This window comes from Triticum aestivum, chromosome 7B (assembly GCF_018294505.1).
Source record: "Triticum aestivum cultivar Chinese Spring chromosome 7B, IWGSC CS RefSeq v2.1, whole genome shotgun sequence".
In the NCBI taxonomy this organism is placed as follows: domain Eukaryota; kingdom Viridiplantae; phylum Streptophyta; class Magnoliopsida; order Poales; family Poaceae; genus Triticum; species Triticum aestivum.
Genome location: NC_057813.1, coordinates 258,637,815 through 258,709,903, shown reverse-complemented (window position 1 = coordinate 258,709,903; position 72,089 = coordinate 258,637,815).

Here is a 72,089-nt window from a genome sequence, read left to right as displayed (position 1 = left end):
TCGGTGCTGCCCAGTGGCCATGGTCATGTGGGCGGCGTGGTCGCCGGGGTGTGACGTTCGATGGCGATGTGTGTTGGCCAGGGTGAAAACCTGATCTATCTTCGGACGGACCGGCGGTGGTGAAGCTCGTTCCCTTCTTGAAGGCGTCGTCATGGCTCTCATTGCCCGTCGTGTTGCTCCAGGGGGAAACTCTGATCCCCTGGTAGGGCGGTGGCGGCGCTCTGGTGCCGTAACCTTCCTAAAGGCACCACCTTGGAGCCCACAGTTCATCATATGCGGCTTCATCTCTTCGCGGTGGCGTGCTCACGGTTGAGGACCTTGGTTGCTCTTGTAGTGCTAGGGGTGGTGTTGCTGCGATGAACGCCTATGTATCCTGCCTTGGGTGTGTGCGTGTGTCGTGGTGGCGTGTGAGTTTGTACCAAGTTGTGGATGATCGTTGCTTTATATATAAAGCGGGGCGAAAGCCTTTTTCGGTATTACACTTCATATCTCTCACATTCCCCACTTTTACACTTATCTGGTACCTTCTGACCTATCGGCCGGTAGTACCAAACTCAATGAGTTGTGAGAGTTCTGCTGAGAAAACTACCTTTTTCCCAAGTCTCATCCAAAAGTGTCAAATATCGTTCTCAGCACCTCCGAGCTGCTCTACATTTCATACCCATCTCTATTAACTCTGGTACCTTTGAGTTATTTTATCCAGCACATCCGAGCATTCTCAATTTGCTCCCGCCTCCGGTTCACTGTAGGTTGAGTTGTATACATCCAGTATCTCCAAGCTGGATTTTAGTTGTTTTTGCAAGATCAATGCCAAAGCTTACTCTGTTAGGTCTCGTACCTCTGAGTAATTTGCATGATACTCCTTCTCAGCATAAATGAGCTATCATTTTGTCTGACACCTTTGAGATTGGATTTTGTGCATGCATACTATCACTATGATTGAAGGGGAGCCTTAGCACAATGGTAAATCTGTTGCCTTGTGACTGTGAGCTCACGGGTACGAGTCTTTGAAACACTCATCTCAAGAGGGTGATAGATATCTATCATTCCCATCTTGTCACACCCTAAGCTGCATTCTCTGGTTCCTTGTCCTTTAGTCAAGCAATCTACAATTTGTTGCCCTGAACTCACATGTTCTATCTTAATAATCCCATTGTCGTGCTTTTCTTGGATAAAGAATATGTCTAACTGTACATCAATATCTTTAGCTCTTCTAATAGATTTCTTGTCCATAACTACTCACTCAGTCCCTGAGACATGACTCTGTATTCACCCTCTGCAGATAACTTGGAAGCAACAGGTTGTTTCTTGCTTCTCCATGATAGTAGATTTCCTCCTACAATAACACAATGGTCTGAATCTGATCTTCTGTCATACAGGCAGTCTGTTCCAATTGGTATCACAATAACCATCTACAAAATAGAAGCCCATGACTCTTGAACAACAGTCCTTTCCTAGGGGTAGGGGGTCGACCGGGAAGGTCTCTTTTAATGGTGGTTGCCTCTCGGCGTCTTGGGCTGCCAACCACGACCTCTGGGTCTCGGGGATCTGGAGAGAGAGAGGTGGGATGAGCTGCGTTGGAGAGGGAGACAAAATTTAGACAAACGGGTATGGGAAAGGCACTTGGTGGTGGCAATCTTGCCATAATTTGGACCAACTCTAGATCTTTTGTTTCCTAGATCTCCAAAAGACTAGCTCCTCAACTCCTCCAAAAATGCACTAGAGGTGGCTCAACTCCGACTGGGGAGCTGGAGAAAGTGGCAGTCGGAGGGTTGCCGAACACGCCCTTAGAAGTATACCCCCCCTCATGCTTGTTCACTTGGATGTTTGGACAAGTCCGGTGGGTCAGTTAGTGGTGCAAACTATTTTGTGAACTTTATTGACTGCCACTCACATATGACATGGGTCTAGTTGATGCGTCACGGAGATGAAACTTCCCAATGCTTCAAGAATTTCTATGCCTATGTGGAAAATCATTTCAATGTTCAGGTACAAGTGGTAAGAACTGATTATGGCATTGAGTATGTGAACAAAGTGTTTGGGATTTTCTTATTAGAACAAGGGATTTTGCATCAAACCTCACGTCCAAACACTCCTACTTACAATGTAGTGGTAGAAAGGAAAATCGACATATTCTGGAGGTTGCTCAATCATTGATGTTTACTATGAATGTGCTGAAACTCGTGGAGTGAAGCTGTGATGACAGCGACATCCTTGATCAATCACTCATCATCGAGAGTATTGGGTATGAAGTCACCTTCTGAGTTACTTCTGGGAAAGAATGATTCTGTTGCTCCTCCCAGGCTATTTTTGTTGTGTCTGCTTTGCCAGGGATCACAGACCATCTGTGGTAAAATTGGATCCATGATCCATCAAGTGCATCTTCATTGGGTAATCTTCTGGGCAACGAGGCTACAAGTGTTGGAGTCCTTCTGAATAAAGGACCTTTGTGAGCATGGATGTCATCTTCTGGAAATTCAAACCAATTTATGGTGAGAAAACTGATCTTAGTGGCTTATTTGACAGTCTTGACCATACCCAGTCTCCGTTGATAGACCAAGAGGAGTTAAGTGGTGGTAGTTGTGTTGCTGTTGATTCAGTGCTACAACAACCAATTGAGGGTGATATTTCAGTATGACGAAGCGAGCAGCAGTCTCAGCACACCACCGAGTGAAGGACTGTTTGTGACTGATGGGGTGTCGAGCTAGGCAGGCGGTGCTCCCACCTGGATCGGTAGTGTGCCAAGGTGGACAACAGAGCAAGATGAACATCTAAAGGTGTATTCACAGAAGCAAGGTGATGGTGTTGCACGTCAAAGGGAGCTAGATCAGCCACAACTAAAGGTGTATTCACGGAGGCGAGGTGATGGTGTTGCACATCATCGGAGGCAACTAGATCAGCCACAGACGGAACAACGGGGTAGTACTGATTTGATTTCAATCTTCTCTAATGGGGGTCAGGCTGAACATGAGTCAGTGGCTACAGAAGGGTCAATTGATCTGTCAATTACATTGAGAAAAGGTAGTCGAGCAAAAGTAGGGATACTAGAGGAATAGTATGGGTTCAATGCCAATGATATTGGAAATTATGTTTCCTACGAAGCATTATCTCCAGTGCACAAAGCATTTGTTGCTTCTGGTGTCTCTTCCAATTGATTGAAAGGCAGCAAAAGCGGATCCAAAGTGGCGAGCAGCTATGATAGAGGAGATGGAGGCATTAAGTAAGAACAAGACATGGGTACTGCCACCTCTTCCAACATGAAAGAAGACAGTTAGCTACAAGTGGGTATACGCTATGAAGCAAAATGTAGAAGGAAAGATTGGAAGGTACAAAGCAAGGCTTCTGGTGAGGGGATACAGCCAAACCTACAACATTGACTATGATGAGACCTTTGCTCCATAGCAAAGATGAACACTGTGAGGATTCTGATCTCCTGTGCAGCAAATTTTGGGTGGTCTTTACATCAACTTGATTGAAGAATGATTTCTTGCATGAGGACCTACAGAAGGAGGTCTACATGGAGATCTCACCTGGGTTCTCTACTTCTAAGACCGTTGTCAAGGTATGCAGGTTAAATAAAACTCTCTATGGTGTGAAATACTCTCCGAGAGCATGGTTCAACAAGTTCAGACGTGTTGTATGTAATATGGGGTATGGACAGTGTCATGGTGATCGTCACTGTTCTACATACATGAAAAGGGGAAATCACCATACTTTTTTATATGTGGATGATATTATTATCAAGGGTGATGAGAAAAAAGAAATAACAAGGCTGAAACAACGTTTGGGTAAGGCCTTTGAAGTCAAAGATTTGGGCTGACTCAAATACTTCCTGGGCATAGAGGTCTGCAAGGGATTGCGCTATCTCGGAGGAAGTATAATTTAGATCTCCTAAGCAATGTAGGAATGTTAGGATGTTGGGCAACCTCAACCCCAATTGATCAAAACCACAAAGAACAACTTAGTCAGGAGAGGTACTGGATAAGGAGAGGTATCAAAGATTAGTTGTGAGGTTGTTGTACTTATGTCATACATGCTCTGACATTGCCTAAGTATGATAAGCAGATACATGCATGAACCTGGGAGTGATCATCTTGTAGTGCACAGGATTCTGAGGTACTTGAAGGGGACTGTTATTTGATAGGTAGGTGCAGCAGACTGGATGGAACAGAATTGCATGTTAGAGCTCACACATGGAGACAAAGAAGGAAAGAGGTCTGGTTTGGAACACAAGATGGAAAAGATTTTGCATAATCAGCTATTCAGCCAAAACAGAGCTAATATGGAAAGTCTACTAGTATTGGGCTCAGGCTGATGCTTTTACAGATATGGACGAATTAATTAAAGATTAGGAAAAGCCTTTTGGCTTATGTGCCAAGGAAACAACATGTCGGGAGTCCTACTCCAATTTGCCAAATGCCAGACATACCCTTATATATGTGGGTACATGGCCAATTGAAGAATCCAATCGATCCTTTTGCAACCTTACGTTACTTTTTCTTCTACGTTCTTTTCTTTCCAGCACCTAGCTCGTAGCTTCTGCCCAGCCCTAGCAACCCTATGGTTTGGCTCATCTCTACCGTTTTGCATCGAAAAATGGTTGGTTTAGCTTCACGAAAGTGAGGATTCTGTGGTGCTGTGTGGATCAATTTCGCGCAGCAACACAATTGGCGACTCCGCTGGGGAAGAAGAAGAGGAACACAATGAGCATCGACCCCAAGGACAGGAGTGATCTCAACCCCAACAACATCATCGTCGTCACACTTGAGGATCTGCCTGAGGATGAACGACAAAAACTTGAACAGGAGCTTGAGGAAGAGATGGTGGAAAAGCTGAAGCAGAAGTTGGCAGGCTTCCAAAAGACAAGAAACGGCGTCATCCAGAAGGTAGCTATACCAAGTCACCATGCCGGGGTAAGTAAAACTGCTTGTACATAAGAGATTGCACATCTAATTGATGCATCTGTAGCTAGTAAATACGGCAAATAAATGAGAGACATGGCACGCACGATTACTCAATCTATAGCTAGGAAATTTGATGAGTTCAGAGAGCAATTTAATAAGGACATTCAGATCAACTTGCCTCGTCAAATTCGTTCAATGGTATTACAGGCCAATGATGAACGTTATGAGAAACAACGGGTGCGGCCAGAAAATAGTTTGTTCACTAATTTACCTAACCCTATGCATACACCCGTTGCAGTACCCAATGTTGTGCTGCCCCACATCCTGTTAAGCAATAACCAAAGTGGCCACAATTACATTGGCAATTCGGCCAATAATTTTGTACCTACTGCTGCTAGTCCTACTCTGACTTCGGTTCCACAAAATTTCAGCAGCAATAACCGAAGTGTTGGCTTTAATTCCAATCTGCAGCAACCCTACTATCAAACAGTAGCATATAACACACCACCCTTGCCACCTATTGGTACCGGGGTTCCTTACGGGCCGATGCCAGATGCGTGTTTTGATGGTTTTCCGCAGCAAATTTATCTTGCTCAAACTTCTTTGTCAGAGTTACTGCAACGTACCTATGGTGCATCTATGCCACAATCCGTAGCCTACTGAAATTTTTAAGGATCAACTTGCTAATATACTTAGGGAATTTGGCTTGGAACCTAAGGGTAGACCACATGCATATCAAAAACCCTACCCTCACTACAGGAATCAGCTACTTTGCCGTCTGCCACGGCGGACGGTAAAGGTCTTTGCCGTCGGCCACGGACGGCAAACGTGGACGGCAAAGAAAGGTCTGATAAAGAGCTACGTTGCCGTCCGCTTTTGGTGGCTGACGGCAAAGTGGTCTTTGCCATCAGTAGCAGACGGCAAAGAACACAGACAGCAAAAATTTCGCTGTTAGTCCGTCAGGTGGCTAACGGCAGGACTTTGCCGTCTGCCGCTAACGGCAAAATTTGTCCTGCCTTTGTCGTCCACCGCTGACGGTAAAATTCGTCCTGCCGTTGCCGTCTGCCACTGTCGGCAAACTGACTAAATGGGTCAGCTCCCAGGAAGCACAGTTGGCTGCCACATGCCTCATTTGCCGTCCGCGGCTGTTGGCAAAGAGGCCATTGCCGTCGGTGGCGGACGGCAAAGAGCCTGCATATTTTCTCTTTTTTTGTTTTTTTTTGAATCCAACAATTTTCACAGCAAATATATATGACATATATAGATATATTTCACAGGGCTATTTAACAGCACATAAGTTTCATCGTACATACATATATAGTTCCATCCATTCATACATAGCAAGTTGCACATACACATAAGTTGCAACCATTAGGAAGTTGCACATACATATTACAATGCAAAGTTTCATCAATACAGCAAGTTCCATCGTAGCAAGCTAGAAGAATACTAGAAGAGAATGAAATAAAAAACAAGCACTCCATCATAGCAAGCTAGCTTTCGAGAAGTGAATGAAATCTGCAAAATGGCAAATAAAAAAGTTAGGAAAAGGTGACTAGAAGAAGAAGACTAGAAGAAGAAGCACGCCATCGTTTGTGAGGTAACTTAGGTGAAATGGATCGTTTATGAGCTAACTTAGGTAAAATGCATCATTTTAGAGCTAACGTAGGTAAAATGTCGTTTATGAGCTAACTAAGCTAATTATGCCGTTTTTTACATAAGTAAGCTAAGTACATGTCATTATTGAGCAAACCTAGTTAACTAAGCATATTATAACTAACTTAGGTCATTTTGGAGGAAACAAAGCTAAGTATAGATCGTTTTAGAGCTAACTTAGGTAAAATGGGTGGTTTTGGAGGTCAGTAAGCTTATTAAGTCATTTTGGAGGAAAAGAAGCTAACTCTAGGTCATTAAGGTAAGCACATTGGAGGAAATAAAGCTAAGTCTAGGTCTTTATGCATTTGTTAAGCAAAAAACTAGAGAAACTTACCTTGATCATGGAGGTGTAGGAGCGGGCTGGCTCGTGCCAGTAGCTGGAGAAGGATCGTGTGATGCTTGTGTGGAGTTACGCTGCACCAAAGATCATTTCCAATGTTTCGTTAGCATGATGACACTCAAATGTTAAGACTAGCAAGTAACACCCATTCAAATTAAACTCACCGTGGTCTCAGGAGCAATCTCTGGATCAATGGCTATGGAGCCACGGGACCTCCCGCCACTAGATATCATCACCTGCTCTGGATCAATGGGAATCTGGCTCGGGTTAAACTCCTCCCCTTTCCTCGCCTTCCCCTTGACTTGCTTGTAAGAGGCAGTGTGGGCCATGGCATACAGGTCGTACCCCTCTGGTACCTTATCCGTCTTATTGTAGCATGCCTGAAAGAGAGAAACAAAGTAAATTAGTAATTAAAGGGCTCAAGCTAGCATGATGAATGAATTGCATTAATCATGAAGCAAACCACATACCCAATTCCGCCCGAACTGATATAAGCTGGAGCTACCTTGATGGTGTGGCACACCTTCAATTTGGGCACGTTTGTCCTTGGCCTCAGTCGGCTCCCCTTCCATCTTTCAACACCTGCCATGACAAAGAGTAAACGAAATTAGTACAACATAAAAAAAATACCGACATGAATAATAATATGTATATCACTTAAGTGTATCATCATCAAGTACAACATAAAAGAATTGAATACCTGACACTACTAATAATCTCGATCAGTATCATCAATAAATGCATAATCATCATCATCACTATAATCAAGGACGGGCTCATAGGGTTCAGTGGCATCAACATGTGGAAGGCCACCTTTACGTAATCGGTCAAGCATTTCCAGGTCATCCACAGCAGTAACCTCTTCTTGTTCTGGCTCTTCTTGTTCCTCCTCTGGGGTGATGTGGGACTCACTGTCGCTGTCTACTTTAATGTTTTGGGGTGAAGTATACCGGTTATTGAAACGCTTTTTGGAAAGACGTGTCTCTTGGAAGAATTCTCCTTCATATGTGTCTGGGTTAATGTGAGGTTCATAATCCTCTTCCTTTGGGGGAGATAGTCTAGCACGTGGCGGCACTTCATAAACGACATCCCAACCTTTCAGATTTGGATTAGTTTGGCAGGCCCACGGTAGATAGAATACTTGGGTCGCCTGTTGAGCCGTAATATAGACATCAGGAACATCTAAATGGATGCTTTGGTTGATTTCAACTAGCCCTATATGTTCATGAGTCCTTCTAGTCTCCTTCGGCTGAAACCAATAACATTTGAAGACTATGACATTCGGTGGGTTTTCACCATAGAATAGAAGTTCATAAATTGCTTCAACTCTCCCATAATACTCGGTACCTCCTTCGCTGATAGCAGATACACAACAATTTGTAGACTTTCGGTCGGCCATAGATAGCTCTTTGCCATAGGTACGAAAGCGATACCCGTTGATGTCGAATTTGTCAAATGAACGGACCTTATAGTCAAAACCATTAGCAACTTGTCTCAATTCGGCGTCCATAGACTCTGAATTAGCCTACAAGTTTAATATGAAAGGATTGTTGCATTACACACAAATTAGCGAATGAAATGAAATTGTCTAATAGAATTTACCATTTGTTTGAACCAAGAGATGAAACCGGGATAGCCGCCTCCTTGCTTTGCGAGAAGCTCATACTCTTCGACGGAATCCTTTTGGATCACCGTTCCATACGAGAATAGGGCGACGTATCGACTGTATAAAATATCCAGGAATAAGAGCAGTTCAAAGGAAATAGAAGTTGCAAAACAATGTACCGAGAACTTACTCGATGTACGGCCGCACTTCTGTCAGGTTGTTGAAGATATACAATGAAATGGTCCGCCATTCTTCGTTATCCAAAGATACTGGATTTGAAACACTGGCTGGTGCGAGATTCCCTTTGAATAGGCTGAGGTTGGATCCACCCTTTTTAGGCTCATCAGCATTGTACCGAGGCTTCGGATTATGCAAATGACGATTTTTGGTTTCGTAGTGTGCTGTCACGAAGTTTGCCGCCTCCTCAGTGATGAATGCCTCAGCCATCAACGCTTCAATTCTACGTTTATTTTTTACATTTTTCTTGAAGCGTCTTCTGCATCCTCTCAGTTGGGTAGCACCAACGATTTTGCACGGGCCCCCCCAATCTTGCTTCGATCGGGAGATGCAAAATCAAATGTTGCATTGGATTAAAGAAGCCCAGTGGAAAGATCTTCTCTAACTTGCAGATCAACTCCGGCGCCAACTCTTCCATTTCTTCTAGCACGCCAGGCGATAGTTCTTTCGCACAAAGAACACGGAAGAAATAGCTGAGTTCTGCCAGTACTAGCCATTCATCCTCAGGGATGAAGCCACGCAACATCACCGGCATTACCTGCTCAATCCATATGTGCCAATCACGACTCTTGAGACCAAATATCTTCAATTTATCAAGACTCGCTCCCCTCTTTAGATTCACTGCATACCCATCGGGGAACATCAACTGCATTTTCTAATGAGGACATGACTACCTTGGATATGACCAAAAATATTGCATACATGCATATTTGTCAGGTGATTTCTAGTGCAAACTATTCAATAATCTATTTATGTTATCCAGAACAAAAATACTTCACACACTTTTGTGTTTTGTCTAATTGCAGGTGTATGGAACATTTGTACAATCCACATATGAAGATAAGGAAGAAAGAGATGTTTATTTGCTGTTTAAAAAGTTCTCTCACATCACTTTTGGCCCAAGAGAGGATAGAGTCCAAGTCTCTCATGTTCTGGACTCAGATTCGGACTGCACAGACATACCTGACTCAAAACATCAACAACTTTTTCATACGGACTCCGAATTGGGTAATTCATTTTTTGTTGGAAAGTAGATTTCGTGCTCTTTCCACACAAATTGGATTCACCTTAAAATTCGTCCAGAGCGTTGAGTTATGGACGAAACAATCTGATGCTGCAGCAGCAAACTACAAGTCCAGAGGTGTTACGTCACCTCCACTTTGGCCCATTGGCCTTGTACGACCTAGGGTTAGTTTTAGGCTGCCTTGGGACATCCTACCACCTCCTTGGCCGCCACCCCTTGCTCCTATATAAGTAGATCCATCTAGTAGCTTTCCCTTTGGGTTTTGTTTAGATTAAAGTTCGCCATAGCTGCAACTTCGCGTACTTCGTTTGTGTTCAACGACCAGACAAAGGCGTCACAGAACCCCACCTTGATCAATAAAGCTTTCATCTTATATTCGCAATATCCAGATTGCAATCTCAGTTTCTTGCTTGTTCTTTGTTTGCTCGCAGGAAACAGACCCTCGTGGTCAGGTTGATCGTGCTCCGGCGTGGTCAGTAACCTCTCAGAGTTGGTTTAGCGATTGCTAAGGCGCGACGTCCTCGCACGTTCGTAGTCGGATCGTCAAAGTCGACTTCCAGCAAAGCGAAATCCATCATCTCATCGAAAGACGGTACACCTTTGCCTCTATCAAGTGGTATCAGTTTTCAGGTTGCTCGGTGAGATTTTACAGTTTTTCATAGTTTAGATCGCATCTATTATTTTCTTACCTTTTGTCCAAGAAAAAGCCACAAAAAAAGTTAGATCTGTTCATCCTTTATCCAAGCCAGTCTGAGCCTTTGCAATTTTCTATTCATTGCTTGCATAGTTGAATTATCGGTTGCATCGTCGTGTCAGTTGCTGGTCTTAGTGTCTAGTTCCTTTAGAGTTTCGAGTTCTGTTCACATTAGTCATGCCGCCGCTGCATCATTATCCCTTCCGCTGTCCACCATCCCATCTATTAATTTCCACCACGTGCCACGCACTGTTCATTGTCATAATCATAGTTGAGGTCATTCACATCTTCGCCTGATCCAATCTGCATCTTATCTAGTTTGTTTTGGAAAGAGGGAGAAAAAAAAATAGAGAAAAAAAGAGAAAAAAGGAAAAAAAAGAAAAAGAGAGAGGAGAAAAAGAAAAAAAAAGCGTGAGAAAAAAAAGAGAGAAGAAAAAAAATCAGATCTATCTAGAATCAATCTCGTACCTGAATTCGGATTGAAATCTGTTTTGCGCACTGTTCAGTAAAACAGGTGTATCTTCCTCATACGAAGTCCGTTTTGGCTCCATGAGTACTCAAATTGAAGCTAGAGACGAGCCGCATCTAAATAGTTGCAGAAGCTAGTTCAATATTTGACATCTCAAAATCGGCTTCTAAATAGGTCTTTTTGTCTTCTGAAGTTCATGAACACAACTTGTTCCAATTTTCAGGCCAGTTTTAGAATTCTTTGACTCCTCATATCAACTCGGAATTGAGTGATTCTTTTTGCATTGGAAAGCTTGAGTTAGTAGCATTCTTTGAAAGAATTTATCAGAAAATTGGCTCAAACTTTTCAAGAGGAAAGTTGGAGAGAGAGTTGTTGTATGTCCTGCTTGGCAGTTGTTTTTCATCATTATCTTCACTGCCGTTGTGATCTTCACTTATATCTTGCTATCAAGAGCTACTTAGTATCCTTCATTGATGCTAGTTGTGCTATGCCGTGACCTCATTAGTGTTCTAGGCTCGCGTCTCTAGTCCGGTTTAGCCTAGGACCAGCACAGTACCATCGTTGAGCGTTTATTCAACATTGCATCTTTGAATTGATCATTGCTAAAAAATTGGCTACCATATATAGCCAACCCAGCTCCACATATTTGTACACCGTGTATACGTACGTTTCCCTGGCAATCGCTTTACACAATCTTCAGAGTTACTTGACACCGATGGTTGCCTGTCACCACCTGCCGCATGGTAAGAACTTGTAAGATATTGATATTTGCTTTACTGTGAGCACTTTACAACCACATCCTAGTAGTGCATAGGAACATTATTCTCGAATTTTGTTTCTTATTTCTACTAATCATGACAGGTTTCGGAGGTAGAAGTTCTTGGATGACAGACACATTTTCACCATCACGAGAGTTGGGACAACACACACAAGCACATGGTCAGATTATCTCTTTACCGTCATTTGAGGGTAGATTTAATCCTGCTATTTATCTAGCTTGGGAGCTTGAAGTAGAACAAGTTTCTCGTCACCATGACTTTTCTGAACTTGAGAGAGTACGAGCTGCCACTAGAGCATTTACTGTTTTTGCTTCTGTTTGGTGGAGTATGCATTGTAAGAGAAACATTGATAACCAACCCACAACTTGGAAACATCTGAAAGATGTAATGAGACAACAATTTTTCCCTCCTTACTAGCGTTGTGAATTGCTTCGCAAATTTGAACAATTTAAACAAGGCAACAACACTGTGCATGCTTACTACCAAGAGTTCAAATCTTATATGCATCATTGTGACATAGAAGAATCTGAGGATGATACAATGAATAGATTTTTTGGTGGTTTGAACCATGATATTCAGGCAAGATTTCAGTATATTCCTCGTTGCATTACTGGTATGTATGTTCGTGCTTGTACCTTTGAGAGACAGTTACAGGAGGATGCATTGAGAGACAGTTACAACAACTACTATTCCAGTTCATGCTCACCACCGTCGGTTGGTTCCTCCACCGCTGCACCTACTAGAGCAGCCCCACCTCAGATTGTGAGCACGACATCATCTCAATAGTATGGTGCATTGTCTACGTCTATACCTACATCAGCTACGTCTTTGCGACAAGGTAACAGTAAAGGTATTGATGATATAACTTCACATGAGAATGATGCATCCCTAGTTAACTTGAATGCACCATGTGTTGAGTTACCTGGTGATTTGAGCACAACACCTATTTTAGAGAATCTTGATACTGTCATGAATGCATCATGTGATCAAACAACTGAAATACCAACAATTTTGAATGCACCCATTGAATTAACTATTGATGCAAAAGAATCAATGTTTAATCATTTTGATATGACCTCTAATCTTGGTGATGATTCTATGTTGAATGACTTATTGCATGTTTGCTTATTTAAGCATGTTGTAGAATGTAAATTTGATGCAAGTAAGGTTTATTCACCAATGTTGGGATGGTTTAATGATGAACATTGTCAATCTTTTGAAATGAATAAGAGCTTCAATTATATGTGCAAACTAAGTTGCAATATTTTCATGCCTTCTACTTCTTGTGCTAATTTTTTGGCTTTACATTTTATGAACTATGCAAGTTACTCATCTATTCATGTGTCATATATGCAAAAATCGAGGGAAGTAAAAATGGATGACATATACATATACAAAATGTACACGTTGTCTCTTTTGTTAGCCACATTTCAGATTAAGCAACGCCGAGGACGGCTTTATTTTCAAGAAGGGAAGGATGATGAGGACATGACTACCTTGGATATGACCAAAAATATTGCATACATGCATATTTGTCAGGTGATTTCTAGTGCAAACTATTCAATAATCTATTTATGTTATCCATAACAAAAATACTTCACACACTTTTGTGTTTTGTCTAATTGCAGGTGTATGGAACATTTGTACAATCCACATATGAAGATAAGGAAGAAAGAGATGTTTATTTTCTGTTCAAAAAGTTCTCTCACGTCACTTTTGGTCCAAGAGAAGATAGAGTCCAAGTCTCTCACATTCTGGACTCAGATTCGGACTGCACAGACATACCTGACTCAAAATGTCAACAACTTTTTCATACGGACTCCGAATTGGGTGATTCATTTTTTGTTGGAAAGTAGATTTCGTGCTCTTTCCACACCAATTGGATTCACCTTAAAATTCGTCCGGAATGTTGAGTTATGGACGAAACAATCTGATGTTGCAGCAGCAAACTACAAGTCCAAAGGTGTTACGTCACCTCCACTTGGGCCCATTGGCCTTGTACGACCTAGGGTTAGTTTTAGGCTGCCTTGGGACATCCTACCACCTCCTTGGCCGCCACCCTTGCTCCTATATAAGTAGATCCATCTAGTAGCTTTCCCTTTGGGTTTTGTTTAGATTAAAGTTCGCCATAGCTGCAACTTCGCGTACTTCGTTTGTGTTCAACGACCAGACAAAGGCATCACAGAACCCCACCTTGATCAATAAAGCTTTCATCTTATATTCGCAATATCCAGATTGCAATCTTAGTTTCTTGCTTGTTCTTCATTTGCTCGCAGGAAAGAGACCCTCGTGGTCAGGTTGATCATGCTCCGGCGTGGTCAATAACCTGTCGGAGTTGGTTTAGCGATTGCTAAGGCGCGACGTCCTCGCACGTTCGTAGTCGGATCGTCAAAGTCGACTTCCACCAAAGCGAAATCCATCATCTCATCGAAAGACGGGACACCTTTGCCTCTATCATTTTCACCCACAAGATAATTTCCCTCATAGCTGGCCTTCCAAGATTGAACCATGCCTTTGGCTTCGTCCAGTTCTGCTTTCCTTTTGGTTCTTTCATGTTTTGTAACGGCCTATCACATAGCGCCTCCAGATCGACACTAGCCTTAGTATTATCCTTTGACTTCCCATCTATGCCGAACAATGTACCAAAAAGTGCCTCGGCGATATTCTTCTCAGTGTGCATCACGTCGATGTTGTGTGGGCAAAGGAGATCTTTGAAGTAAGGCAGATCCCATAAGCATGTTTTGTGAGTCCAGGTGTGCTCAGAATTATACCCCTTGAAGTACCCTGGACGCTCTGGATCTGGCTCGAGAGTGTTTAACTGATCCAGAGTCTGTTGGCCTGTCAATGCAGGTGGTGCATAATTTTTTACAACTCTACCTCTGATGAAGTTCTTCTTGTCTTTCCTGAACTTATGGCGAGGATCCAGGAACTGTCTATGCATGTCGAAGCAAGAAAACTTGCGACCGGCCTGAAGCCAACGAAACTGAAGAGCTCCCTTGCATGTGGGGCATGGGAACCTTCCATGCACACACCAGCCAATGAATAGCGCATACACCGGCAAGTCATGCACCGAGTACATGTACCAGACACGCATTATGAAGTTTCATTTGCTATAGGCGCCGTATGTCTTGAACCCATTATCCCAGGCTTCTTGCAATTCGTCCTTAAGCGGCTGCATGTGCACATTCATATTTTTCCCCGGATAGTTGGGCCCTGGAATTATCAACGTCAGGAAAATGTTCTTTCTTTGCATAATCTGTTCGGGGGGGGGGAGATTGAGTGGAAAGACAAATACGTGCCAACAACTGTATTGGGCTGCCGTCATACCAAACACACTGAACCCATCCGTGCTGATGCCGACTCGAGGATGCCTCGGATCTGCCGCTTTGTCAGCATGTAATTCATCAAACTTTTTCCACGCAACACCATCCGATGTGTGTACGATCATCAGATTCCCATCTGCATCTAGTTCGGTTCTTTTTCCTGTTTTGTGCCATGCCATCTGTCTGGCCGTCTCTTCGACCATGAAAAGACGTTGAAGTCTTGGTACGATTGGCATATACCGAAGAACACTAACGGGGATTTTGGTCTGTGTCTTCTCACCCATACCGTTGTCTACCACAATATACCTGGAAGACTTGCAAATGGGACAATAGTTCAAGTCCGCATAGCCAAGCCTAAATAAGGCACATCTTTTCTCACAGGCATGTATCTTCTCATAGGGCATCTTCAATGCACGGAGGATTTTATCCGACTGGTACAGGTTTGCAGGCATTACATGACCTTTGGGTAGAAAGCGTCCAAATACTGTCATAATTGCGTTGTAGCATTCTCTGCCCAAGTTGAACTGAGCCTTCAGAGCCATTACTTGTGAGATGGCATCCAACTGACAAAGCTCAGTGTGCTCGTGGAGAGGACGTTTTGAAGACTCCAACATTTCATTGAAGGCCTTTGCAGATTCCTCCATCTCCTCGTCTGAATCCCGAGCATCATCATAGTCTTGCACCATGTTTTCCATCCCGGTACCATGCTCATCGGTGCAAGGACGATCCACCTCAGCTCGGTCACGTTGGGCAGACTCACCATGAAATGTCCACACCGTATAATCGGGCGTAAAATCATTCTTCTGCAGGTGTTTGCCCATTTCAGCCTCTGTCCTCTTTTCCCAATTGCCGCACTGGAAATAGGGGCACCAGTTTTTCCTCTGGCCATTTGCAAATGCGGCTTGCACAAATCCCTTGGTTTTTGTGAACCATCCAGCGCTCCATTTGTTCTGACCAGCGTGACCGGTATACATCCACGCACGATCACTCATCTTGACTTCCAGAGCTACTGGACACACAACAATTATATATATAATTACCATGTATATATTCATAAGTTGATCTACTTTGTCAATTTTATTACGTCCATGCAACCTACACTCTAATAGGTAATGATAGGTCCTAATCCCACCCGAGTATGTGTAGATTGGGTTCATTTTCCCATGCTATGCTCCGGATCCGACGCAAAATTTTGGCAGCACCTCCCCGTTGTTCTCCTGATACACGTCTCTGCAATAAACAGAGAGGATGTGTACCCGGAGAACAACAAGGGAGGCACTGACGAAATTTATGAGTCGGATCCGGAGCAAAGCATATGGGAATATGAACCCAATCTACACATACTCGGGCTGTCCATGGATAGCGTTGGACAATTCGGAAGAATCAAGGTTATAAATATGCAAATGCATGCATATTTATAACTATGACGCTTTCGAACGGGAGACACATATTGGTTACGCATACTGATGATTCAAGACACATATATAGCTAGCTATCAAATTTCATCGGCACGAACACCGGAACAGAGCAAATAATTAATGGGGGAGGAGGACATGTCATTTGTGCTCACCCACAAACGAAGGGGTAGAGCTCGTCAAACGCACAGCGAGGTCGTCGAACACCAAACCTCGCAGCGGTGAAACAATTGCACATTTAAATCAACCCGGTCAACACAATTGTATATGATGTTTTTCATAACAAAGTCGAAAAATATATGACCTAACTAATTATTCACAAATATAAGAACCCGTCGGCCTCGGAGGGTCGGGTGTCGGGGTGTCTGGGTGTCGTGCCGGGGTCGGGGTGTGGTGTCGGGGTCGGGGTGTCGGGGTCAGGGGTCAGGGGGTCGGGGTGTTGGGGTCGGGGTGTCGGGGTCAGGGGGGTCAGGGGGTCGGGGTGTGGTGTCGGGGTCAGGGGTCGGGGTGTTTCCTTCTATCCTTCTTCTTCTTTGTTTCTCTTCTTCTTCTTCTTTCGTTTCTTCTTCTTCTTCTTTCATCTTTTTCTACTTTTTTACTTCTTTTCGTTTCTTCTTTTCTTCTTCTTCTACTTCATCTACATCTTTTTTTTCTTCTTCTTTTTTCATATTTCTACTACTTCTACTTCTTCTACTACTTCTAATTCTTTTCTAACACTAACACTAACACAATCTAGCACTAACAATTAAACAACAAAAAAAAATGAAAAAACAGAAGAAAAAAGGGCGGGGGCGGCGCCGGGCAGAAGGGGCGGGGGCGGCGGCAGGGGGCGGGGGCGGCGCCGGGCGGATGGGTGGTGGGGCGACGGGGCGTCGGCGGGTGTGGTGGGGGCGGAGGGGTGGTGGGGCGACGGGCCAAGGGTGCGGGGGCGGGGGCGGCGGGGGCGGCGGTGGATCTAGCTAGGGCGGGGCGTCGGGGAGGAGAGAGGAAGAGAAGAAGAGAAGAGAGAGTAATGGGCGGGGGGGTGGCGTCCGTTAGTTACTCGGCTCTTTGCCGTCCGCCGCTCTTCGCCGTCCACCGTTTTCTCTCTTTGTCATCCGCTAGCAGACGGCAAAGAGGTGGGGCGTTAAGTTTTTTTTAAACGGGCGGGTGGGTGGGGGCCACCTCCCTCTTTGCCGTCAGCTGGCGGACGGCAAAGAAATTGCGCATGTCAAAGAGCTTCTTTGCCGTCGGATTTTCGGTGGCTGATGGCAAAGAGCTTCTTTGTCGTCCGCTAGCGGACGGCAAAGATCTGACAGATGGCAAAGTAGTTGATTCCAGTAGTGCCTGAATATTTTGACACAACACCTTATCCTCGTGGGTTTAGAATTCCAGATTTTGTCAAGTTCACATGAGAAGATGTTAGATCAACCTTTGAGCATGTAGGACAATTTTTAGCACAATGCAGTGAAGTTGGTACATCAGATATTTATAGAGTGAAATTATTTCCTTTGTATTTATCTGGTACTGCATTTACTTGGTTTACATCACTTGCTCCTAACTCTACTTCAACATGGGCCCAATTGGAGCAGAAATTTCATGAGTACTTTTATGGTGGTGAAACTGAACTTAGACTTTCAGATTTGAAAATGGTTAAGCAAAAGCACAATGAATCTGTTTATGATTATACTAAAAGATTTAGAGATGTGAAAAATTGATGCTTCAGTTTGACCATAGCCGAAAAAGATTTAACTGATCTTGCCTTTTCGGGTTTGCTTGCTCATATTAGAGATAAATTGGAAGGGCAAGAATTTTCAGATCTTAACCAAGTTTTGCAAAAGGCTTGGGCGCAGGAAAACCGTGCTAAAGAAGTTAAACCATACAGCCGGTTTAGAGATAATAAGAACAAAGACAAGGAAAAACCTATGGTTAATGTTGTAGAGCATGACAGTGATTGGGCTAGTGAAGATTATGTTCATATATGTATGGCGAATGGGTTCGAGCACCTAAGTCAAAACCTTTCGCATGTGCTACCCTGAAACCCACACCAGCTAAAAGTGAGGAAATCAAATATACTTTTGATGTTAGTAAGTGTGACAGGATTTTTGACATGTTGTTGCAAGGGAAGTTAATTAGAATAAAAGAAGGGCATGTGATTCCATCTCAAGAAGAATTGGGTAGAAGAGCTTATTGTAAATGACATAACTCTTTTTCTCATCCTACTAATGGTTGTAATGTGTTTCATCGACAGGTGCAATTGGCCATTAATGATGGACGATTGATATTTACAGAAGGTACTAAGATGAAGCTCAATAGTGATCCTTTTCCTGTCAATGTGGTTGAGTTTGAGAATAAGAAAATGCTTATTCGGTCCGATCAGACCGAGTCCGCAAGAGAGAAAAATGATGTTGATGATAATGCTCCTCCAAGGATGATGAAACCAAAAAATCCAGAAGTAGGAGTGCGGAAAGTCAATGGAAGAAGGAGACAAGCTCCGAGACCAAAGCCGACAGTTAACATGTTGTTGGAGAAATACACTTCACGCAAGGCCACCAATGTATTTAACCGGCTTGAAGGTAATAAACGTCCTAGATCTCCTTCTAGACCAGCCGATCATGAGCAATGGCAAAGAAATTCATATGACCAGCAACAATATTTCGCAATGGAGCCAGCATATTGGGGCTGTGCACCTCCTGTGTATTCGCAAATTCCTCCATGGGGTTTTAGTCCTTGGGCTCTATATCCTACAGGGCCAGCAGGTTATTTTCCGCCAGGATGGATTCCACCGAGGCCTATGTTAGTGCATGAAAAAAGGGCTCGATTCAATCATGAAGCAAGATCACGTGATGCTAAAGTGGTTCAAGGTAAAGATGGTTCAAGCAAGGGGGTTGAAGATAGCTCATCCAGCAAAAGATTTACGCAGAGCAGATTGCCTAGACATAATGCAGATGGCAAGGTTCGCATAGGTGGAAGTTTGCATGGGTAACGGTCAGATCTAAGGGTGATGTAAAAAATTCAGTTGTACATGATGAATTTAAGTCTGGTTGTGCTATTACGAACCAACCTAGGTTGGGTGCTGCTCATAATGTTGATAATGGCAAGCTCAAATCAGCTGCAGGTGTTGCCCCTGATCCAGAAACAATCATGATTGGAGGTTTTAGATTTGGTTCAATTCAGAAAAGAGTTCCAGGTTTAGAAAAGATTAGTAATGATGCATTGCAACAGGGGCCTGATGCATCGTAGCAGGAGGAAATTCCAGCAAAAGAAAGCAACTCACATGCTGATTTGGGGCCCAATATGCGGAAAGATGGGACCGCTAGCACAGCTGATCAATACAGAATTCTTCCGGCCAAAGACAGAATGTTTGCCCCCCAAGTAGCAGCACATCAGTACAGACCGAGGAACTCGGGGGGGGGGGGGGGGGAGGGGGGCCATCAGAATTAGGTCAGTGGCACCAGGAACTAAACCAAAGCTTCGATGGTGCCCAACGGGGCTCACGCATACTTAGAAAAGAAGGGTGCAGCGGCTGCGGGCATTGGAAATTAGAGAGGAACTAGCTGAGAAGAAGCGTGATGAGTGGTTCAATAAAGTAAACCAATGGTGCCCTCAAATATGACTTGGAAAGAGAAGCGCATCGCAAGGGAAGAAGGCAATAGCACTGATGGCATGATTTTGGATAGAAACTCTGAGGATAAACATGATATGCCTACGGATATGGACATTAATATGGTATTTGAGCTCCCCGCTGAATTTCGTGCGCCTAAGGATGAAGTTGCAGAACTTGTTCTTGGCCCAAAAAGTGTTACATTTGAGAAACACGAGAAGCATGGACAACACCTAAAGCCTTTGTTTATCAAGGGTCACATTGATGATAAACCTATTGGTCGCATGCTTGTTGACAGCGGTGTCGGTGTTAATATCATGCCTTTTCGGTTTTTTCTAAGTTGGGCCAAAAAGAGGAAGAACTGATGAAAACCAATATGGGACTTAATGCATTCTCAAGAGACTTGTCTGAAGCTAAGGGTGTCATTTCTATGGAGCTCATTGTTGTGAGCAAAACATTGCCGACTGCTTTCTTTGTTGTTGATGTCAAAGGTCGATATAATATTCTTTTGGGGCGCGATTGGATTCATGCAAATTGTTGCATCCCTTCTACTCTACATAAATGTTTGATTCAGTGGGTTGATGATGATGTTGAAGTGGTTGAGGCGGATAATTCGGCCTGCATTGCTTTGGCTGAGGCTCCGATTGATTGGCAACACGGTGAGATGCGATGCTTGAGGGTAGAGATTTATCAGATTATGATTATATTAGTATTGCAAAGATGGTTTTGCTCCTATACATGCACAGACGGCTAGTGTAGCTTGGCTTAATGACTTATCCTTGTGAACAATGAATAAGGAAGATGGTGTTAAATGGATGCAAAGGCGCGTTCAGGAGTATCATTCAGGAAAGAACGATATGCATGAAGCTATTGAGGATTTCAATGACATGGAGAAGCTTGGACAAGGATTCTCATCGGCTGACCCACTTGAGGAAGTTGATGTTGGTGATGGGGGTGTCCCTAGACCTACATTTATGAATGCTAATATGGAGGCCGATCAGAGAGGAAAGGTATGTGCATTACTTAAAGAATTTGTTGATTGTTTTGCTTGGAATTATACTGAAATGCCCGGTTTGAGTAGGGATTTAGTTGAACACAGATTGCCTATTAAATCTGGTCTTAGGCCGCATAAACAGCCCCTTAGGCATTTCAATCCTAAAATATATGACCGCATCAAAGAGGAAATTGATCGGTTGTTAAAACTTGTGTTTATGCGGCCATGTAGATATGCGGGATGGATTTCTAATATTGTTTCCGTTGAAAAGAAAAATACTGATAAGATTAGAGAATGTATTGATTTTAGGGATTTTAGTAAGGCTACCCCTAAAGATGAATATGCTATGCCTATAGCCGACATGTTGATTAATGATGCTTATGAACATAAAGTAATCCGGTTTTAGATGGTAATGCTGGTTATAATCAGATATTTATGGCCGAAGAAGATAGGTTTAAAACCACTTTTCGATGCCCTGGTTTTGTTGGTTTATTTGAGTGGACTGTTATGACTTTTGGATTGAAGAATGCCGACGCTACATACCAGCGTGCTATGAATCTGATTTTTCATGACCTTCTAGGCATCATATTAGAAATATATATTGATGATGTAGTTGTTAAATCAGATGGGTTTAATCATCATTTAGCCAATTTGTGATTAGCTTTTGAAAGAATGTGTCGGTATGGGCTGAAAATGAATCCACTCAAATGTGCTTTCGGCGTATCGGCTGGTAAGTTCTTAGGTTATATAATTCATGAGCATGGCATAGAGATTGATCCTAAGAAGGTAGAGGAAATCAGAAAATTGGAGGAGCCCACATGTAAAAGGGATGTGCAGAAATTTTTAGGAAAAATTAATTACTTGAGATGATGCATATCTAACCTTGCAGGAAAAATTGAATCGTTTGTTCCTTTACTTCGGTTAAAACATGAAGCCGAATTTACTTGGGGGGCAAAACAGCGAGAGGATTTTAATAATATAAAACGGTATTTGTCGAGTCCTCTGGTGCTTCGAGCACCCAAGTCTGGTGCGCCGTTCAGGTTATACATTGCCGCACAAGACAAGGTGATCGACACAGTTTTAGCACAAGAGAATGGCAGGAAGGAGTACATCATATCATACTTGAGCCACCGCTTACTTGACGCTGAGAGTCGATAACTGTTTATTGAAAAATTATGCTTATCTTTATATTATGCATGTACAAAATTTTGGCTACTTTATAGTACATGTGTAGTGGCTTGCCAAGCCGACGTGATTAAATATATGCTGCAGCAGCCGATTCTTAGTGGTAGGATTGGAAAATGGGCTTATGCAGTAATAGAATATGACTTGGCATATGAATCATGGCGTGGTATGAAAGGTCAAGTCATCGCTGATTTTATTGTTGATCATAGGATTAAGGATGAAGAAGATATTAACTATGTTAGTGTGTGCCCGTGGAAGTTTTATTTGATGGATTGGTTTGTAGGGATGGACAAGGCGTCGGTAATGTTTTAATTTCACCAAACAATGTCATTTATGAAACATCGGTCCGTTTAGAATATCCTTGTACTAATGGGTGTAAAGGATATGGGTGTAAAGGATATAGAGGCTTTTGGGGATTCACTTCTAGTAGTCCAGCAAATTAGTGGTGGATTTCAATGTTTTGATGGTCCATTGAACAACTATTTGGACCGATGTTTAGATATAATTAAGTCTCTGAATACTTTCACTATCAGTCATATACCTAGGGAAGAGAATTCTAGAGCTAATTACTTAGCGCAGCAAGCATCCGGATACCAAATCAATAGGGGGAGTTTTTCATATTAGAGAGACCGATGCTAGATGTTGTCAATAGTAAGGTTGATCTGTGGGCTATTAATTTGGTAGAGGATGCAGCAGGTCCTTGTTCGATCCAACAGCAAGTAGTACATGGTAAAGAAGATTCGGTAGAGGAGTCACAAATAACCGAATAAATAGCTAATTTAGAATCAGGTGATTGGAGAGCTCCTCTGGTTAATCATCTAAAGGATCCTGGGATGAAGGGCTATGAGGAACACATCAGTCGGCTCGTAAGATGCAATGGTTATTAAAAAGAGCAGCCTTTTATTGGTCAACGATGTTAGGGGACTATTTTCGCTATTATAAAGGGTGTGAAGAATGCCAGAAATTTGGAAGTGTTCAATTGGCACATGCAGCTATGATGCATCCCATTATTAACCCATGGCCGTTTAGAGGATGGGGTTTAGATGTTATTGGTCAAACACATCTTGCTTCACATAAAGGTTATCACTTCGTCCTAGTAGCTATAGATTATTTTACCAAATGGACTAAAGCGATTCCTTTGAGAAATATGACCCACAAGGAAGTGATTAATTTTGTCTTGGAGCATATTATTCGCAGATTCAGTATTCCTCATACTTTGACTACTGATCAAGGTTCTTCTTTTATGTCTCATCAATTTCGTGAGTTTGCCGAATCTTTTAGAATTAAATTGTTAAATCTATCACCCTATTATGCTCAAGCTAACGGGTAGGCCGAATCTAGCAATAAAACTTTGATTAAGCTTATAAAGAAGAAAATTAAGGAGCATCCAAGAAGGTGGCATGAAGTACCTTCAGAAGCTTTATGGGCTCGCCGAATATCTAAGCATGGAGCAACTCAAGTGACACCCTATGAGTTAGTGTATGGACAGGAATCAGTGTTACCTGTAGAGGTTAATTTGCAGGCTCCTAGAGTAGGCAGACAAAATGATTTGTCGGCTGTAGACTATAATAATTTGATGATGGATAGAATTGGTGATGTTCCAAAAGAAAGTTTAAGAGCCTTACAAGAAATTGAAAAAGAAAAATTAAGAGTAGCTAAGGCTTATAACAAAAGAGTGAGGGGAAAATCGTTCCAAATAGGAGACTTAGTGTGGAAAACGATTTTGCCTATTGGAACTAGAAATAATAAATTCGGCAAGTGGTTGCCGAGTTGGGAAGGTCTGTATAAGGTTGTAGAGATTATTCCTGGAAATTCATATTTTGTACAATCTTTGCAGGGGGAAAAATGTCCAAAGCTCTCAGTGACAAATATTTGAAGTACTGTCCTAGCATGTGGCATGAAGCTTGATGGCACCATGGTCGATATGATTTCAGATATCGCCCTAAGCAAAATTTGGCTGATGTGTTATTTAGACATCACCCTAAGCAGTTGATATGGCCGGTGAAGCGGTTGACATCATCCTAAGATATTACCATGGTGTTTTTGGTAAATAAAATTACACCAAAAACAGGGGGCATGTGTTGATAGTCTAATTTGGATTTGGATTGAGGGGTCGCCCAGATTATTTAGTTTTGGTGGTCATGCTAATTGTTTGAGAATGCACACATGATTGCAAGTACAGAGGCTAGGTGCAGTAAGCTGGATGGAATGGAATTGCGTGCTAAAGCTCATGCATGGAGAGAAATAAGGAAAGAGATCTGGTTTGGAAAACTGAAGATGTAAAAGATTTTGCATAATTAGCTATTCTGCCAAAACAGAGCTAATATGAAAAGTCTACTAGTATTGGGGCCAGGCTGATGCTTTTACAGATATAGATGAATTAATTAAAGATTAGGAGAACCCTTTTGGCTTATGTGCCAAGGAAACAACACGTCAGGAGTCCTACTCCAATTTGCCAAAGGCTAGGCATACCCTTATGTATGTGGGTACATGGCCGATTGAAGAATCCAACCGATCCTTTTGCAACCTTACGTTACTTTTTCTCCTACGTTATTTTCTTTCCAGCACCTAGCTCGTAGCTTCTGCCTAGCCCTAGCAACCCTAGGGTTTGGCTCATCTTTGCCGTTTTGCATTGAAAACGGTCAGTTTACCTCCACGAAAGTGAGGATTCTGTGGTGCTATGTGGATCATTTTCGCGTAGCAAACAATAAATTTATTAGAAGAACCGGAGATATTGAAGACTAGTTGTGTGAAAGTGTGGTGTGATAACAAATCAGGAATTAACCAGCAAACAATCTGGTGTAGCATGATAGAACCAAGCATGTAGAAAGACAATTTCTTTATGAAATAAAAGTTAGACGCTGGGACCATCAAGATAGAGCATGTGAATTCAGGGCAATAGATTGCAGACTGCTTAACAAAAGGATTGAGAATGAAAGAATGCAATCTGGCATGTGACAAGATGGGATGATAGATATCTATCACCTCTCTTGACCCATATTAGAAAGGTACTCAACCTAGAGGAGGAGAAGCTGGACTGCAGTCTAGATGTGAGCGCCGCCACACAGGCATTAGAGACTAGGTGCGCCCTTCTCGATAACAATAGCTTTCAATAAGGGGCTGAAGTGTTGCCGTCACCGGATCCAACCACTAGAGGCCAGATTCTTGTTTTCACCTTGAAGAGCAAGTCCAAGCATATCCGAGCAATGTCTTCAACAAGGTAACGACACAAAAACATCTTCATTGCTAGGTATAACCAACTTGGCTCGGACCTAGGTTTTCACCCTGGAGCTCGAGACCGGGTACTCGAAAGCAGTACCAAGTCGAAGTCTATCATGTGTTGTTGCCGCCACTTTTATGCGATCCCAGCAGCTACATGCGCTAGGCTAGAAATCCCACCGCCACCACTGCACAACCATACCCTCAATGTCAAGCTATCGTCCATAGATTGCATCTCACCACTGAAGGCAAACTAGCCTGAGTGAGAGCCACCAAAATCCACAAAGGAGTCTTCTGTTTGCATCCTGCGACCTGACAAGTATGAGCCACAGGCAGCAGCCACCGGATCTAGGAGGCAAAGGATCCTCCCAGCCACCTGTAGCAGCCATCGCAACCATTTCCACCAGGGGAACCACTGAAGCGCACACATTATCTGGGCATAAACTCCATGCACATCAGCCATGTCGCGCACCCGTAGCATCGCGCCACCCCTTGACCGCTGCTAGATCCGGAGGCAGAGTACTATTACTTTGACCTGGCACACAATGAACATGATCCACTATCCTAGGACGTCAAATGGGAAATAGATCAAGGCTTCACTTTTTCTTTCTATAAGATTCTGTACATTTGTACTGTATACATATGGCAAAGTTGTATGAAGACCGGCTAATCCTCAAAAATGCGGATGCCAATCACAGGGTGTAGAGTGACTTGGAGTATCTATGAGCTAAGATTGTTCAGGAGAGAAACTCTGATCTGGACTAATTTCCTGAACAGATGTCCCGCCCCATTCTCAAGATCTCCAATACTACATTCTAACTCCTGCAATTTCTCCTCATGGCAGACAACTGCCTTCTTCTTGTGAAATGCCTTGGAGACAAGAGACTGTTTTGGCATTCTGATTTCCTTTGACAAGAGATGGACCGTGGACTCCAGTAGAGACACAGAAATCTCTCTAGCTTTGGTCAATAGCATGACCATCTTGCAACCCGCAGACACAACATTAGCCTTCTTCGCGCTCTTCTTGGAATGTTTCTTGGCCAACTTCAGCAAACGAACATAAGACTGGATCTTGGCTTGAGCAATTGCATCATCTCCTTTTCTTATAGCTACCTGTAGCTCTTGGATGATGGCCTTCATCTTGACGAACATCTCTTGCATGGTGTTGCAGAGATCTAGCAGCTCGACGGAGCCTTCCATCTCTGAATCTAACATCTTGCCAACCTAGTTGCTTGGCAGGCCAATAATTTCTTCAACACCATTGTAGATGTCACCGAGCCTCCTCAGACCGGCACACATGGTACCGATGGTGGTGGTCGAAGAAGAGATGCTTGCCTCTAGGCTCAGCACCTCTTGCTCGACTTCGGTCTCGTTGGCCTGAGGCCTTGATGGCAAACTTACTGATCTTAGGTGGAAGGCCATTTCTGATCTTGAAGCTTTTCTCTGTATTGTGGTTCATGAGAGGAGAATGAAAGAGCAACTTTTCGTTTGATGTGTCTACCATTCTTTTGGTGCCTATTTATACCAAAGAGGCATACAAGGTAGAGTATTTGATTGTTAGACACGAATAATCATGCCATTTCATTTCCAAGATGTTGTCTGCTATGGATTGAGATCTAGCACAAGCATACTGATTATTACAGCAAAGTCGTCTGATGTTTCGTGCATATTTTAGAGTGTCCGCTGTCCTCGAGACGAGGCATCATGTTATCGTCAGCAAGTACCAGTAGTGTGGTTATGGTCCAGTGGTGTTGCATGCTCAAGCCATTATTTAATTGATTGCTAATGTAGCATCTAGCTGTGAGCATGCCATTCTAGCTACTGCTAATCACTAATTCAATCAGGTTTGTTCTTTGGTGGGAGATTTTGTTAATCACTAATTGAATTGTCATGCTTTGGAGCTGCCATGTTTAGGTGACGGAAGACAACATCCATTGGACAAGGATCATTGGTTTGCAATTGGTTCAACCTCAACGTTTATCCCCATTTTTGTCAGATTGTGTGCAAGAAGCATGACCATTTTGTATCAAGCCGTCAGAGAAATGAGTTTTTGATGCGTATGCCCGGTCATCATGTTTTTGTTCATTATGTTTATTTATGCAATAATCTTGTTAGTCATAGTAATTGAATTTCAAGCATGAACTATCCCTCTCTTTGGTGAAGTTTGTTTTGTTTTAGCAACCTTGGTCCTACTAACCTGCTCCTTTTTTCCAGGATATTGCTGGATAAGTGGCACATAGAAGATTCCAAAGTTTGGGGTATGAGCCAAATATCGAAAGTTTCGCTCAACCGCCACATAGTGGCTTTCCTTAGGTGCGGCTTGAAACTGTGCACAAATTCCCACACTCAACATGATATCGGGTCTAGTTGCACAAAGGTAAATCAAGGATCCAATCATGGAACGATATACCTTTTGATCCATCGCTTTACTATTGGGATCAAAGTCAAGTTGGCATTTGACAGACATTGGAGTGGAAGCCGGCTTGACATCACTTAGCTTGAATCTCTTGAGCATATCTTGAGTGTATTTGTCTTGGTTGATGAAGGTTCCTTCTCTTCTTTGCTTGATTTCGAACCCGAGAAAGAACTTCAACTCTCCCATCATAGACATCTTTAACTTCGAGGTCATGAGAGCAGCAAATTCCTCATTGAAAGCTTTGTTAGGGGAACTAAAGATAATATCATCAACATATAGTTGGCATACAAACAACTCCCCTTTGACCTTCTTAGTAAAAAGAGTGGGGTCGATTTTCCCAATTTCAAACCCGCGATCTTTCAACAACTCGGTAAGGTTCTCATACCACACACGTGGGGCTTGTCTAAGGCCATAAAGTGCTTTATCGAGTTGGTACACATGATTGGGGAACTCGGGATCCTCAAACCCCGGTGATTGTTTGACATAAACCAACTCATTAATAGGACCATTAAGAAAAGCACTCTTCACTTCCATTTGTTGCAACTTGAAGTTATGATGAGAAGCATAAGCAATCAACAAACAAATAGATTCAAGGCAAGCAATGGGACCAAAGGTTTCACCGTAGTTGATACCCTTGACTTGGGAGTAGCCTTGTGCTACCCAACGAGCCTTGTTTCAAACGATAATTCCATGAGCATCTTGCTTGTTCTTGAAAATCCACTTGGTTCCTATGACATTATGGTTCCACGTTGGCCTTGGCACCAATCTCCACACCTTGTTGTTCTCGAAGTTTTTGAGTTCTTCATGCATGGCATTGAGCCAATCCAGATCCTCGAGCACCTCATAGACCTTTTGGGGTTCAACAAAAGAAACAAACGTGTGATGTTCACAATTTGCTAATTGTCTACAGGTGCTTACCCCCTTTCTCAAACTTCCAAGCACATTCTTCATAAGATGATCTTTGGTAGTGAGCTTGGAAGCAATCTTGGCGGCACGACGCTCCAATTACTCCTCAAGAGATAGTTAAGGAGCGGAAACGTGATCATCTTGACCGTCGTCTTGAGCTTGTTCTCGATCTTGAGCTTGCTCTTCATCTTGAACTTGCTCGGGAGGGAGAACTTGACCTTGGGAATCACTTGGTGGTTCACCACCATCTTGAGATTGATCTTGCCTTTGATCTTGTTCACTTGGTTGAGGGCCTTCACTTTGTTCTTCGGAAGCATGTGGGTCTTGGGTTGGTGATGGATCCACTTGAGTGGAACTTTGTCCTTCTCCTTCGGCCACAAGGGTTCCTCAATGGGTAGGATATGACCAACACCCATTCTTATTATGGATTGGCAAAGAATTTCATCACCTACATCACAAGTACCACTTTGCTCCACTCTGGAGCCGTTATTCTCGTCAAACTCCACGTTACACATCTCCTCAATGAGTCCCGTGGACTTGTTGAGGACACGGTAAGCATGAGAGTTTGTAGCATAACCAACAAATATGCCCTCATGAGCTCTTGCCTCAAATTTAGACAAGCGAACACCTTTCTTGAGAATGAAACACTTACAACCGAACACCCGAAAGTACTTGAGGTTGGGCTTGTTACCGGTAAGTATCTCATATGGAGTCTTGTTCAAGCCTTTGCGGAGATAGAGCCGATTGGATGCATGACAAGCGGTGTTGACGGCTTTGGCCCAAAAGTTGTAGGGATACTTGAACTCCGCCATCATGCTCCTTGTCACGTCCATCAATGTCCGGTTCTTCCTCTCCGCTACACCATTTTGTTGAGGGGTGTAAGGTGCGGAATATTGATGCTTGATCCCCTCATCACTAAGAAACTCATCAAAGGTGTAGTTCTTGAACTCGGTGCCGTTGTCACTTCTTATTGTCAAGATCTTTGCATTGTGTTGCAAAGTCGATGACGGTTTGTTGAGTCTCACTCTTCCTCTTGAAGAAATATACCCAAGTGTATCTTGTATAATCATCCACAATCACCAAGCAACACTTTCTACCCCCAAGACTATCAAAGGATGGAGGCCCAAAGAGATCCAAGTGAAGGAGCTCCAAGGGCCTCTTAGAGTAGATGATAGTCGTGGGAGGGTGAGCCTTCTCATGTAGCTTTCCTTCGATGCAAGCACTGCAAGCATGGTCTTTGGCAAAACTAACATTTTTTAGTCCACGGACATGGTCCCCCTTGAGAAGACTTTGCAAAGATCTCATATTGACGTGGGCTAAATGGTGATGCCAAAGCCATCCCATGTCAACTTTAGCCATTAGGCATGTCGCTGTCTTAGTGGGTCGCTCCGAAAAGTTAATCACATAAAGACCATTCTCGACATGCCCAACAAAGGCTACTTTAGGAGTCTTGCACCACAAGAGGGCCATGGTATCAATATCAAAGAAAGTGGCAAAGCCCATGAGTGCAAGTTGACAAACGGAAAGTAAATTGTATGCAAGGGACTCAACAAGCATGACTTTCTCGATCGTGAGATCATGAGAAATGACAACCTGTCAAGACCCAATACCTTAAAGATGAGGCATCACCCCACTCGACATTGGTGGGCATAGATGAGACCTTGTGCACGTCCACCACCAAGTCCTTGCTTCCGGTCATATGATTTGTGGCTCCACTATCGAGCAACCATGATCACCCACCGGAAGCAAACCCCTACAATAGATCAATGCTTGGTTTTAGGTACCTATTAAGTAATGGGTCCTTTGATGTTAGTAACAAGGTTCTTAGGAACCCAAATAGACCATTCAATGTACTCATAAGGATAACCAACAAATTTGGCATAAACATGCCCATCACTAGCACGACATAGCACATAAGAAGGGTTAAAAGTCGCCGACTTTGTTGGAAGGAGTGGCAATGCCCTTCTTGACACCACCACCCTTCATGTTCTTCTTCTTCTTCTCCTTACACTACTGGAATCAGAAGATTTGCCGTCTGCCACCTCTTTGCCGTGTGCTAGCGGACGACAAAGAATGTCTTTGCCATCAGTCACAACAAAACAGACGGCAAAGTGGCAGCAGATGACAAAGTAATGCTTTGCCATCATCCATTATTTTGGGTCCGCTAGCGGACGGCAAAGAGGGTGTTTGGCCCACTGGCTATTAAGCCCTAATGGGCCACCTCTTTGTCGTCCACCAGCTGATGGCAAAGAGGCCGTTGCCATCAGCTTGCGGACGGCAAAGGCGACACGGACGGCAACGCTTCAAAATAAGATAATGGCCCGCGCCCTGGCCGTTGCCATCTCTCTTTCTCCTCCTCTCCTCTCCGCCCGACAAGAACCGCTGCCGCCCCGTCGCCCCACACCACCCTGCCGCCCCCACCAGCCCACCACCTCTCCATCACTGCTCCGTTGCTGCCCCCCCACCCCCTCCCGGTCGCCTCCCCCTCCCTACCTCCCCACCCCCTCCCGAGCCTCCCCGTCGCCGCCTCCCTGCCGCAGCCGCCGGTGGACCGCCCCCGAGGAGCGCCGCCCATCGCTGCCCCCTCCCCGCCCTGTCGCCACTGTGCCCGATCGCCGCCTCGTCGACGCCCCCTCCCTGACCCGTCGCCACCCGCACGGTGAGCCCCTGCCACCCTGTTTTTTTGTGTTTATTCAGTTTTTTAGTTTAGTTAGTTTTTAGGTTCAGTTAATTAAGGTTTTTTAGTTAAGGTTTAGGTTTAATTTGTTTAGGCTATTTAGTTTGGGTTTAATTTGTTTAGGTTATTTAGTTTAGTTAGTTTAGATTTAATTAGTTTTGGATATTTAGTTTAGGTTTAATTTGTTTAGCTTAATTAGTCTAATTAGTTGCTTAAGACGGCTGCTGCGGTGCGGCGGTGGAGCCGGGCGGCCGCGGCGGCTCCTTAGGACGAGGAGGAGGGGGTCAGGGTGGTCGAATATAAAGGGGGTGGCGGCTGCTTGGGGAAGGGGCACGCGGGCGGAGGCGGGAGTCGGAGTCCAGCTCGGACTCCAGTTGCGGCGGCGATGGGGACTCCTTCTCGGGGTTGGTGGCGAACGGCGCCGGGCCGTTGCCCGACCCAGGAACATTTTTTTAGATTTCCACGAAGAAAAATCCTAATAAATAAAAATAAAATTCTAAAAATTCCAGAAACAATTTTCATCATCCCTACCTAATATTTGGGACAAGATGAACATTTTTCTGGACTAAATGCAATTTTTTAAAAAATTGCATGTTTTTCTCTAATTCAAATAAATTGCAAATAAAATAATAATTTGATTTCAAAATTGCTTTTCCAATATTTTTCCTCTGTTTTGAATAAGTCATTTTATCCTCTCTCATTTATTTTTATTGTTGGAAATAATTGGAAAGAAATTGTTGAAAATCAAATTGATCCTCTTTTCAAATTTGAAATAAATTCAAATATGAAATTTAAATGAAACCTCCAACTCTCTCCTTGGGTCCTTGAGTTGCTTAAGATTTCTTGGATCACAACCAAAATGCAATTAAATATGATATGCATATGAATGATCTATGTATAACATCCAAATTGAAAATTGGGATGTTACATGATAGCTACAGTGAGAGCGAGCAGGTTAAGAAGGGCAAGAAGGTCCACTAGCATGGTGGTACTAAGCTACCGTCTGTGCCGGCGACCCGCGACCAGAGGTGGTTGATTCAGCCTAATGGGAAGAAGTAAGTGCATTAATTTACTCTTTTCTAACCTTTTGCCTTCATGTTTGTTCAAATTAATATCTAATGTGTTGGCCTTGTCATACTGCAGGGGTTGGATACATGCAGATAAGGTCCACAGGCCCAACCAGGTCCTTGGTATTCTAGTCCGGCTCCACTTCCCGGGGTGGGTCATGTTGCCCGGTGAGGGTGAGATTCCACAGCTAGCACTCACATAGGAGCTGTACCAGGATGCCCTGGCCCCACCGGGGGAGATGGTCGACGGTGTCGTGTGCGAGACTGTGGGCGACATTGTGAGATAGAGGTTTTGGGTAAGTTCTCCTTTATAGAATTAAAAATCAACAGTACCTAGTGATTGTACTAATGATCGGTGTTGTCTTGTTTGATTTCAGACCTTCTACAGGTGTCTTGAGGAACACGAGGCGGACGCGGCTATGGTTCTCGAAGCCGAGTGCAAGCGCCTACTTCAGAACACATGGCACGAGGCTCGGGTCCAGGCTGTCCGAGACTACTACGCCTCGACTAACATCAGGAGGGAGAAGAAGAAGTGCCGCCTCAAGTATCTGAGTAAGGACAAGTACATGACGGTAATTACCTATTCTTAAGGCCTTGTACCAGTTTCCTTGATTTGATTTGTAGGCGTAGTGCTAACATTTCTCTTTGTCTAACTTAGGTGCCCCTGAGATGGTGTGCGGATAAGATGGATTGTTGGGAGAGGTTGGTGGATGAGTGGTGCTCTCCCCAATGGCTATCCACCCACAACAAGGCCAGGGACAAGCGTGCCCAGATGGGAGGTGTGACGCACCATCAAGGGAGCTCCAACCAGTTTGAGTACAGGGATCATTGGGTATGTGGTTCGATTCATGCAATTTCATTCTTCATGCTAGCTTTAATTACTAATTTACTCCATTCCTCTCTTTCAGGCGCGACACAACAAGAAGGAGGTGCCGCCAATGTACGACCTCTATGCCATGGCCCATAGTGCCCAGTACAAGAAGGCCAAGGCATTCTCGGAGGATGACCTCAATCATCCAGATAGCTTCACCAACATCTCCTCCCATGACAAGCTTGCGAGGTACAGAGACTGGGGAAAGGAGATGAAAGGCGAGGACTTCAACCCAAGCCAGAGTCCTTTTGATCCTGAGCTCGTGATGCTATCTGGTGATGGGAGGAAACATGGCCACATAGCCATTGGTGATGGGCTCATACGTTGTCCTAGAAGTCTCCCGGAGATCAAGAAGCGGCGGATGAAGTCTCTTCCCGAGATGAGGCCTCGACCACGACCAGTGGATCTCGCTATCGAGGCTAGGGTCCAGGAGCTTGTGGCGGAGGCAACCAGGCAGGCGGAGGAGAAGGTGAGGGACATGGAGGAGAGGATGGCAAATCTGTTGGAGGCGGAGAGGAACTGGAATGACGCGAGTCATCGGGCCCTATACGAGATCCTCGTGGTAAGTTTCTCCCACATACTAGCCAAATCATGCATGCAATGTTCGTTTCATTACTAACTCATATGACTGACTCGTGGAAACAAAATGTGCAGTTCGTGTGCGAGAAAACCGGCCAGACCCCTCCGTCGATGCCCCAGATTGCTATAGAGGACACAGTGAGTTTCATTTGAATGGTCATTAGTTACTAGTATTCACATTTCAGTTGCATCATGCTAACTAAACATTGCAAATGATCTTTTGTGCAGCACGCCTTCCATAAAGGATCGACCGATCCTTCTCCGTCTCACAGTGGCGCAACCCCGAGTGGCCCTTCACCTCCCGGATCAAGGTAAGTTTTCCCAAGTGTTTTGCTTAACAAATGCTTTGTTAGCTAGAAAATGGCATAACAACCTAGGATATCTCAATAATGGTCTATAGCTAGCTTAGCTAGTTCATTTATGACATAATTAGCTCACTTAGGTACAAAATGGCATAACAACCTAGGATAGCTCAATAATGATCTATAATTAGCTTAGCTAATTCATTTATGACATAATTAGCTTACTTAGGTACAAAGTGGCATAACAACCTAGAATAGCTCAATAATGATCTATAATTAGCTTAGCTACTTCATTTATGACATAATTAGCTCACTTAGGTACAAAATGGCATAACAACCTAGGATAGCTCAATAATGATCTATAATTAGCTTAGCTACTTCATTTATGACATAATTAGCTCACTTAGGTACAAAATGGCATAAAAACCTAGGATAGCTCAATAATTATCTATAATTAGCTTAGCTACTTCATTTACCTACCTGAGTTAGAAGAAGAAGAAGAAGAAGAAGAAGAAGTCTTCTTCTTCTTCTTCTTTCCTAATTTCCAAATTTTCTTGAGATGAGGAGCTAGCATTGATGGAAACTTGTTGCAAACTTTTACTTGTGCTTGTGCTTCCTTTTTATTTATGGAAACTTGTTGGATATGTTGTTGGTTGGAAACTTGTTGGATATGTTGTTTGTTGGAAACTTGTTGGATATCTCTTGTTGCAAACTTATTGTATATATGGAAATGTTGGAAACTTGTATATATATCTTGTTGGAAACTTATTGTTGAAATTATTTTGAAATGTGTGTGTGTATATATATATATATCTGTGTGTGTGTGTGTATAATTCTGTCAAAATTGAATGAATTTAAGAAAAAACAGAAAAAACATGGGCTATATAGACACTTTGCCGTCCACTGGCGGACGACAAAGAGCTTTGCCGTTCGCCAGCAGATGGCAAAGCTGCCACATGGCAGCTACATGTGCAACCTGGGAATTAGGGGCTGGCCTATTTGGCAGATTTGTCATCCGCCAGCAGACGGCAAAGGCCTTTGCATCTTTGCTGTCCGCTGGCTGATGGCAAAGCACGCCTTAACCACTTAACGGACCTGAACTGCCACGTGTGACATTCAAGCTCTTTGTTGTATGCGAGCGGACGGCAAAGCCTTTTTCATCTTTACCGCCCGCCAGCTGACGGCAAAGAGGCCTTTGCCGTAGCCTATTTAGCCGGACCTGTTGCCGTCTGCTGGCTGACGGCAAAGGTCTCTGCCGTCCGCCATGTGTGCCTTTGCCGTCAGCGTGGCGGATAGCAAAGTTCCTGATTCCTGTAGTGTTAGAAGCACCCTCTCCCTCCTTCACAAAAGTTTGCTTGAGAGGAAGAGGTTGTTTGGCCTTGTCATTCTTCTTCTTGTTCTTGGACTTGGGTGCAAACCCCAATTCCCTCCTTGCCCACAACTTCCTTTTGATTGCTCAAAAGATCGTTGAGGTTCTTCTCACCTTGTATACAAAACACAAGGCCTTTATCAAGTTGCTCCTTCAACTTGGCATTCTCCTCCACAAGATGCACATGTTGACAACACAGGTTAGTAGCATTTGCATTATCAATTAAGACCATATGAGGAAAACTGGCTTTCTCCTTGGTTAGCTTCACTTGGAGTTGATCACGAGACTCCTTGAGGCTAGCATGAGCACCCTTCAAGGACTTGTGAGCCTTGTCAAGTATATAAAACTCCTCCTTCAGTCTAGCATGGTCAATCCCAAGTTTAGCCTTCTCGGAATTGAGCACACGAGATACAACAAGAGCATGATCAAGATCTTTCTTTAATTTAGCATGATCATCATTGTGTGACTCCTCAAGAGCCAAATGATGACCACACTCTTCCTCAAGTGCATTAGAGAGATCCGATATCTCATCGGCATAGTCACGACTATGACCTTCCACCTTAGAGATGGTTTCTTCGTGAGCCTCGATCATGTCATTGGCTTCACCAAGTTGTTCCAAGAGAGCAACAAAGTGCTTCTTGTATTTACCCTTGAGCTTACTCATAAAAGACTCAAATTCATTTACTTCATCATTAGACCCCTCACTTTCATCAATGCAATATGTCAAGGAAGGATTAGTAGAGATGGTAGTTTTGATGTTGGGGGTTACCTTGTTGGTGGCTTTGGCAATGAGGCACTTGGTGGTGATTTTCTCGTTGGGTGAGTCGAAGAGGGACACCCGTGGAGTTGTGGCAATGGCAATGGAGGCCATGGCCACCGTCTCACCATATTCATCATCATCATCCTCATTGTACTCTTCTTGTGCCACCAACCCCTTGGGAGGAGTCTTCTTGGTGAAGTTGTTCTTGTTGGGGAAGGACTTGGCTTTGTCTTTTTGGATATGCTTGCCACCATTGTCTTCCCACTTCTCGTAAGGGCACTCTGCAACAAAGTGGCTCACATTGCCACAGTTATAGCATGTCCTCACACGTTGCTTGCCCTTGGTGCCACTTGAGTTGTTCTTGTTGAAGTTGGGCCTTGAGTTCTTCTTCCTCCCAAATTGCCTTGAAGCGAGATCCATGTGCTCATGATAAACATATTTTGTATCTTCGGGGTTACTCTCCTCTTCTTCATCTTCATCATCTTCTTCCACACTAGCCTTGGCCTTCAAAGCAAGGTTGGGTTTCTTCACCCGTTGAGAGCGCATCACCGCATTGTCGGCGGTCTTGTCCAAGATTCTCATAGCAACAAAGTCATCCAGCACTTCATTTGAGGACAAGGTACGAAAGTCCGACCTTTGATGGATGACGGATGACATGGCCTTATGGTAGGGCATCATGGCCTTGAGAAACTTGCGCTTGATACAATTGTCTTCCGTATCCTTGCTCCCATGATCTCGGAGCTCATGAGGTTCTTCATCTTCATTCATCGCAAACTCACCGGCTTCATCTTGCACCACTTCATAGTTGGAGTGTTGAATGCTTGCGCTTCCCTTGTAAATGCAAACCACATGTTGCCATGCTTCCTTGGCCATGGTGAAAGGTCGGAGATGCACAATATCTTTGGTTGGAATTGCATCTTGAATAATGAAGAGAGCGGACTCATTGAATTGATGATCCGCGGCTTCTCGAGGAGTGAGGTTGCTTGGGTCATGCGGGTAGAACCCTTGCTCAATAATTCTCCAAAGATTAGTAGAACTATGATTTAAATGACATTTAAAACGGTAGACCCAAGAAGCAGAATCCTCATTTTTCACAAACTTAGGAGGAGGACCAACATGATTCAAATGAGTGGAGGGAATCGGTCCTCCATAAGTAAGAGGTGGTTCAACATGGGCAAAGTTGTCGTTTCCACTTCTACCACTAGGCAAATGAATTTTACCACTAGAAGCTTCCCCCTTATCGGAGTTAGCATCCGTCACCTTGTTAGCGGGATCAACCACTTCCAACGGTGCGGTGGATAACTTAAGACCATCAAGAAACTCCTTGAACATGCCTTTGACCTCGGTCGTCATGGAGGTTTTCAATGTGTCCGAAGCCGCACTGAATTCCTCACAAGATACTGAGGATCCCCCATCAGCCACAGACGAGGATGGATTCACACTGGGGTGCTCCTCCCCACCATCTACGGTGTCAACCATACTCTTCGGACAGTAAAGTCCTTAATGAAGAGAGGAGGCTCTGATACCAATTGAAAGGATCGATATAGTTGACTAGAGGGGGGGTGAATAGTCAACTAACAATTTTTAGCTTTTCTTTACCAAATTAAAATTTGCATCAAAGTAGGTTGTCTAGAAATGCAACTAGGTGATCAACTGATACGTCTCCATCGTATCTACTTTTCCAAACACTTTTGCCCTTGTTTTGGACTCTAACTTGCATGACTTGAATGGAACTAACCCGGACTGACGCTGTTTTCAGCAGAATTGCCATGGTGTTATTTTTGTGCAAAAATAAAAGTTCTCGGAATGACCTGAAACTCCACGGAGAATATTTTTGGAATTAATAAAAATACTAGTGAAAGAATGAAGGCCACGGAGCCCACACCCTGTCCACGAGGGTGGGGGCGCGCCTACCCCCCTGGGCGCGCCCCCTGCTTCGTGGGCCCCCTGGTGCTCCACCGACCTTGACTCCAACTCTATATATTCACGTTCAGGGAGAAAAAAATTAGAGAGAAGAATTCATCGCATTTTACGATGCGGAGCCATCACCAAGCCCTAATCTCTCTCGGGAGGACTGATCTAGAGTCCATTCGGGGCTCCGGAGAGGGGAATCCGTTGTCGTAGTCATCATCAACCATCCTCCATCACCAATTTCATGATTCTCACCGTTGTGTGTGTGTAATTCCATTGTAAGCTTGCTGGACGGTGATGGGTTGGATGAGATTTACCATGTAATCGAGTTAGTTTTGTTAGGGTTTGATCCCTAGTATCCATTATGTTCTAAGACTGATGTTGCTATGACTTTGCTATGCTTAATGCTTGTCACTAGGGCCCGAGTGCCATGATTTCAGATCTGAACCTATTATGTTTTCATGAATATATGTGAGTTCTTGATCCTATCTTGCAAGTCAATAGTCACCTACTATGTGTTATGATCCGGCAACCTCGAAGTGACAATAATCGGGACCACTCTTGGTGATGACCGTAGTTTGAGGAGTTCATGTATTCACTAAGTGTTAATGCTTTGGTCTGGTACTCTATTAAAAGGAGGCCTTAATATCCCTTAGTTTCCAATAGGACCCCGCTGCCACGGGAGGGTAGGAAAAAAGATGTCATGCAAGTTCTTTTCCATAAGCATGTATGACTATATTCGGGATACACGCCTACATTACATTGATGAACTAGAGCTAGTTCTGTGTCACCCTATGTTATAACTATTACATGAGGAATCGCATCCGACATAATTATCCATCACTGATCCAATGCCTATGAGCTTTTCACATATTGCTCTTTGCTTAGTTACTTTACCATTGACACTGTTACAATTACTACAAAACTGCTACTGTTACTTTTGCTACCGTTCCCGTTACTTCCATACTACTTTGCTACTAAATACTTTGCTGCAGATATTAAGTTATCCAGGTGTGGTTGAATTGACAACTCAACTGCTAATACTTGAGAATATTCTTTGGCTCCCCTTGTGTCGAATCAATAAATTTGGGTTGAATACTCTACCCTCAAAAACTGTTGCGATCCCCTATACTTGTGGGTTATCAAGACTATTTTCTGGCGCCATTGCCGGGGAGCATAGCTCTATTCTTTGAGTCACTTGGGATTTATATCTGCTGATCACTATGAGGAACTTGAAAGATGAAAGAACTAAGATTTTTCCCTCAACTACGACGGGAGGTAAGGAACTGCCATCTAGCTCTGCACTTGATTCACCATCTGTTTTGAGTAAACTTGCGACACCTAAACCTGCTTCTGCTATTAATTATGATATGTCGCATGTTATTGATGATGCCACTTCTGCTATGCATGATACTTATGATGAAACTACTTCTATGCTTGATAATACTGTGGCACTAAGTGAATTTCTTGATGAACAACTTGCTAGGGCTAGAGAGAATGAAATTATTGAAACTGATAATACTGGTGAAAGTGATGATGAAGATTCTCCCCCTAGATATGAATTGCCTGTTGTGCCTGAGGGTTATGTTATGGATGAAGAAACTGCTAGAGATTTTCTTGCTTGCAATGATAGATCTAATCTTAAGAAATTATTAGCTAAGCTGGAAGAAAAGTCTCTGAATGCTAGAATGAAATATGACCCTGCTTTTGCCACTTCACCTATCTGTATTACTGATAAGGATTATGATTTCTCTGTCGATCCTGAGATAATTATTTTGGTTGAATCTGATCCTTTTTATGGCTATGAATCTGAAACTGTTGTGGCACATCTTACTAAGTTAAATAATATTGCCACCCTATTCACTAATGATGAGAAAACTCGTTACTACTATATCCTTAAATTATTTCCGTTCTCATTAAAGGGTGATGCTAAAATATGGTTTAATTCTCTTGATCCTGGTTGTGTGCGTAGTCCCCAGGATATGATTTATTACTTCTCTGCTAAATATTTTCCCGCTCATAAGAAACAAGCTGCCTTAAGGGAAATATATAATTTTGTGCAAATTGAAGAAGAGAGCCTCCCACAAGCTTGGGGGAGGCTTCTCTGATTACTTAATGCTTTGCCTGATCATCCTCTCAAGAAAAATGAAATACTTGATATCTTTTATAATGGACTAACAATGCTTCCAGAGACCACCTAGATAGTTGTGCTAGTTGTGTTTTCAGGGAAAGAACTGTTGATCAAATTGAATTGCTATTGAATTATATGTTGAGTAATGAAAATGATTGGACACTTCCTGAACCAACTCCTAAGCCAACTCTGAAGAAAAGGGGTATTCTATTTCTCAGTCCTGAAGATATGCAAGAGGCAAAGAAATCTATGAAAGAAAAGGGTATTAAAGCTGAAGTTGTTAAGAATTTACCACCTATTGAAGAAATACATGGTCTTGATAACCCGACATAGGTAGTAAAGGTAAATTCTCTCTATAGATTTGATGAAGGTGATATTCCTTGTTATAATTCTGCTAGTCAATGCTTGGATGAGTTTGATAATTTTATTGTTAAACAAGAAAACTTCAATGCTTATGTTGGTAGACAATTGAAACGCAATGCTTATATGATTGAAAACTCGAGTGATTATATGTCTAGAGTTAAAGTTGGAGGTTTCATTTAATTTTATATTTGAATTTATTTCAAATTTAAAAAGAGGATCAATTTGATTTTCAATAATTTCTCTCCAATTATTTCCAACAATAAAAATAAATGAGTGAAGATAAAATGACTTCTTCAAAACTGAGGAGAAATATTGGAGAAGAAATTTTGAAATAAAATTATTATTTTATTTGAATTTTATTTGCAGTTTTATTTGAATTAGAGAAAAACATGCATTTAAAAAAATTGCATTAAGTCCAGAAAAATGTTCATATTGTCCCAAATATTAGGTAGGGACTGTGAAAATTGTTTCGGGAATTTTTAGATTTTTATTTTTATTTATTAGGATTTTCTTTGTGAAAATCATTTAAAAAAACTTCGTGGGCCGGCCCAGCTGAGTCGGGCCATGGCCCAGCGCCGCGCCGCCTTCCCAGCCGTGCCGCCGTCGGACTCCGGAGGGAGTCCAGGCACGCCCCACCCCACACCGCCCGACCCCTCCCCCATGTCGGACGCTCCGCCGCCTCTCCCCCCCTTTATAAGGAGCCGACCCCGTCCTCTCCTTAACCCCGCCGCCGCCGCCCCATGCCGCCGGAGCCGTCGTCGCCTCACCTCGCCCCACCACCACTGAACCACCGCAGGAGCCGAAGCCCGAGCCTCCGCCGCCGTCAACTTTCCCCTCCGCCGCCGAACAGGTATAAACCGATCTGGTTTTTCTCGGTTTAGTTTTGTTTTTTAAGTTTCGGTTTATTAGGTTTAGATCGGTTTTTATTTTTCTAGTTCGTTAGTTAATGAACATTCACTCGGTAGTTTCTATCAACGAACGAATCCGTTTGTTAGTTTTTGTTAGCGGATGTTCGCCTGATAGATTTTTATTTTTAGTATTATTTTTTGCCTAGGGACCTGTCCGCGAATAGTTTTCTTGCCATTTAACCCCTGATCTTAAAACTAGCGTAACTTTTAGCTTGTTTATCCAAATTAGATTAAACCAACGCCTAAATCTTTGTAACGATCTCTTATTTCTAGTAAACCAACTTGAACATGATTTTGTCAATTTAAAATTTGAGTTTAGTTCAGATTAGTATTCGATCTTGTTTCGTTTGTATCTTGAGTTTCGTAACTCCGTTTGAGCTGATTCTTTTTGCAAATCATAGCTAATCACATGTACCTACTGTTAAGATCTAATCCAAATTAAAATAGAGCTGTCAGGTTTTGTTTTCTATTTAGTTTAGCCGTTTGCTTATGTCGAGTTCTTTTTGGATCTTTTCTCGATTTCTCTTTGTTTCGTTTGAGTGATTGCTTATGTATGCTATTGTTTGTCTATGCTAGATTACCCGGAGTGCGAAGCTTGTTACTACGAATCTCTAGAGTTTGTAGATCGTCAGCAAGGCAAGTTATACTTTGATCATACTCTTCTATATCCGGTTTTTACTATGCATTAGTATTGCCCTTCAAATATTTGCATGAGTAGGATTGGGAACATGTTGTTTGGTTGTAGTACTTGAGGTAGGAACCTAATACCTTTTCGATCACCTCGGGAATATACGTTATGCTCTATTATTGCTTAGCCATGCCTGTAGACGGGGAATGGATCGTGATACACATGGAAGTTGTGAGAGTTATTAATATTGGATAACATTAAGGTGGCAACTTTAATACACATCTAGGTGGATTGGTTGGGGCACCTGGAGAATCCAGCTTTTGTCCATTTGGGAAATCCCGGAGTACCCATGTGATTTTTCCTTGGTTCGCCACCCAGACTCAAAGGGATCATATGATACTTCATGACTAGAAACTTCCGTGTGCAGCCACAAGCCACTATGGGCTCTGGCATACTTGAGTAAGTTGTATGAGCTCTCGAAGAGGTGGACTAGTAGATGTATGGGAAAGTAGGTGTACCGGTCTACCCGGAGTAGAGAGTTAATGCTTCAGAAAGACTATGTCTCGATCTTCCGATCATGGATGCGGTCGAGTCTTATGGGGAAAAGTGTGCAACCTCTGCATAGTGTATAAACTAATCATGGTTACCCGTGTCCCCGATTATGAACATCTTGAGTATCTGGAATTGGATATTATTGTTGGTCTCGTCAGTCTTTAAATTAATTGAATTGGGTTCAATGTTGATACTTGTTAAATTGGGATTTGAGTTGGAGGAACCTTCTCACATATTGGTACAACTTGGGAGTAGTAAATAAAATTTATTTCTTTGTTGTAGAGAAAAACTAGCTTTATGCGAAAATCATAAACTTAGAGCCTCCACCAGCCAAATATTGCATGTGGATATAATTCTTGCATTCATTGCTTTACAGTGTAACTCTGCCAGCATATTCAATGTGTTGACCTACACGGCTGCAATGTCTCATGTTGCAGACTTCTTAGACGACGAATAAGGTGCGATAGGTTGTTGTCATGCACTCATCTATGTTGTTGGAGTTGATGGACTCATTTACCTTCGAAGCTTCCGCAGTTATTTAGTAGATGGCCTTCAGCCATACTATTTTGTGTAATCATACTCTTTATGAAGACCTCGATGTAATAAGTGTGTGATTGAACTCTGCTATAATTCCTCGAGTACTGTGTGTGTCAGCATTCCCGATCCAGCGATGACACCTAAGCACAGAGACTTCGGTCCATTGGGATCATGGTTGCTACAAGATGGTATCAGAGCACACGCTGACTGTAGGACGTGACCACTAGGATAAGCCACAGGATTTCTCTTCTTCGCTCATTTCTAATTCTCCTCTATTTCTATTCTATAGATGGCGGACCCCAGGAACAAGTTCACTCAGCCGGATGATGACACCCCTTTCCGACGAAAGTTTAAGGAAGTCACTAAGTACTTGAACATTAGACTACCAAGCTTCACTGGGACTTTCTCTGCAACTTTACTGGAAGAGGAGCGCTGGAAGATCAAAGTTTGGGTACCTTGGAGGACATTTGCGCCAACAACGGAGCCTATTGATTTCTACCTGGATGCACCAAGTTGGAGTTTGGGAAACAGCATCGCAGCCCACATCACTCTTGGACACATATGTGAAGTTTATCACAAGGAGCTTGAAAACACCGTCTATCAAATATGTGTACGCCAAGACGAGGAATGGGAGATGATTCGTACCAGGAAGGATGGATCAATTGCAGCTTACATTCAAGAGATGGATGATCACATTCGCCGATACGAGAACCAGTTGTGTTTCAACATGAAGAAGATCAAGAAGGTGATGAAGAAGAATATCGAGCTAGAAGAGGAACTCAAGTCAACACGCGATGGATATGAAGAAGAAATTGTTGTACTACTGGAGAAGCATGAATATTTGAAGATGAAGCTAGGACTACCCGTGGAGAACCAGAAACGAGAACCTGAAGATGAGATCTGTTCGGAGAACTACATCATCTTGGATGACACCAACACAGACAGTGATGCAAACGGTGATAGTGATGACGACTACATAGACGAAGCTGGAGCAGATATCATGGAATCTTCCACCGATCAAAATTTCTAGACGACCACCATGTTACTAGTAGTATTCTTCCAACTAGTTAGCATCGATCGATTTGTAATCGTAGTTAGATCCTTTGTGTGAATCTTGTTTGATATTGAATGAAGTGAATTGATTGTATTTGCCTCATGTGCATATGGGTAGTGAATCTCTCTTAGACCTTATTCTATTATGTTTTCTCACCCCTTCTAACCCATCAGATGCCTTCGAGATGTGACACCAGATTCGTATTCCCACCGGAGCTCACATAGTTGATCTAGCAGCAGAATGCCTTGATGTAGATGCTAGTTCAGAACCAAAACCAGGGAAACAACAACAACAACAACAACAACAACAACAACAACAACAACAATAACAACAACAACAACCCACCGCCACCAACCCCTGTTGACTACCTAGCCCATTTTCTAAGGTTGAATCCATCGATGTTCTCTAGCAGCACCGAGCCGATTGTTGAAGATGATTGGCTCCGCAAGATTGGAAGAGAGCTGACCACTGCAGGGTGCACAGATGCGGAGAGAGTTCGTGTTGCCGCACATTAGCTTGATGGACCCACAACATCTTGGTGGGAGAACTTTAGCACCACTTACCCCATTGATACAGTTACGTGGGATCAGTTTCAGTAGGCTTTCTGCACCGCCCATGTTTCAGCTAGAGCTATGAGCATGAAGAAATGCGAGTTATGCAGCTTGTGCCAAGGGAGTCGTACAGTGGGACAGTATGCGGATGAGTTGAGCAAGTTAGCCCGTTATGCCCAAGATGATGTGGCCACAAATGCTGCAAAGCAGGAGAAGTTTCTTGAGGGACTCAATGATGAGATGAGTATGCAGTTGATGGTGGCAACCTTCAAAAACTACCAGGAGATGGTAGACAGGGCCCTCATGAGAGAAGGCAAGCAACAATAGATTGACAACCGCAAGAGGAAGTATGGATAGGGGAGGTACACTTCTGGAGCTCATCAGAAGCCCCGCTATTCCCCGTACTCGGGAGGACATACTCATAACCATGGAGGGCATACGCACAATGGAGCAAGTTCACACAATCACAGTGGCCCTAAGAATGGCAATGGGAATGGAGGAAGCAACAGTCAGAACCATTCCAACCCTGCAACACCAGCCAAGAGGGATCTGAGTCACATTACTTGTTTCAAGTGCGGGAAGACCGGGCATTATGCCACTGAATGTCCTGAAGCAAAGAATGGAAATGCCAATGGAAGTTCTGCAAAGAAGCCCAACCCCTTCACCAAAGGTCAAGTGAACCACGTCAGTGTGGAGGAGATTGAGGAGCAGCCCGACGCAGTTGTCCGTAAGTTTTTGAGTAATGCATTTACATCACTTGTTCTTTTTGATACTGGTGCATCTCATTCATTCATATCAAGGGGATTTGTGGATAATTATAAGTTGCCAACAGTATCCCTTAAGTCATCTATTAGTAAGTTCCCCAGGAGCAGAGTATATGGCTAGTAGGGGATGCTATAAGTTGCCAGTAACCATAGGTAGACATGTTTTCCTCACCGACCTGATTGTCCTAGAGTCACAAGGATTGGATGTGATACTAGGCATGGATTGGCTATCCAAGTATGAGGGAAACATTGATTGCGCCAGTAAATCAATTCCTCTCACCACCCCAGAAGGACAGAGGATCAGGTATGTGTCTAGGCATGCGCCGAGGATGACTCGAGTAAATTCCTTATCAGGAGTTGTTCAGGAGGAAGTAACAGTAGTGAGGGAGTATCCCGATGTATTTCCGGAGGAGTTACCAGGCATGCCTCTAGATCAAGATATTGAGTTTTTGATTGAGTTATTTCCAGGCACCGGACCCATATCAAAGAGACCGTATCGGATGCCCGCAAATGATCTGGAGGAAATTAAGAGGCAGATTAAGGAGTTACTGGAGAAAGGTTATATTCGACCAAGTTCATCGCCTTGGGGGGCCCCAGTGCTTCTAGTGGAGAAGAAGGATGGATCTTTGAGAATGGTTGTTGATTATCGTGCGCTGAATGAGGTGGCGATCAAGAACAAATACCCACTATCGATGATCAATGATTTGTTTGACCAGCTACAATGAGCTAAGGTTTTCTCCACGATCGATCTTCGATCAGGCTATCATGAGTTGAAGATCTGAGAGCAGGATATACCTAAGACATCTTTTACCACGAGGTATGGGCTATATGAGTATACAATTATGTCATTTGGTTTGACTAACGCCCCTGCCTATTTCATGAGTATGATGAACAAGGTGTTCATGGAGTTTTTGGATAAGTTCGTCGTGGTGTTCATTGATGACATTTGGGTATACTCAAAGAATGAAAAAGAGCATCAGGAACATTTGCATTTGGTTCTTGAGAAGCTCAGGGAACATCAGTTGTATGCCAAGTTCAGCAAATGTGTGTTTTGGTTAAAGGAAGTTGAATTTGTCGGACATGTTATATCCGGAGAAGGAATAGCAGTAGACCCTACCAAGGTTTCTTCTATCACTAAATGGTTGGCACCCACCTTAGTGGGAGAGTTCAGAAGTTTTCTTGGACTCGCAGGTTATTACCGGAGATTTATTGAGAATTTTTCTAAGATAGCAAAGCCCATGACGGGGTTATTGAAGAAGGACACCAAGTTTAAATGGACTGAGGATTGTGACGCCAATTTTCAGGAGTTGAAGAAACGTTTGGTTATAGCCCTAGTGCTGATTCTCCCAGACATACGCAAGGATTTCCAAGTGTATTGCGACGCATCACGTCAAGGACTTGGAGGAGTGCTTATGCAGGATGGAAGAGTTGTTTCATATGCCTCATGACAGCTTTGACCCCATGAGTTGAATAATGCTATGCATGATTTGGAGTTAGCAGTCGTAGTGCATGCGCTCAAGACATGGAGACATTTTCTCATCGAAAACCGTTGTGATGTTTACACGGATCATAAGAGTTTGAAGTACATCTTCATGCGGAAGGAGTTGAACCTCAGGCAAAGGAGATGGTTGGAGATCATAAAGGATTATGACATGAGATTGCATTATCATCCCGGAAAGGCCAATGTCATAGCATATGCATTGAGCCGCAAGAGTTACGCTAACATGCTCATGACCGGAGGATTACCTAAGGAGTTAGCCGATGACCTTCGAGGACTACACTTGGAGATAGTTCTGATAGGTTATGTTGCAGGATTGGAAATTTAGTCCACTTTGTTGGGAAAGAGAAGCCCAGAAGACGGACAAGGAGATTGCTGAGATAAAGGAAAGGATGAGTAAAGGAAAGGCTAAAGGATTTCGTGAGGATGAGCACGACCCCTTGTGGTTTGAGGATCGTATTTATGTGCCTAATGACCCTGAGATGAGGAAGTTGATTCTTCACAAGGCTCATGATTTGCCTTACTCGATTCACCCAGGCAACACCAAGATGTATCTGGATTTGAAGGAAAGTTTCTCGTGGACACGAATGAAGAAGGATATTGCAGAGTATGTAGCAGTATGTGATGTATGCTAGAGAGTTAAGGCAGAGCATCAGAAACCAGCAGGGTTATTACAGCCTTTGCCAATACCCGAACGGAAGTGGGACAAACTTGGCATGGATTTTATCACTGGATTACCCAGGACCCGTTCAGGCTATGACTCTATCTGGGTTGTAGTTGATCGTTTGATGAAAGTAGCCCATTTCATCCCTATGAAGACAACTTATACGAGTGCTTAGTTGGCGAAGATATACATGACCAGGATCATATGTCTGCATGGAGTTCTGAGGACCATCGTATGATAGAGGAACACAGTTTACTTCAAAGTTTTGGAATCAGCTGCATGAAACTTTGGGTACTAGGCTAGAGTTAAGTACAACCTTTCATCCACAGATAGATGGACACACCAAGAGAGTCAATCGGATTCTGGAGGACATGTTGAGAGCTTGTGCGCGTTGATCACCAAAATGTACATCAAGTAGATCACGTGAATATCCCATTGTCACCACAGATAAGCACATGCAAGACATACATCAAGTGTTCTCAAATCCTTAAAGAGTCAATCCGATAAGGTAACTTGAAAGGGAAAACTCAATCCATTACAAGAAGATAGAGGGGAGAAACATCATAAGATCCAACTATAATAGCAAAGCTCGCGATACATCAAGATCGTGCCAAATCAAGAACACGAGAGAGAGATCAAACACATAGCTACTGGTACGTACCCTCAACCCCAAGGGTGAACTACTCCCTCCTCGTCATGGAGAGCACCGGGATGATGAAGATGGCCACCGGTGATGGATTCCCCCTCCGGCAGGGCACTGGCACAAGCACATGGGTCGTTTACCTAGGTTCGGGCCGCGAGGATGCGTAATACCCTAGTCCTGCTTTTGTGTCTATTTGAGTGTTCTTGGAGTTCTTGAGCTAGCTACAATGAGTGTAACTTGTCCAAAGATCTGAATCCTTCTCCTGGATGCCTCGGGCCTCGACCCACTTTGTGTCTGATTCCTTCAGAGATCTCACTAGTCTGGGTTTGATGCCGCTCATAATAAGACCGTTTGCTCGTTCGACTTGTCCGTTTGTTTGAGGGTGAGAGACAGAGGCATAATTGATATGGATCTAGTTGGGATGACAATTTGCCCTATGCAGAGTTCTCCTATAACAACAGTTATCAAACGAGTTTGAAGATGGCCCCTTTCGAAGCTTTGTACGGAAGGAGGTGCTGGACATGGTTATCATGGGATGAAGTTGGAGATCGACAGTTGTTCGGACTAGACCTAGTCACAGATTTTGAGGAGAAGGTTAAGTTGATTCGAGACAGACTCAAGGTAGCCCAGTACAGACAGAAGAGTTATGCAGATACTAAACGCAAGGAGGTAGCCTACAAAGTCGGAGACAGAGCATATCTTCATGTATCCCCACTTCGAGGAGTTAAACTTTTTGGAGTCAAGGGAAAGCCAGCACCACGTTTTGTGGGGCCATACAGAGTTTTGGAACACATGGGAGAACTTGCGTACAAGTTGGAATTGCCCGAAGGATTGTCAGGAGTTCATGATGTGTTTCACGTGCCCAGTTGAAGAAGTGCCACGCAGAGATGGCCGACATTCCTTTGAGAGATACAGTACCACTGGAAGCGATTCAGTTGGATAGTGATCTGACCTATGAAGAGAAGCCAGTCAACATTCTCAAGTTTTCCAGTCGTGTTACTCGCAGCAAGGTCATCAAGAGTTCAGTGGAGCCACCATACCGAGGAGGAGGCCACCTGGGAGCGAGAAGAAGACCTCCGCAAAGACCACCCAAACCTTTTTGCTGACCAACCCGAATCTCGAGGGCAAGATTCCTCTTAAGGGGGGTAGGTTTGTAACATCCGAATTTTCAATTTGGATGTTATACATGGATCATTCATATGCATATCATAATTTATTTGCATTTGGTTGTGATCCACGAAATCTTAAGCGACTCAAGGACCCAAGGAGACAGTTAGAGGTTTCATTAAATTTCATATTTGAATTTATTTAAAATTTCAAAAGATGATCAATTTGATTTTTAATAATTTCTCTCCAATTATTTCCAGCAATAAAAATAAATGAGTTAAGATAAAATGACTTCTTCAAAACATAGGAGAAATATTGGAGAAGAAATTTTGAAATCAAATTATTATTTATTTGAATTTTATTGCAGTTTTATTTGAATTAGAGGAAAACATGCATTTTCAAAAAATTGCATTTAGTCCAGAAAAATGTTCATATTGTCCCAAATATTAGGTAGGGACAGTGAAAATTGTTTCTGGAATTTTTAGATTTTTATTTTTATTTATTAGGATTTTCTTCGTGAAAATCATTTAAAAAAGCTTCCTCAGTCGGCCCAGCGTCGCGCCGCCTTCCCCGCCGTGCCACCACCGGACTCCGGAGGGAGTCCGGGCACGCCCCGCCCCGCGCCGCTCGACCCCTCCCCCAAGTCGGATGCGCCGCCGCCTCTTTCCCTCCCCCTCGCTTATAAGGAGCCAACCCCGACCCCCGTCCTCTCCTCAACCCCGCCGCCTCGAGCCCCGCCGCCGCCGCCCGCGCTGTCGCAGCCGTCGTCGCCTCGCGTTGCCCCGCCGCCACTGAACCGCCGCCAGAGCCGAAGCCTGAGCCACCGGCGCCGTCGACTTTCCTCGCTGCCGCCGAAACGGTATAAACCGATCCGGTTTTTCTTGGTTTAGTTTCGTTTTTTTAAGTTTCACTTTACTAGGTTTAGATCGGTTTTTATTTTTCTAGTTCGTTAATTAACGAATGTTCACTCGTTAGTTTCTGTTAATGAATGAATCCGTTTGTTAGGTCCTGTTAGCGGACGTTTGTCCGATAGATATTTCTTTTTAGTTTTATTTTTTCACCCAGGGACCTATCCGCAAATAGTTTTCTCGCAATTTAGCCCCTGATCTTAAAACTAGCGTAACTATTAGCTTGTTTATCCAAATTAGATGAAACCAACGCCTAAATATTCATAAGGATCTCTTCTTTCCAGTAAACCAACTTGAACGTGATTTTGTCAATTTAAAATTTGAGTTTAGTTCAGATTAGTATTCAATCTTGTTTCGTTTGTATCTTAAGTTTCGTAACTCCGTTTGAGTTGGTTCTTCTTGCAAATTGTAGCTAATCACATGTACCTACTTTTAAGATATAATCCACATTAAAATAATGTTGTTAGGTTTTGTTTTCTGTTTAGTTTAGCCGTTTGCTTGTTTTGAGTTTTTTGGATCTTTTCTCGACTTCTATTTGTTTCGTTTGAGTGATTGATTATGTATGCTATTGTTTGTCTATGCTAGATTACCCAGAGTGCGAAGCTTGTTACTACGAATCTCTAGAGTTTGCAGATTGTCAGCAAGGCAAGTTACACTTTGATCATACTCTTCTATACCCAGTTTTTACTATGCATTAGTATTGCCCTTTAAATATTTGCATGAGTAGGATTTGGAACATGTGGGTTGGTTGTAGTACTTGAGGTAGGAACCTGATACGTTTTTGATCACCCCGGTGATATACGTTATGCTCTATTATTGCTTAGCCATGCTCATAGACGGGGATTGGATCATGATACACATAGAAGTTGTGAGAGTTATTAATCTTGGATAACATTAAGGTGGCAACTTTAATACACATCTGGGTGGATTTGTTGGGGCACCTGGAGAATCCAGTGTTTGTCCATTTGGGAAATCCCAGAGTACCCGTGTGATTTTTCCTCGGTTCGCCACCCAGGCTCAAAGGGATCATATGATACTTCATGACTAGAAACTTCCATGTGCAGCCACAAGCCATTATGGGCTCTCGCATAGTTGAGTGAGTTGTATGAGCTCTCGGAGAGGTGGACTAGCAGATGTAGGGGAAAGTAGGTGTACCAGTCTGCCAGGAGTAGAGAGTTAATGCTTCAGAAAGACTATGTCTCGATCTTCCGATCATGGATGCGGTTGGGTCTTGTGGGGAAAAGTGCGCAACCTCTGCAGAGTGTATAAACTAATCATGGTTACCCGTGTCCCCGGTTATGGACATCTTGAGTATCTGGAATTGGATATTATTGTTGATCTCATCACTCTTTAAATTAATTGAATTGGTTTCAATGTTGATACTTGTTAAATTGGGATTTGAGTTGGAGGAATCTTCTCAAATATTGGTACAACTTGGGAGTAGTAAATAAAATTTATTTCTTTATTGCAGGGAAAAACTAGCTTTATGCAAAAATCATAAATTTAGAGCCTCCACTAGCCAAATATTGCATGTAGATATAGTTATTGCATTCATTGCTTTACAGTCTAACTCTGCCAGCATATTCAATGTGGTGACCTACACGGCTGCAACATCTCATGTTGCAGACTTCTCAAAAACGAATAAGGTGCGATAGGTCGTTGTCATGCACTCAGTTATGCCGCTGGAGTTGATGCACTCATTTACCTTCCAAGCTCCCGTAGTTATTTAGTAGATGGCCTTTAGCCATACTATTTTTGTGTAATCTTACTCTTTATGAGGACCTCGATGTAATAAATGTGTGATTGAACTCTGCTATAATTCCTCGAGTACTGTGTGTGTGTCAGCATACCGATCCAGGGATGACACTTAAGCACAGAGACTTTGGTCCATTGGGATCATGGTCGCTACACCTGGCCGGTACCACCGTGGGCCACTGCGGTACTACTACTCCCTTGAGCAGTACTACCGCATGCCACAGCACAATAGCACTTGGACTCCTTCATTTTGCTAAGACACGGATAAACGGTCGGTGCTCCAAAGAAGCAAAGGAAAGGTGGTGCAAAGGAACAGACGTGTACGTGTTGATTCCACCCTAACTTCCCGACGCGGATCCCCTCTTAGTACGGCTTTCCTACGACTCAAATCTACCGGAAAAAACATAGAGAAACGCAGTCTTCACTTAGGCTCCGAGGGGCACCGAACCGTCTTGTGCCTAGACATGAGATATCTGAAATGCTCAATGCACATGATTAGTCCGCAAATGCATTGTCATCAATCACCAAAACCACATAGGGAGAAATATGCCCTTACAACGGTAACAAAAGTGCAGCAAGGTATCCCAAACCTTTTGAGGCAAAGGACACGCCAAAATTGTGTCTTATGATAAGCAAAGTGTTCTTGAGGGTACACGGGAATTTCATCTAGTCACTTCCATCATGTTGGTTTAATTTGTGTTCGCTACTTTGATAATTTGATATGTGGGTGGACCGGTGCTTAGGTGTTGTTCTTACTTGAACGGACCTCTTACTTATGATTAACCCTCTCGCAAGCATCCGCAACTACGAGAAAGTATTAAGAATAATTCTAACCATAGCATTAAACTCTTGGATCCAAATCAGCCCCTTACGGAATAGCGCATAAACTAGGGTTTAAGCTTCTATCACTCTCGCAACCCGTCATGTAATAACTACTCCACATTGCATTCCCTTAGTCCCAAGTATGGTGAAGTGTCATGTAGTCGACGTTCATATGACACCACTAAGGGAATCACAACATACATATCATCAAAATATCGAACACATATCAAGTTCACATGATTACTTGCAACAAGGTTTCTCCCATGACCTCAAGAACAAAAGTAACTACTCACAAATGATAACCATGCTCAAGATCCTAGGGGTATTAAATATCATAATGGATCTGAACATATAGTCTTTCACCAAATAAACTGTATAGTAATCAACTACAAGATGTAATCAACACTACTAGTCACCCACAAGTACCTATCTATAGTTTCGGTACAAAGATTGAACACAAGAGATGAACTAGGGTTTGAGAGGAGATGGTGCTGTTGAAGATGTTGATGGAGATTTCCCTCCCCAAGATGGGAGTGTTATTGGTGATGATGATGACGATGATTTCCCCCTCCGGGAGGGAAGTTCCCCCGGTGGAATCGCTCCGCCGGGGGGCAAAAGTGCTCCTACCCAAGTTCCACCTCGAGACGGCGACTCTTTGTCCCGAAAGTCCTCTCCTGATTTTTTCTAGGTCAAAATGACTTATATACCAGAAGATGGGCATTGGAGGTGGGCCGAGGAGGGCGCAACCCACCAAGGTGCCCCTGGGCTCCCTAGTGCGCCCAGGTGGGCTGTGCCCACCTGGTGGGGCCCCTCTAGTAGTTATTTGCTCCAATCATTCCTATTTTTTCCATAAAAATTCCTTGTGAAGTTTCAGCTGATTTGGAGTTGTGTAGAATAGGTAGCCCGTCGTAGCTTTTTCAGGTCCAGATTTCTAGCTGCCGGAATTCTCCGTCTTTGTCTAAACCTTGAATATTATGAGAGAAAAGGCATTAGAATTACTCCAAAAAGTATTATTATGCATAAACACATTATAAATAATAGTAGGAAAATATGATGCAAAATGGATGTATTAGTCTCCGGCCCGCCCAGGACGAAAAGCCCATTTTCTGTCATTTTTTTTATGGAAGTAGGAGCCCACCACATCTATGATGGTACCGGGTTTTGTCACAACTATCATCATAGAAGTGTCATAAGCATGCCAGAATTTTTTTTGTTTGGCCCAAAATGTCACAGATGTGTCTTTATTTTGTAATGAATCATGTGCACCACATTTTCCCTTGGCTTAGTGGCGAAGAAACCTTGCTCCCGCTTTGCATTGTTCAATCTGAAATGTTTGTGATGAGTGTTTTATTCAGCGAAAAACATTGATGTACTTTATTTTATTTACTTTGATAAGTATGTGCATTCAGAGAAAAAACACCCAGTTGATCAAAACCATAGATTTCATCAGTCACACCGTGATTTTACATTCATACGATCGAGATACAATATTAAACAAAAAAACTAATTGCGGCAGCGTGTTGCACTGGCGTTGTCGTCCTCCAGGATGTCGTTGTTCAAGTCTTCAAGCTCGACCGACGGGCGGGGGGATGGTGACTCGTGGCGCTGCAAGGTAGCAGTTGACGGTGGCGTACCATAAAGCGGAGTGGGCACGGCGGTGTAGGCACACGCACACGCACAGGCACGACAGGTGCAGGCAAGCGCACGTGGACCGACGCTTGATACGTCTCCAATGTATCTATAATTTTTGATTGTTCCATGCTATTATATTATCTGTTTTGGATGTTTTATATGTGTTAATATGTTATTTTATATTATTTTTGGGACTAACCTACTAACCTAGAGCCCAGTGCCAGTTCTGTTTTTTGCCTATTTTAGAGTTTCATAGAAAAGGAATACCAAACCGAGTCCAAACGGAATAAAACTTTCGCGATGATCTTTCTTAGACCAGAAGCAAACCAGGAGACTTGGAGATGAAGTGGGAGACGGAACAAAGCGGCCACGAGGGTGGACGGTGCGCCCCTACCTCATGGGCCCCTCGGAGCTCTCCTGACCTAATTCTTTCGACCATATATACTCTTATACCCCAAAACCATCAAGGGGAGCCACGAAAACACTTTTCCACCACCGCAACCTTCTGTAGCCATGAGTTCCCATCTATGGGCCTTTTCCGGCATCCTAAGGGAGGGGGATTCAATCATGGAGGGCTTCTACATCAATAACCTTGCCCTTCCGATGAAGAGTGAGTAGTTTACCACAGACCTACGGGTCCATATCTAGTAGCTAGATGGCTTCTTCTCTCTCTTTGATTCTCAATACCATGTTCTCCTTGATGTTCTTGGAGATCTATTCGATGTAATATTCTTTTGCGGTGTGTTTGCCGAGATCCGATGAATTGTGGATTTATGATCAAATGTCTTCTCTGAATTCTTATATGCATGATTTGATATCTTTGCAAGTCTCTTCGAATTATTGGTTTAGTTTGGCCTACTAGATTGGTTTTCCTTGCAATGGGAGACATGCTTAGCTTTGGGTTCAATCTTGCGGTGTCCTTTCCCAGTGACAGTAGGGGCAGTAAGGCACATATTGTATTGTTGCCATCAAGGATAAAAAGATGGGGTTTTCATCATATTGCTTGAGTTAATTCCTCTACATCATGTCATCTTACTAAATGCATTACTCTGTTCTTCATGACCTTAATATTCTAGATGCAGGTAGGAGTCGGTCGATGTGTGGAGTAATAGTAGTAGATGCAGAATCGTTTCGGTCTACTTGACACGGACGTGATGCCTATGTTCATGATCATTGCCTTAGATATCGTCATAATTATGCGCTCTTCTATCAATTGCTCGGTAGTAATTTGTTCATCCACAATCTTATTTGCTCTCTTGAGAGAAGCCACTAGTGAAACCTATGCCCCTGGGTCTCTTTTCCATCATACTAGTTTCCGATCTACTATTTTTCAATCTTTAACTTTCCGATCTATAAACCAAAAATACCAAAAATATTTACTTTACCGTTTATCTATCTCCATCAGATCTCACTTTTGCAAGTAACCGTGAAGGGATTAACAACACCTTTATCGCGTTGGGTGCAAGTTTGTTGATTGTTTGTGCAGGTATTGGGTGACTTGTGTGTTATCTCCTACTGGATTGATACCTTGGTTATCAGACTGAGGGAAATACTTACTCTATTTTTCTGCATCACCCTTTCCTCTTCAAGGGAAAAACCAATGCAAGCTCAAGGGGTGGCAGGAAGAATTTCTAGCATCGTTGGCGGGGAGATCTACGCCAAGTCAAGCCATACCAAGTACCCATCATAAACTCTCCTCTCTTGCATTACATTATTCGCCATTCGCCTCTAGTTTTCCTCTCCCCCACTTTTAAAACGATTTTGAATATATTTGTCTTTTCTTCGCCCCTCTTCCGTTCATTTTCTTTGCTTTCTTTTTCTGTGCTCGTGTGTCAGATCGCTTGATTTGCTTTCATGGCTAGTCCTCCCATCATTGTTAACACTCCCGATAATGAGGTCCTCGACTTTAAACAAAGGAAGGGAGAAAATCTAAAAGATGCTTGGTATAGAATTTGCAATGCTCAAACTAGATCTATTCGAAAGCAATCAACTGTCGTTCTTGTTCCTAATTTTTATGTGGGTGTTACTCCTTGGAATAGATATGTTCTAGATACAATTACCGGGGAAATTTCTTGGGGAGCCATACTTCTGATTCTTACAATGTCATGATAGATTTGCTAGGCCCCCCACCTCTCTTCATCAACGGAACTATTTTAACCTTGGAACATGTGGTGCAAAGACTTGATATTATTGAGAATAAAATTTCTACTATAAAGTTGATTGAAAATTTGGATAAAAATATTCATAATTAGATTTCTCAATATGGATCTAAAGTAGGAATTACTTTAAAGAATCTTAGATAAAAGGAACACATAGTTAATGAAAGGATAGATCAAGATTCTACTAGAATTGGTTAACTTGAAGATATTATTACCAACTTGGGTTCTGATTTTTCCTCCGTTAAAACTACTCAAAATCTTCCTCCTACTAAGGTTGCCAAGTTTACTTACATTCCTAAGAATAAGGGCGAATCTTCTGGTAAAGATAATGAAGATCTCAAATCAATAAGTGTTCACCCCAACCTTTTTGATATTATTAAGGTACCTTTTGCCACAAATGAATTTCTTGATATCTTGCCTAGGAGTTTGATCATTGATAAAACAAAAGAGTCTCCTAAGGATTATACATGTACAATTGAAGAATTGCATACCAAAGATGACAATACCTAGATCTATTCGTGTTTTATGCCTAGTTAAGGGCGTTAAATGATATCGCTTGTTGGGAGGCAACCCAACTTTATTTTTTATTTCTTGATTTTATTTGTTTCTGCTTAGTAATAAATAATTCATCTAGCCTCAGGTTAGATGTGGTTTTATGTTTTAATTAGTGTTTGTGCCAAGTTAAACCTTTAGGATAGCTTATGGTGATAGTTGTGTTGATCCTGCTGAAAAACAAAAACTTTTGCGCCTAGTCAATAATTTCCAGAATTTTATTTGAAATGTGCTTTTGATCTGATTCTTTTTGCTCTGAATTGGTGCACAAATTGACTGGTCGTCCTAATTTTTCAGAATTTTTGGAGTTATAGAAGTGTTCGAGAGTTACAGATTGCTACAGACTATTCTGTTTTTGACAAATTCTGTTTTCTATGTGTTGTTTGCTTATTTTGATGAATCTATGGGTAGTATCGGGGGGTATGAACCATGAAAAAGTTGGAATATAGTAGATATTACACCAATATAAATAAAGAATGAGTTTTCAACAGTACCTTAAAGTGGTGATTTATTTTCTTATACTAACAGAGCTTATGAGATTTTCTGTTGAGTTTTGTGTTGTGAAGTTTTCAAGTTTTGGGTAAGGATTTGATGGGCTATGGAATTACAAAACAGTGAAACAGAGCTACATATGAGCTCCTACAGTGATTTGGCGCCTTTAATCGTCCGATTACACTTAAGAACGGTCCAGATCTGTCAGTCCATCCCACCACTCCCGTCTCCATGTTTTCACCTTGTAATCGGGCCGCTACCGCAGGTTGACCTAGGCCCTCTCTCCTTAATCGGGCCGACCAGGCCACCACTCGTGAATGGTAAACGAGGCCTGCCCTGTGCTCTCTCTTTTCCGATCGATTGATCGATTTATCCCGAAGCTGTGTGTGCTCATCATCTGGTGGCAGCGGCGGTGGCAGAATAATGGCAAGGCAGTCCGGCCATCTCCCCCAGCAGTGATTTCTTCTTCGAAACTTTCATCTTGCCTATAGGTTGGCTCATGTTCCTTGTTTCCTTGGCCTGGTAGGGTAGCAACTACATAACGTAGTTTTAGGATGCTTGTTGTTGTAGAAACTGTTGGAAATCGCTGAAGTCAAACTGCTTGGATGGCTTCGGGGTGGCGATGGAGGTGCTAGCTGCTTCTGCCTCCCGTTCCTTCTCACCGCGTTTGCTGTTCCGAGTGAAGTGGGCGCAGGGATATAGTCCCACCCTCTCTCCTTCTGATTGCTCCTTCTCCTTCTGATTGTTCTTTGTGTTCTGCATGTTCTTTGTCAAACTTTAATTTTCTTTATATTGATGGAACAATGAGTTTCGTTTAAATTCCCATGTGAGAAGATCCTTCCGAGGAAGGTCGAGAATCGGTACAAAAATTCTGAATATGCATAGCTTTGAGTATGACATTTGATTCTGATTGTGTGAGATTTGTGTCTAATTTAAATCATCTTGCCATGAGTATTATGTGTTCAACTGCTGATGAGTTGTGGATTTATCTTTTTTGTGACACGTCTTTTTTAATTTGTTGGACTCTGATAAATGAAAAGTTCACTTGCAGACTGCTCTTTGCTTACACTATGACTAAAACAAGTTTTGTTTCCTATATAACTTCTTTTTTCAGATTTTGGCGTGTTATTCTCGAACATACTGTGCGTGCAATTAATTTCTGGAACTATTTTTCCCTTTTTGAAGAGTTCATGTTCACTATTAATTTTTGAAATTCAACGTTCAGTTGTCGAGCCACAAGTGCTCGTGAAAGTATTGCATGGCAAGTGGAGCGCAGGGTGAGTGCCCATGTTTTAGCAATCTTGGGTTCCTTTTTCAAGATTTAGGGTTTAGTTTGGTTATTAAGATTGCTTGTCGCACTGTGCTCACACTACCTGATGCATGGTTTTAAAGCTTTTGAGACCTACAGGCAAGTATTGTAGGCGGCCGGTGAAGCCGAAGCCATTTTTGCTTAATTTGATAATGTATGATAAGGCAGGCAGTCTGTTAAATATGTTTAGTGATTTTAGGAGAAGTTGTAATTTTCAGCTTAAGGAGTTGCCCAAGATGTACATGTGAACCTATTCTTAGGTTTACTTCACCAGATGACATGAAATTGACAAAGCTAACTTTCCATTCCTATAACAATTTGACAAGGTCCAATTTGATAATCTATGCACTATCACCATGCGTCCCGGGCTGTCTAAAACAAGAGTCCATCAGTTGTGAGATCTTTTACTGCTCAAATCATGGTCGCCATGTCATAAATAAAATCCATAGCATGAATTTTGGATCTGGCCTTTTTATGTGTACCTGACATGCTGTGAGGATTGAAGCTTCACTTGAGTCAATTCAAAATATTGTTTACAGTTGATCTATTTTGTTTACTGGGAGTTAGATCCAAAAGGCTAATTTTGTTATGGTCTCACTGCATCACTGAGACGCACCTACCAAAATTTACTGGTAAAGCTTAACACCTTTAACAATTATCTTCGAAATATCTCTCGGATTTTCAAATTTTCTCAAATACTGCTTGGATTATTTTAAAAGTGAAGTGCATCCTAGGTCCTTGGACTATTTTGAAGGTGTCACATAGGTCCTCAAACTATGAAAAGTGTCATCCAGGTCTTCGGAAATCTTTGAAGTGTAATATGTGTGTGTATATATGTGACACTTCCGAAATAGTTCGATGACGTACATGACTCCTTTGAAATAGTTTGAGGACCAGGATGACACACATATTGCACTTTGAGGATCTAGATGGGATTTTCATAGTTCGAGGACCTATGTGACACATCTGAAATAGTTTGAGGACCTAGGATGAACTTCACTCTTATTTTAAGATATTTTATTATTCAATCTCAATATGGACGGGCGCGGCGAAGCACGCCTACATGTTCTAGTAAGGAGTGGAAAGAGCCTAAGCTTGGGGATGCCCAAGGCACCCCAAGGTAATATTCAAGGACAACCAAAAGCCTAAGCTTGGGGATGCCCCGGAAGGCATCCCCTCTTTCGTCTTCGTCTATCGGTAACTTTACTTGAGGCTATATTTTTATTCACCACATGATATGTGTTTTGCTTGGAGCGTCTTGTATGATTTTAGTCTTTGCTTTTTAGTTTTCCACAATCTTCCTTGTTGTACACACCTTTTGAGAGAGACACGCATGAATCATGATTTATTAGAATATTCATTGTGCTCCACTTATATCTTTTGAGCTAGGCAATATTGCTCTAGTGCTTCACTTATATGTTTTTAGAGCACGGCGGTGGCTTCATTTTATAGAAATTTATGAAGGCTCATGCTTCACTTATATTATTTTGAGAGTCTTTTAGTATAGCATGGTAATTTTCTTTGGTTATAAATTTAGTCCTAATATGATAGGCATCCAAGAGGGATATAATAAAAACTTACATATAAAGTGCATTGAATACTATGAGAAGTTTGATTCTTTATGATTGTTTTGAGATATGAAGATGGTGATATTAGAGTCGTGCTAGTGGAGTAATTGTGAATTTGAGAAATACTTGTGTTGAGGTTTGTGATTCCCGTAGCATGCACGTATGGTGAACCATTATGTAACGAAGTTGGAGCATGAAGTATTTATTGATTGTCTTCCTTATGAGTGGCGGTCGGGGACGAGCGATAGTCTTTTCCTACCAATCTATCCCCCTAGGAGCATGTGTGTAGTGCTTCGCTTCAATGACTAATAGATTTTTGCAATAAGTATGTGAGTTCTTTTTGACTAATGTTGAGTCCATGAATTATATGCACCCTCACCCTTCCACCATTGCTAGCCTCTCTTGTGCCGCGCAACTTTCACCGGTACCATACACCCACCATATACCTTCCTCAAAACAGCCACCATACCTAACTATTATGGCATTTCCATAGCCATTCCGAGATATATTGCCATGCAACTTTCCACCATTCCGTTTATTATGACACGCTTCATCATTGTCATATTGCTTTCCATGATCATGTAGTTGCCATCGCATTTGTGGCAAAGCCACCTTTCATACTTCTTTCATACATGTCACTCTTGATTCATTCCACATCGTGGTACACCGCTGGAGGCATTCACATAGAGTCATATTTTGTTCTAAGCATTGAGTTCTAATTTTTTGAGTTGTAATTAAATAGAAGTGTGATGATTATCATTATTAGAGCATTGTCCCATGTGAGGAAATAAAAAAAGTCCATAAAAAGAGAAGAGAAAGTCCCAAACTAAAAAATGAGAAAAAAAGGGGCAATGTTACTATCCTTTTTCCACACTTGTGCTTTAAAGTAGCACCGCGATCTTCATGATAGAGAGTCTCTTATTTTGTCACTTTCATATACTAGTGGGAATTTTTCATTATAGAACTTGGCTTGTATATTCCAACGATGGGCTTCCTCAAATGCCTAGGTCCTCATGAGCAAGCAAGTTGGATGCACACCCACTTAGTTTCTTTTTGGGCTTTCATAAACTTATAGGTCTAGTGCATCTGTTGTATGGCAGTCCCTACTCACTCACATTGATATCTGTTGATGGGCATCTCCATAGCCCATTGATATGCATAGTTGATGTGAGACTATCTCCCTCCTTTTGTCTTCTCCACAACCACCATATTCTCTTCCACCATAGTGTTATGTCCATGGCTCACGCTCATGTATTGCATGAAAGTTGAAAAGGTTTGAGAACATCAAAACTATAAAACAATTGCTTGGCTTGTCATCGTGGTGTGCATGATTTGAGTATTTTGTGTGATGAAGATGGAGCATAGCCAGACTATATGATTATGCAGGGATAAGCTTTGTTCGGCCATGTTATTTTGAGACAAAATTGCCTTGTTAGTATGCTTGAAGTATTATTGTTTTTATGTCAATATTAAACTTTTGTTTTGAATCTTATGGATCTGAACATTCATGCCAGAATAAAGAGAATTACATGGATAAATATCTTAGGTAGCATTCCACATCAAAAATTCTGTTTTTTATCATTTTCCTACTCGAGGACGAGCAGGAATTAAGCTTGGGGATGCTTGATACGTCTCCAATGTATCTACAATTTTTTATTGTTCCATGCTATTATATTATATGTTTCGGATGTTTTATATGCATTAATATGCTATATTAAATTGTTTTTGGGACTAACCTATTAAACTAGAGCCTAGTGCCAGTTTTTGTTTTTCCCCCTATTTTAGAGTTTCAGAAAAGGAATACCAAATGAAGTACAAACGGAGTAAAACTTTTGCGATGATCTTTCTTGGACTAGAAGCAAACCAGGAGACTTGGAGATGAAGTTGGAGATGCAATGAGGCGGTCACGAGGGTGGAGGGCATGCCCAGGGGGGTAGGGCGCACCCCCCTACCTCGTGGGCCCCTCGGACCTCTCCTGACCTAATTCTTTCGCCATATATACTCTTATACCCCAAAACCATCAGGGGAGCCACGAAAACACTTTTCCACCACCGCAAACTTTTGTACCCATTTGATCCCATCTAGGGGCCTTTTCCGGCGTCCTGCCGGAGGGGGATTCGATCATGGAGGGCTTCTACATCAACGCCAGTGCCTTTCCGATGAAGCGTGAGTAGTTTACCACAGACCTACGTGTCCATAGCTAGTAGCTAGATAGATTATCTCTCTTTGATTCTCAATACCATGTTCTCCTCGATCTTGGAGATCTATTCGATGTAATAGTCTTTTGCGGTGTGTTTGCCAAGATCCGATGAATTGTGGATTTATGATCAGATTATCTATGACTATTATTTGAGTCTTCTCTGAAATCTTATATGCATGATTTGATACCTTTGCAAGTCTCTTCGAATTACCGGTTTAGTTTGGCCTACTAGATTGGTTTTTCTTGCAATGGGATAAGTGCTTAGCTTTGGGTTCAATCTTGCGGTGTCCTTCCCCAGTGACAGTAGGGGCAGCAAGGCATGTATTGTATTGTTGCCATCAAGCATAAAAAGATGGGGTTTTCATCATATTGCTTGAGTTAATTCCTCTACATCATGTCATCTTACTTAATGTGTTACTCTGTTCTTCATGAACTTAATACTCTAGATGTAGGCAGGAGTCCGTCGATTTGTGGAGTAATAGTAGTAGATGCAGAATCGTTTCGGTCTACTTGACACGGACGTGATCCCTATGTTCATGATCATTGCCTTAGATATCATCATAATTATGCGCTCTTCTATCAATTGCTCGGCAGTAATTTGTTCACCCACAATCTTATTTGCTATCTTGAGAGAAGCCACTAGTGAAACCTATGGCCCCCGGGTCTCTTTTCCATCATGCAAGTTCTCTTTTCCATCATACTAGTTTCCGATCTACTATTCTGCAATCTTTTACTTTCCGATCTATAAACCAAAAATACCAAAATATTTACTTTACCATTAATCTATCTCTACCAGATCTCACTTTTGCAAGTAACCGTGAAGGGATTGACAACCCCTTTATCATGTTGGGTGCAAGTTTATTGATTGTTTTTGCAGGTATTTGGTGACTTGTGCGTTTTCTCCTAATGGATTGATACCTTGGTTCTCAAACCGAGGGAAATACTTACTCTACTTTGTTGCATCACCCTTTCCTCTTCAAGGGAAAAACCAACACAAGCTCAAGAGGTAGCAACACTGTGGTGGGTGCAGGGGAGCGCACGAGAACAGGCGGGGGCACTAGAACGTACATGAGCTCGCGCGGGTCTGCAGGGACCTCGCTGACGCCCGCAGCTTCCAGCGCTACGATGGTGCTCTGCGACCAGCCTGTCAATGCCACGGGGATGGTCAATAGCGCGGGCGCGAGGATGGGAGTTGGGACGGGTGTGGGGGCAGCATACGCCATGGACAACTCGTTCAAGGCCATGTCCATGAGGCCCCATTCCTCCTTATTTTCTATCTCCTCCGCTCGGAATTGACTTAATCAAACCGGAAGATTAGTGGCAGATGATCCTTGTGTGCCATGGCGTAGGTGGAGGTCTGGGAGATAGGATTCGAGTGAGAGGGGAATGAGAGGTGAAGAGTAAGGCTGCCTATATAAACAATGGCTCGGACGCCATTAATGGAGAGGTTGGGAGCGAGGCGGGCGGTGATGCAGGTCAAAGGGCTCGCTTCCCAGTGAGCCTATGCAACATACTAGTCGCATGCTTCCTGGTGAGCCTACACAACGGAGGATTGCTCGCACGCCTCCTGGTCAGCCTGCACAGCAGACTGCGCTCGCGCCCCTCCTATCTACTCAAGTAGCCGCCCACACGACACCTCCTAGCCAATGAAAGTGTTACGCGTGGCGTCACGTGAATGATTAGTAGAACGCCCATGATTTAACTTATACAAACGTTTGAGATGATAAGGTGGTATTTATTTGTTTCAAAATGTCTTTGTTGCCGGTTAATTCGTGTGCATTCTCTCAAATTGGACACAAAAAATAGCACAACATGTTGGTGCCATTTCATGATACCATACCAACTTTCATGTAATTCAGGCAAATTCTAGATTTATAGGAATTTAAAAACCAAGTTTCTCAATGTTTGCGGCCAAGCTATAAAGTCGAAGTGTTTAAAATTCATTCTCATTTCTTGCATGGGACCTAAACATGCACACAAACACATATATGATTGTCAACTCATTTTGGTGCACTTTAGCATGCGCCTGTAGTCCAAATTTGAATTATGCACATAAAATGCCTAGAAAACTCAGTTAATGTATGCCCAAGCGAACCTTGAATAGTTCCAAAATGTAACACGACACTCCTATTATTCTATGTTGCCTCTAGAAAAAAATCAAGGTGATAAGAGGCAATGTCGTTTCGTCCACAAAACTGACAAGTTCCCTATACCGGAACCACGAGGCTTCTTGTGAGAAGCTCTGGTTTGCATGAAACTTATACCAAAACCTACCCCAAATGGGAAAAAATATTTAGCACAACGTGTTGGTGCCATTTCATGATACCATGCCAAGTTCCATGAATTTTAGACGAGTTTTGGATTTACAGGAATTTAAAAACCAAGTTTCTCAATGTTTATGTCTGAGCCATGAAGCCGAGGTGTTTGAAATTCATTCTTGTTTCTTGCAAGGTACCTAAACATGCATACAAGGACACATATATGATTTAAAACCCATTTTTGTGTACTTGGGCATGTGTCTGTAGTTCAAATTTGAATTATGCACATAAAACGCCTAGAAAACTCACTTAATGTATAAAAATGTCCAAACGATCCCTCTATAATTTGAAAATTTAACATGACACTCCTATTGGTCTATGTTTCTTCTAGAAAAAAATAAGGCGAGAATAGGCAACAAATTTTGTTTCGTCCACAAATATGACACGTTCCCTACCAGAACAACGAGGATTCGTGTGAGAATCTCTGGTTTGTGAGAAGGTTATACCCAAACCTGCCCAAATGGGACAAGAAATTTACCACGGCATGTTGGTGCCATTTCATGATACCATGTCAAGTTTCATGAATTTCAGACGAGTTTTGGATTTGTAGGAATTTAAAAATCAAGTTTCTCAATGCTTGCGACCTAGCCACGAAGCCGAGGTGTTTGAAATTCATTCTCGTTTCTTGCATGGGACCTAAACATTCACACAAGTACACATATAATTTTTCAACCCATTTTGGTGCACGGTAACATTTGCGTGTAGTTCAAATTTAAATTATGCACATAAAATGCCTAGAAAACTCTGTTAATATATAAAAATGTCCAAATGAGCCCTGAATAATTCCAAAATTTAACACAACAATCCTATTGGTCTATGTTGCCTCTAGAAAAAAGTACAAGGCGAGAAGAGAACGAATGTTGTTTCGTCCACAAAGGTGACACGTTCCCTACTGGAACCACGAGGCTTCTTGTGAGAAGCTCTGGTTTATGCGAAGCTTATACCCCAAACCTGCGCCAAATGGGACAAAAAATTTACCACAACATGTTGGTGTCATTTAATGATACCATGTCAGGTTTCATGATTTTTAGACGAGTTTTGGATTTACAAGAATTTAAAAACCAAGTTTTTCAATGTTTTTGACCTAGCCACGAAGCTGAGGTATTTGAAATTCATTCCCATTTAATGCATGGGACCTAAACATGCAAGCAAGGACACATATATGATTTTTAACCCATTTTGGTGCACGGGAGCAGGTGACTGTAGTTCAAATTTGAATTATGCACATAAAATGCCTAAAAAATTCAATTAATGTATAAAATGTCCAAATGAACCCTAGATAATTCCTAAATTTAACATGGCACACCTATTGGTCTATGTTTCCTCTACAAAAAATTCAAGGTGAGAAGAGCCAACGAATGTCGTTTCATCCACAAAGGTGACACATCCCTTATTAGAATCACGAGGCTTCTTGTGAGAAGCTCTGGTTTGTGTGAAGCTTATACCAGAACCTGCCCCCAAATGGGACAAGAAAATTAGTACATATTGTTGGTGCCATTTCATTATACCATGCCAACTTGCATGAATTTTAGAGGAGTTATGGATTTACAAGAATTTTAAAACCAAGCTTCTCAATGTTTATGGCCGAGCCACGAAGCTGAGGTGTTTGAAATTCATTCCAATTTCTTGCATGGGACCTAAACATGCACACAAGGCCACATATGTGATTTTTTAATCCATTTTGGTGTAGTGGAGCATGTGCCTGTAGTTCAAATTTGAATTTTGCACATAAAATTCCTAGAAAACTCAGTTAATGTATAAAAATGTCGAAGCGAACCCTAAATAATTCCAAAATTTAACACGACACTCCTACAGGCCTATGTTGCCTCTAGAAAAAAATCAAGCGAGAAGAGACAACAAATTTTGTTTCGTCCATAAAGGTGAGACGTTCCCTACCGGAACCATGAGGCTTCTTGTGAGAAGCTCTGGTTTGTGTGAAGCTTATACCCAAACCTGCCCCAAATGAGAAAAAAATTACCGCAACATGTTGGTGCAATTTTATGATACCATGCCAAGTTTCATGAATTTCATACGACTTCTGGATTTATAGGGATTTAAAAACCAAGTTTCACAATGTTTGCGGCCTAGCCACAAAGCCAAGGTGTCTGAAATCCATTCATGTTTCTTGCATGGGACCTAAACATGCACACAAGGACACATATATGATTTTTTAACCCATTTTGGTGCAAGGGAGCATGTGCCTGTGGTCCAAATTTAAATTATGCACATAAAATGCCTAGAAAACTCAATTGATGTATAAAAATGTCCAAATGAACCCTGAACAATTCCAAAATTTAACACGACACTCCTATTGGTCTATGTTGCCTCTAGAAAACAATTCAAGGCGAGAAGAGACAATGAATGTTGTTTCGTCCACAAAGGTGACATGTTCCTTACTGGAACCACGGGGCTTCTTGTGAGAAGCTCTGGTTTGTGTGAAGCTTATACCCAAACCTACTCCAAATGGGATAAAAAAATTACCACAACTTGTTGGTGCCATTTCATGATACCATGCCAAGTCTCATAAATTTTAGACGAGTTTTGGATTACAGGAATTCAAAAACCAAGTTTCTCAATGTTTGCGTCCTAGCCACAAAGCCGAGATGTTTGAAATTCATTCTCATTTCTTGCATGGGACCTAAAAATGCACACAAGGACACATATATGATTTTCAACCCATTTTGTTGCACGGGAGCATGTACATATAGTTCAAATTTAAATTATGCACATAAATGCCTAGAAAACTCAGCTAATGTATAAAAATGTCCAAGCAAACACTGAATTATTCTAAAATTTAGCACGACACTCCTATTGGTCCATGTTGCCTTTAGGGAAAAAATCAAGGCAAGAAGAGGAAATGAATATCATTTTGTCCACAAAGGTGACACGTTCCCTACCAGAACCACGAGGCTTCTTGTGAGAAGCTCTGGTTTGTGTGAAGCTTATACCAAAACTTGCCCCAAATGGGACAAAAAAATTACCACATCATGTTGGTGCAATTTCATGATACCATGCCAAGTTTTATGAATTTTAGACGAGTTTTGGATCTACTAGAATTTCAAAATCAAGTATCTCAATGTTTGCGGTCGAGCCACGATACCAAGGTGTTTAAAATTCATTCTCATTTCTTACATGTGACCTAAGCATGCACCCATAGACACATATATGATTTTACAACCCATTTTGGTGCACCGGAACATGTGCCTATAGTTCAGATTTGAATGACGCACTTAAAATGCCTAGAAAAATCTTTTAGTGTATAAAAATGTACAAATGAACCCTTAATAATTCCAAAAAAATTCAGGACACTCCTCTAGTTGCATATTCACTACAGATAAATGTTCTAGCAATAAAACACTATCATTTGCCATTGTGACCCCATTCTATATTTCAAATCAAAATGAAGTTAAAATCAAATGCATCACACAGTTTATTATCACCAACCGTGTGAGATGTAGTACAAAATATCTTGGAGCACCGTCATATATGGCTTATGTGAGAAGGTTCGTCGGCTACAGTCCATAGCTAGCGCGTCAAGAACACTAGCTCCCCCAATATCATATTACTGTTCAATCGTCGGCGTTCAAAGATGGCGAAGTGGACCCGCTCGTGAGGGCAAGTTCAGCGGCCCACTACGGCTAGGGTGTGGCTGCATCTACCATTAGCGCGCTCACAACCTGCATGAGTGTGGCCACAATCTTCTATGGGGCGGCTGTGGCAGCCAAAAAGGCAGCTGATGCAGCTGATCACATGGCGGCAACAACATTTGCGACCAGGATAGCAAATGGCGAGAGCGACACAATAGTTTTCCATTCCATGGCGGCTGCCTTAACCCTCATGGAGGCCGCCCATGCCCGGCTCACGATGGTCACTGCACAAATTGGATGAAGCTTCTCCTACAACAGCTAGCAACCCACGTCCCAAGAGTTGGTAATCACCGAGAGTGTTCAAGAAGTTGTCATTTCGTTCTTGGCAACCCTCTTGCTAGGACCGCGGCCGCCCACTCCCTACTCATGGTGGCCTTTTCCAAAGAGATGGTGGACGCGGACTGCGAGATGCTTGCTGAGTATATTGTAATGGATGCCAGGGGGGCCCTTCCAAAGGGGATCATCGAGTGAGAGCTGGACATGGAGGAGGCGGCAGATATCGACGAGCGTCGGGTGGAGTAGTAGTGTTTGTTTACAGCATCGACCTTTTGTTATGGTAATGTTTAGGTCAACAAGCTTTGTTTAATTACTGAAGTTGCTCCATTAAGAAGTGTGGTTGTGCTATAGGCTCTTTTGTGTACCCAAATTATGCAATGACGCGGATGACCACTGTAACTAGGGATATTTGGACCAAAATTTGCATGTTCAAACTCATCACACATGGGGTAAGCTATATGAATTGTTTTTTATGTTCACATATCAAACATAGTGTTGAATAAGGGACCATGTGTGATGACACTTTGGGCGCCAGCTTTTCGCTGGGCCAAGCAAAACTTTTGGGCATCCTAGGAAATATCTACCTCCCCATCCCCCCGACCAAAAGACATATTTCCGCCTTCCTTTCCAAATTCAAACCTTCACTAATTACTTGCAGTGTCGTCTCCTCACCGACGACACTCCTTCGTGCTGCTCGACCTCGTCGATCTAGTCATGTAATCCACACACGACCCCATCCTCCTCGTCCTTATACATCCCGCATGCCCCGACCGCCGGCGTGACACCTTCCACCCAAATCGCCGCCCCATCCTCCAAATAAGAGCCGCCCTAAGCCATAGTGCACAAAGTATAGCCAGGAGCTCAAGGAACATTTTGCAGCAGAGAAGCAAATCGCGGTCGCATGCTTGGATGAGGTCACAATGGCTGCCATGCGTGCCGACCCCCAGATCTTGGAGGAGAACCTCCTCGTCGAGGCCAACGTCGATGCCTCGCACGTGGATGCTGCCATGCGGTTGACTGCTTTAAATGATAGTTCATGGTGTTTTCTCTAGGCCACCGTGGGTGCCTTCAACGAAGACTATGAGGTGTTTTCTCAGTGTTTCTCGTGCTTACCTCAACTCCAGAGCTAGTAGGTCGGTGCTCAGAGCGGCTTAGGTGACTCACCACTATGAGGAGGGCACCCATGATGTGGAGGCCTCACCCTCTTCCAAGTCTAAGGAGCCCATCTTCATCGATATCTCTAACGATGAGGAGTCGCTTATCTTTTTATCTTACTATAAGGACCTTATGTTCGACTAGCTAGCTACATCGGTTAAGTATGTTCGGTTTACCTATTGCATGTGCTGCTCCTGTCTTTCCTTTACAAATTCTAGTGAATTGTCCTATGTACTGTTGCTATGCAATCGGATCCTCTATTATATATGTTCTATTATGCAATGTGGTGCTCAATTAATTGTTTGGTTAATTTGTTGTCATGTTCAGTTAACTATTTGGTTCAATTCTGCAATGTGATGCTCAATTCTTGTGGGTGCAATTTTGCATTGTCTTGCATGTGATAAATAAATTGAATTTGGTTGTACTAAATACATGAGAAACATATACAATTGCTATATTTCCAAGTTGTTGAGCATGCTTGGTTTGGTTAATCGTGTGATCTTCTAGTCTATTCTATTGTGCAATTTCGTGCTCAGTTAACTATTTGGCTCATTTGTTGTGGTGTTCAGTTAACTATTTTGTTCAATTCAACAATGCGATGTTCAATTGTTGTGGGTATAATTTTGTATTATTATGCATGTGAGAAATAAATCAAAGTTGACTATATAAATACATGAGAAACATATACAATTGCTATATTTCCTAGTTCTTAACCATGCTTGGTTTGGATAACTAGCCTTTCCATGTGGCTTGAATTAATCTACTGAATCTGTAATGTGTTTATTTTTTATCAACATATTTTACTGATAGCATGCCAACCCTCACTTAACCTGATCAATAACTACCTTATATGTGTTGAAGGGAAACAATTAGAGGCACTGGGGTTTGCACATGCATGGTCCTTTGGATAATAGCACATTATTGTGCAATTGCAGGAACCATTCTAATATTTAGGTTTTTAACAATTTCATCTTGCACATGCAGGTCCTGCTATCAGATGTTTTGACCTACTATTTGATCCATTTTGCATATGGGGAAATGAAATGTCCATGAATATCAGTCTAGTTAAGAAACTCAAAAATATTGTTAGGATATTGAAACTAGCGACGAAAAACAACAAGATCTTTGTCTGCACAATGAAGAAGACATTAGTGAACTACAGGACTGTACTAACTCTTATACCTTTATTGTTTTCATTCCTCTGCGCCATTTCAAAATGTAGAGAAGATATTTATGCATATCTTTGTTTTCAGGCCTTTCCAAAGCAGTTCACCGATGATTATCTCTCAAACCATCTATATGGTCAAGAGGCAAGGAAGGTGTTCATACAACACCCACGGTACAATATTGAAGTTTTCCTCAAGAGGACAAAGGATGGGCGGTCAATCATCCACATACACTGGCCTAAAGCTGCAAGGACCTTCAACATCAATGAAGGCTCAATATCCGCCTTCCACTTTAGCACTTCTCCACATGAGATTCATCTGTCTATCTACCATCTATGATGCTAATTTTCAAAGGTTTTAGATGTTGCCTGTGAAACTTTATTCTGTTGTGTAATGGGGTAGCTAGCTATATGCCTATATGGTGTAAATGAGTGTTGAAACTAT